This window comes from Thalassophryne amazonica, chromosome 15 (genome assembly GCF_902500255.1).
Source record: "Thalassophryne amazonica chromosome 15, fThaAma1.1, whole genome shotgun sequence".
In the NCBI taxonomy this organism is placed as follows: Eukaryota; Metazoa; Chordata; class Actinopteri; order Batrachoidiformes; family Batrachoididae; genus Thalassophryne; species Thalassophryne amazonica.
In genome coordinates, this window is record NC_047117.1 from 66,741,960 (window position 1) to 66,814,048 (window position 72,089).

At 41.7% G+C, this 72,089-nt stretch overlaps 2 protein-coding genes and 1 long non-coding RNA gene across 5 annotated transcripts; 1 reads left to right on the plus strand and 2 right to left on the minus strand.

Moving 5' to 3' along the window:
• Positions 1-11,275: 11,275 nt before the first annotated feature.
• Positions 11,276-25,201, plus strand: LOC117526741. Its single transcript, XR_004565340.1, has 3 exons — positions 11,276-11,286; positions 23,312-23,316; positions 24,826-25,201. It is a non-coding gene; the product is annotated as an uncharacterized LOC117526741 (long non-coding RNA).
• rnaseh2a (ribonuclease H2, subunit A) lies at positions 24,622-37,239 on the minus strand. Of its 3 annotated transcripts, none has more exons than XM_034188810.1 (9): positions 37,222-37,239; positions 36,765-36,893; positions 32,541-32,612; positions 30,275-30,401; positions 30,081-30,168; positions 29,816-29,953; positions 27,107-27,194; positions 25,214-25,337; positions 24,622-24,797 (listed from the first exon to the last, which is right to left on the minus strand). In XM_034188810.1, the coding sequence occupies exons 2-9, from the start codon at positions 36,889-36,891 to the stop codon at positions 24,635-24,637; spliced, it is 927 nt and encodes a 308-aa protein (XP_034044701.1). In that variant the 5' UTR covers positions 36,892-36,893; positions 37,222-37,239; the 3' UTR covers positions 24,622-24,634. The 3 variants fall into 3 exon arrangements, with proteins under 3 accessions (XP_034044701.1, XP_034044699.1, XP_034044700.1); XM_034188808.1 differs by lacking the exon at positions 37,222-37,239 and adding an exon at positions 36,987-37,110; XM_034188809.1 differs by lacking the exon at positions 37,222-37,239 and adding an exon at positions 36,987-37,073 and having other exon boundaries at positions 36,765-36,896.
• An 18,282-nt stretch (positions 37,240-55,521) lies between these two features.
• On the minus strand, positions 55,522-57,391 carry LOC117525641 (transcription factor Sox-10-like). The gene is made up of 3 exons (XM_034187547.1): positions 56,943-57,391; positions 56,414-56,685; positions 55,522-56,317 (listed from the first exon to the last, which is right to left on the minus strand). Exons 1-3 carry the CDS (start codon positions 57,389-57,391, stop codon positions 55,545-55,547), a joined length of 1,494 nt encoding a protein of 497 aa, XP_034043438.1. The 3' UTR covers positions 55,522-55,544.
• Between the last annotated feature and the right edge of the window lie 14,698 nt (positions 57,392-72,089).

The following is a 72,089-nucleotide window of genomic DNA, read 5'->3' on the forward strand; positions in this document are numbered from 1 at the left end:
GTCTTTATGTTATAATTTGTTTCATGTCTGTCTAATGTCGTTTTTCTTGTGTGGGATGCACTGAGCTTTTTGCACAACCATTTCCTATGTGGTTTTTTTTTTACTACAAATGGCAATAAACTAATCTTGAATCTTGAATCTTAAATCAGTCTTAAGTGTAAACGATGAACTGTTAGCTCATAACGCTTAGTTCAATGTAACTCATAAAAGATTAACTAATTCTTAGTTTAATGTAACTCATAACTAATGTCTGAATCTCTCTGGTCTATTGACTATGCAAATACTAGATGTTTTAACAGTCTTTTCAGAGGAGGTGTCACCTCGCCTTCTTCCCAGCTGGCACCCTGGACCCATGAAATGGGATGCCTTACTTGTACCTTTAAACGCCTTGCCTGGACCCTTGGACTGGATCAACTCACCTGGATGATCTGGCAGGGGCAGCGCCAGGGGAATGTCCTCTTCATTTGCTTGAAGTTCTGGGTCTTGGCACTGCTGCAGCATTGTACTTCTTCGGCGTGAAACCCAGACTGGTATCACTTCACTGTCATAGGGTTTGAGTCTGTCGTGATGCATTATTGTGCTGCGCTTGGGAACTTGAATCTTGTACAATACAGGACCACGGCATGCAGCAACAATCAGGGGACCCTTCCATAACGCTTGGAGCTTTGGGCTTAGTCTTTTCTTTCTTGTGTCGTCTTTAACGAACACCAAGTCTCTGACACTGTAGGAGTGTTCTCTTGCTTGAAGGTCATGCAGTTTTTTCTGTCGCTCTTGTGCACTGCGGAGGTGCTCTCTTGACATGCTGTGTACTTCTTTCAAGCCTTCTTCCAGATTGTGGAGAAAATCTGCCACTTCCAGTGGATCAACTTTGAGTTTTACTGTACCAGACTGGATATCTTGGGGTTGATGGACTTCTTTGCCAAGCATAAGTCTATTGGGTGTAAACCCTGTCACTGTGTGTCGTGAACTGCGGTAGGCTGCGGTAAGCAGTGGCAAGTGCTCTTCCCAGTTCTTTTGACTCTGCTTCACGTAACACCAAAGCATCTGCAGCAAGGTCCTATTGAACCATTCTACCTGTCCGTTAGAGGAGGGACGGTAGGGGGTAGTCCTGGTCTTGGTAATCTGCAGGAGCCTGCACACATTTCGAAACAGCGAACTCTCAAAAGTTATGGCCTTGATCCATGTGTAGCTCAAGGGGTGCTCCAAACCTGGCAATAAAGTCAAAGACTAGTTTTCTGGCAGTCGTTTCAGCACCTTGGTCAGGGATTGGAAACGCTTCGACCCATCTTGTGAACTGATCCATAATGACGAGAATGTACTTGTTACCAGAGCTAGACACAGGGAATTGACCAAGGATGTCAAGGTGCAAACGGTCTAGGGGTGCTCCGACTTGGTAACTTTGCAATTTTGCTCTTTTTGTCGGTCCTGTAGTTCTGCATGCACTATAGTGTGGACACCTTTTGACAAACAGGTGAACATCTCCACCCATGCCATACCAGTGGTAGCTTTGACACACAAGGTCCAGGGTTTTGGCTTCACCCAGGTGACCAGAGTATGGAGGATTGTGGCATGACTGGAGGACTTCTTTCTGCATGGATGCAAGAACTAATAGCAGCAAGGTTGGTTGCTGGTCTCCAATTCTCTCCCAGGAGTAACAGAGGACTCCTTGTCTTAGTGTGACTTGGGGCCAACAGAGCGAGAATTTCCTCACTCTCAAGCATCACTTCATCTTTGGTGGGGAGATTCCCTGTCTCGTTTCATGTGTGAAGGCTTTCTGGGAAGTTGCTAGTTGTTCGGGACTAAGGGACTCAAGCCAGTTAACTTCTGGGATCTCTGGCAAGGGTGCAGATGGCTGATCTTCTTCTGACTGAGTGCCATTGCCAATTTTGTCATGTTGGCACTCAATGCACCTTACTGCTAGTAGCACAAAGTCATCAACATCATCTTCAAACTTGGTCCATTGCTTGTGAATTCTCTGGCAGTACTTGCACCCTTTGCATGGCAGATCTGACAGGTTAATCCTTGACTGGTAGCAGTCACATCTGTCCACATTTTCCCCTGGCAGCCTTGACATGGCATCTGCATTAGTGTGCTGTTTACCGGCTCAATGTTCAATGTGGAAATCATATTGGCTCAACTCTTCAAGCCAACGAGCTAGCTGTCCTTAAGGGCATTTGAACCAGAAGAGCCAGGTGAGACTGCCATGGTCAGTCCGAAGTAGGAACTTTCTGCCTAGTAGGTAGTGGCGGAACTGGCGTGTGAAACGAACAACAACGAGTAACTCACGGTGAGTGACGCAGTACCTTTGCTGAGCTGGTGAAAGGTGGCTGCTGGCGTATGTCAGAACTCACTCTTCTCCCCACTGGACTTGTGACAGGACAGTTCCAACATGGTTGTTTGAGGCATCTGTGTCGAGAATGAATTTGCCTTCAGCACGAGGATACCCCAACACAGGTGCAGTGGTCAGTTTGTCTTTGAGCTTTGTGAAAGCAGCTTCATGCTCATCAGTCCATAGGAACACAGTCCCCTTTATGAGAAGGTTGTGAATGGGGCTTACCAGCTCTGCAAAATTTGGGACAAACATGCGGTAGTAGTTACATAGCCCAAGGAAGGCTTGCAGCTCTTGCAGGTTGTTGGGGGGGTTCCACTGCTATACATCTCTGATGAGAGCTGGATTTGGTCTGACTCCTTTGCCACTCACAATGTGACCCAGGAAGAGGACTTCTTCTTGAAGCAGATGACATTTTGATGACTTTAGCTTTAGTCCATAGTGCTGGAATCGCTGAAAAACCTGCTCAAGGCGATCTAAGCTTTGGTCTACTCCACTTCCAATGACGATGACATCGTCCAGGTAGATCAGAAGGGTTTGCCACTGAAGACCTCTGAGAACAAGCTCCATTGCTCTCTGAAACATACTTGGCACATTTCAGAGTCCAAATGGCATTTGGGTGTATTCATAAAGGCCCATTTGGTGATGAATGCCATCTTATCACGAGCATTGCTATCCACTGCAATTGCCAGTAGCCAGACTGAAGGTCAAGGGTAGAGAACATGGTAGCTCCACCAACAACATCGAGGCATTCTTCAATCTGTGGTAGTGGATAAGCATCCTTGATAGTCAGACTGTTCAAACTACGGTAGTCTACGCACCACCTTACTCCTCCATCTTTTTTGCGCACTAGGACTACTGGAGAAGCCTATTCAGATACGGATGGCTTGATCACACCTGCTTCAAGCATGGCTTTAAGGTGTGCTTCCTCTTCACCTTGAAATCCAAGAGGAGTTCTTCTCACTGGCTGGCGTACAGGCCTAGCAGACCCAGTGTCTATCTTGTGTGTAACAGCAGACATGTAACCCAGGTCAGAATCATTTTTGGCAAAGATGGATTGGTTCATGAGCAGTAGTTGAATGAACTGCTGTTGTTGCCTCTCACTGAGAGCTTCACTTGTAGCAGCAACCACACTTTGAAGGTGTTCAGGAATGTCAGGGATTGGTGCTACTCTTCCCACCACCAGTGATTGTGCATTGTCTTCTGTATGGCTAGGCACTGCACTTTGCTTTGGTGCACATTGTGGTTCAGGGTAAGCTTCAACAAGGACCCCGAGGCATGCTCCTTTTGGTAGGGCTGTTCCCTTGGTTGAGAAATTGTACACCCTGATCGGCACCCTTTTTTCCATAGTGACAACAACACTTCCAGAGACTACACTGTCTGTAATGTGTAAAGACTCTAGTACAGCTGTAACCCCTGGTCTTGGGTCCTCTACTTCTCCCCACACGACGTATTCAGATGTAGGTGGTATGGTCGTAGCTTCTCCAAGAGTCACTCTAGTCACACAGTATTCTTACCCATTGTCCTGCACAATTTTTGAAGGCACAAGTTCACCTCCAATAAAAACCTTGCCACGGGTATAGATGACAACATTATGAGCTTTCATCAGATCCAATCCGAGCAGGACAGAGTCTCTTATTGGAGCTACATGCACCTCCCAGTTAATAGACTTTGATCCAATTTGAAGGTTCACTGTGAGCCCATGTTTGGCTTTCATGCCATTGCCAACTCCTGCATTCAGTAAATAGGTCTGGTGTAGGTCTGTAGGTGCTGTGTTGTTCTTCAGGATACTTTGGTACAGTTCCTCGGATATCACAGTTGTTTGAGCTCCAGTGTCTGCCACAGCTTGTGTTGAAATGCCATTTACGGTCAGAGGAATTTGCAAGCTCTCACCTCTCTTTTTGGTGCAGCCAATCTGCCGGCCTTGTAACTGGGGATCTGCGTTAGGGGCTCCATCTGACTGCAGCAGGTAGTCTGTATGATTGTCACAATGGTTACGTGTAGCCACTGGGCTGGGCGGCCTAACATAGTCTTTTCTGAAATGTCCTGTTTCCCCACATTTAAAACATGGGCCGGTTGTTCCACGATTTGGGCTTGGTGTACGAGAGTGCCCTCTGTTGGATTGTACCTGCTGGTACTTTTGTTTTCCTTATGGTACAAAGCTTTGGGCTACTTTGGGCTGTGGGGCTCTTGTGTTTCTAGGCTGGAAATTGTCAATCTGCAGCTGTAGATTTCCCACTGCATTAACAAGAGCCTTCCCTTGATCCATTAGTGCAGCAAACTGGTCAGATGTAACATACTGGGGGGTCTGGACCCTGCGGGACATTGTAGCAGTGTCCTCACATATGTCTCCTTCATCAACCTGTGAGATGCGCCTCGCTCCGTTCTTTATTTCAGTGCCACGGCCCACAGTAGCTTTGAAGTTGTGCTCATGGGCCTCCACAAACCTTTGACCCTCGACGAGGGAGCCTGGGTCACGATTCATGGCTTCATAAACCACCTTTTGGTTTCGTAAGCCCTTGAGGAAAGCATCAGTTGCTAGTTGGTCCTGCAGCTGGAGGTTGACCCCTGGATATGCAAAGGTGATAAGGTTCCTCCTCTGCAAACTCAGCCGATGTCTCTCGCCCTTGTCGGAGTTCTCCAAGTTTCCTCCTTATTGTGGTCGGGGGGTCTTTTTCCCAAAGCGTTGAGTGAGTTGTTCAACCAGGAGGACATAATCTTCCCTTGTGCGCTCAGGTAGTGAGCAGACGTACCGCACTGCAGCTCCTCTTAAACATTCATGCAGCCTGTCCACTCGTTCGGCAACAAAAAAGAGTCCCAATCCTCATTTCCATCATATGTGGCTAATTTAGGCCTCTGGGGTTCTGGCAATGTGTTGTAATAGGCTCCAGTATTATTTTGCCTCCTTTCATCATGGTACAGTAGATAAGCGTGTGTTGGGTTTCAGGTTCAGAGTTCTCTAATCTCTCTGCGTCTGCTGTCAGGTTCAGAAGTTGTAGTCCGCCGTGATGGGCCTGAGCTTCGAGATCTTTGACTTATAACCTCCAGTTCAGCTACAAAGGGACCACGATCTCTTGGTCCAGCTGTCACATTAAAAGGTGCACTTGGTTCAGGTGAATGTCTCTCTCATGTAGACTGCATTGGGATTATGTCCTCTCCCACGGTGGCAGTAGTGAGTGGCGGTGGGGTTTGTTGTGCAGCTGATTGTCCTGTTATGTGTGAAAGGACATTAGCCAACATCATTTGAAGGTGTTTTGTTTGTTGATTCTGATTTTCCAACACAGCTTGTAACCATTTCGGAGCTGTTTTTGCCTCTGCAGAGCCTGCTGTTGCGCCTTGTAGTTCTTCAGTCATATTTTTATTTTTTGGTATTTTGTTGGGTACTTCCTGTTGTGCTCTTATTGTGAAGGAGCGGACCAGAAGTCGTGCGCGGCAACGCTGCTTTCTCGCACTTTTTCTTTTTCTTCTTCTTCTTCTTCTTTCGAACGGCAGTGACGAGTTGTAGCTTAGCTTTAAGTTGGTAGTTAGCTCAGGATGCCTCTGGATATAGTCTTTTCGATTGGATTAACTCAGAAGTTTTGTAGAAGATCCCACGTCTGACACCAGTTGTTGTGCTTTACCTTCCGGTGCGTCGGAGGGGCATGGGTACAGTGATTCACATGACAAAGGATCTTCATCTGCAAACTTTACTTGGCTCCGGCAACAGGTTAGTGTACAATCACAGCTGATGATCGCCTGGATAATACCTGTGTTGTTTTGGCCTCTAGCTCTGGCACAAACCGCATTTTAGCAGTGTCCATGCAGTGAGCCACGAGCGCCATACAACGAAGAGAACTGACTAACAAATCTCGCGATGGTAAAACATTACTTAGATAGTGATGCCGCATTCACTCACCCAACCTAGGCTTGGAAAAATTAAAACAAAATAGAACAGCATGCTTGTAGGCTTAACAGCTTAACTGCCTTACTGCATTATGTGTCATATTTTACCCCTTTAGCGCCTCCCCTCAAATGAGACTGCGCTGCCCAATTCTCCTTTGAGCTCCTTGCCCAGCAAAGGAAATTAAGGTCAGTTGCTTGTATCAATGATATCTGTATTTTTTGGTTCCAGCTTTTGAGGGTTACCACATGAGTCAAGTTGTAAAAGGAGTGCTTCAAGCTTAGGCTTCACCACAGCAGTACAGAACAACGCCCCAATCCCCTGTCAATCTAAATGCATAGACCAAAACAAACAGATTAACAGTAATGTGAAAATCTTTCAAAAATAATGAAAACTTGTATACATATCAAATTTTATTTACCATATAATTAAGTAAAATGTATTACCATTTTCCACCTTTAAAAATACTATTTAATTTCACTTTTAGTTTGTGCCCTACATTGTGTTAGAAAATCAAGTTATATTTAAACAAGTTTTTATAATCCTGTTATTACAGTGCTCTTCGATAACACGTGATGTTTTTAAGTACAACACAGTAGATCCACAAAGAAATGGGCTTTTTTTTTTAAACTTGGTGATAAATTCTTTAGTGAAATATGACAAATAATTTTTTTTTTTTTGATAAAAGAATGTTTTGACATCTTAAACTTTCTCTTGTGAAAAAGCCCACTTTCCTGTGTATTTCTACCCTTGTGTTTATAATGGCTTCTTAGCAACATTACAAATTTATTGAAAGTTTTAATAAAACTTGCTGTAAAATTTTGGGGGTATTCATGAATGTTTTTGTCTTAAAACTGGTTTCCTTGTTAATTAGACCAGTACCTTCCCCTAATAGGCAGATGTCTTTTAAATATGGCTCTAAAGGTCTTGTTGCAGCATAGGTATATCTTTATGATGTCATAAAACATAAACCATGACTTACTAAACATATGAAAAGAAAATAGATAAATGATTTGGAATGAAATCCAGATCCGCCTGAAGACGTAATCAATAATTCTCTGACCCAAGGACAATCTCTTAACAAAATTTTGCTAAAAATCCAACCGGTGCTTTTTAAGTTATCTTATCTTTGAGTAAAACTATTACGTCACCTCCCCCTGTCGGTAGGTGATTGAAACTACAACACATCAGTTATGTTGTGAAAATTTTCTCAACTTTTACTTCCATTCGTGCATTTTCCCCCCTGAACAATATGGTTCTAATTCTGACATGTTTAAATAGGTTTTAGAAATAATTCTTACCTGTAGCCTCCTTCTTCGGATGATTCCTGAATCGTCCATGACTCCACTGACTCACGTTTGTCTCGTGCCCCTTGTGGTTTCTTGGCGACACCGTCAGAAGTACTACTCTCGCGAGACTACCAACCCCCAGTGAGTGACGGGGCGCCGAATAGTGTCAACATTATTTGCCAGTTTTGCCAGATTTAAACCTTGCAATTTTTTTTCTTACGTCACAATAATAAAGAAAACCTACAAAGTCAAACGCTGGTAAGAGTCACCATCACCCTGCGGAACAACAAACCAGCCAAAAAGTCCAAATGTTATCACACCCCATGATTAAATATCCTGATAATAAGTTTAGAGACGCGCTGCTCCGATTTAACCCGAATCACTGCTGAAAATGTCTTCAAACTTGTCTCCGCTGCTCATTTGTGTCTGTGAGTCCGTTTGGCTGCAGACATCCGCTCCGACGGCGTCTGTGTGCAGAGATGTTGCGCACAGACAGTCCGGTGCGCGCATCGTGCGCGTCAAAGTGAACAGCTCGCTCCGGCATCAATACATCGCAGAGCCAAGATCGATAACAATCGGCTCCTGCTGCCCCCAGTCAGCCTGGAAATCCCACTTCAGACCTCTCACAGGTCCGCCACGCGGCTTCCTCCGGCGATCAGTCTCGTTTTCTTGAGAAAACCATCCTGTGTTTTGCTCTGCTGGTTTCACTCCATCCTCCTTCACCTACCACCCACTTCCTACTACCAGCTGAAGTTTAACCCCTCAGCAGCCAGCCAGAGGCTCAGCCAGATCCCCAAACCCGTCTGGGGGGAAAAGCTGTAGAAGCCTTCAAGACATTTTTGTGAGAAAGTATTCATTTGTTCATGACACTATTTTACTGCATCCAACAGGCTGCGTTCACATTACTTGCTGAACTGACTGGAATCATTTTTTGTTTTTGAAAGGCTGAATTCACTTTATCAGCTGAAGCAGCCTAAACCACTTTTTTCACCTTCTCCAAGGATGTTTTCACCAGTGTTTGTCTGTTTGTTTAGTTGTTAGCAGGATAACTCATAAAGCAATGAACAGATTCACTCATTTCCTATACCTCCTTATTCCAATTAAGGGTCATGGGGAGCAGGAGCAAACATGCAAAGTTCACGAGACTCGATCCCATGACCTTCTTGCTCTGAGGCATCTGTGCTAACCACTAAGCCACTGTGCTGTCCACAATGAACAGATTACACAGAAATTTGGTGAGCAAATAGATAATGTTCCAAGAAATAAATGATTTGATTTTGGAGGTGATCCAGAACGTATTCTGAAACTGTGATCCAGAAGAATGTTTGGCACATAGCAACAATGAACCAAAGACGCTGTGAGAGGATGGTGATGAAAACTGGCGAACAGATGGACAATGTCCTAGAAAATGAGGGCTCTTATTTTGAATTTGATGCAGGACATATTTTGGATCCAGGATCCAGACCAGAAGACATTTTAAGCGTTCAGGGTCATTTGGCCTTGGCGGAGGAATGCGCTCTCTGAGACCCTTCTAGTTTTTGCATGCTATGACACGTGCTCGTGTCATAGCACTGTGAAGACACCAAATCAGATATTTCATTTCCATTAGATTAAAACTAATTGTGGTCTTAGGTCAAGGGTCACCCACCATGTTCCTGGAGATCACCTGCACTGCATGTTTTCCAACTCCACCCGCTGCACCCACTCACTCCTAATAAAGTCAGGTGTGTTCAGCCAATCAGGAGCTAGGAAACGCCAGACTTGACGAATAAGATGTGGTTGCATTTGGTAGACATGGCAGGTGGTCTCCAGGATCAGGGTTGGTGAGTCCTGTTGGTGAGATCTGCATGAAATCTCACCTCTGGCAGTGTGAATGTTGTCAGCACTCAGGACAATTAGATCTGAATAGTGTAAACTTGCTAATTAAGATTTATTTCTTTAGTTATTTTATATTTATTTGGGCCATATATGGTTCAAATTTGAGCTGTCTGGTCTTGACTGTTGTGTGAATGGACAGATAAATAATGGTCGCTCTGACAGTGTTCCCACTTCTAACTAAAGTGACCTAAATCTTATTTTCTTTTACATGTAATTGAAAAAGATTTGATCATTTTTGTGCAATTTGTTTTCCATTATCATATTTGGGTCATTGCATGTGTGGCTCAAAATGTGATTTAAATCTGAATTCTGGTGATATAACTCTTGTGAGAATGGTCAGATTTGATATTTTTTGAACATGCCAAATCAGATGTCACATCACTTCATCAATCAGATCTTTTACATGGTCCTAGATCTTATCTGCATCTCTTCCTTGTTAATGTGATTGCTGTACTGGCTACTTGTGAGCAATAATGTCAAATAATTTAGAAGGTGCCACGCAAATGTCCTACTGATATGACAGAAATGTTTTTAGCTTTGCTGAATGTTGCCATTGAGAATGACTTTAAAAGATAAACTCATTTGAGGCATTTTTCTGCTGTAAATGGGAATGAACACTTTTTAAAAAAATCTCTGAAGAGTTGCATCCAGCGTGATGCATTACATATTAGTCACAGCAGTCACACATGGAATTCACTGCCACATATCACTTCACAGCTCCTCACCCTTCATTTACTTGCATCCCTGATCCAAATGTTAATGAATAAATGCTGGCACAGAAACAACTTCTTCCCCCATGTTGATTTAAGAGGAAGGTCATTTGTGCTGTAGTCATATTACCAAAGATTCTGCAGATCGACTCCAGCTCATATAAGCCGAGCATGATATCGATAATAATATTGATTTTTTTTAAAATGCATGCCTTATTCATTAAAAAAAAAAAAAAAAACCTGTGCAATGGTGAAACAACATTAAAGGGTAAAGTCCATCATTGTGTTAAAGTGCAGTGTGTGTCTGTCAAGATGCTGTTTCACTGTTAAACATTCTCATAAGAACGCGTGAGGTCAAAGGTGGCTTGTCTCAGGATGGATCAATGTGGAGACAGAGAAAAACACATAAGAGGCAGGCAGCTTGTTCAGCTCCCACTCCTGGAAATCAGCCTTTATCATACTTAATGCTCGCTGTCTGTCCAACTCCTGTGCTTCTCTCTCATGTGTACATGGGCCAACACGCAGAAGAAAAACCTCCTCATCCACAAGCATACGACTGCAGTACAGTTCTTTTTAAAAAGAGGATCTTGATAGTTCAACAAATGAAAATACAGTGGAACGAATATTAAAATATATAAGCATGACCCCACAATTGGGGGCCATTTAAACAAGGCTGTTTATTTGACTTTTTCCCTGTGATTAGCAGAACATGCAGGCAAAAATGATGTCACTTCATATATATATATATATATATATATATTCTCCACTCAGATTGCAATAGCCAATCACAGATTAGCCTTTCTGTCCATCATTTACCTGTATTTTGGCATGCTTGGCGCCAGAAAGTTATGTTGGATCCAAAAGGATCCAAAAAGGCTAGGACCAAAAGTTATATTGGATCGGTTCCCACTGACCAACAGCTAGCCAATCAGAGCGTGGCATACGAAGGTCAGGAACTAGCTGACAGATGCTGGTTGAAAAAAATGGCAACAAACATGTCAACAACAGCAGAAAATCGTCTGCCAGCGAGGTTTGCTGAGTTCACACAGGAGGAACTGGTGGAAATATTGAACTCCAAGGATGCCAAAAACACTAAGAAGGTAGACAAGCACGCTACTGACATTTTAGACGCATTCATCTGAATCAATCATATGCTGTTCACAACAAAATAAATTGATCTAATTTACTTGACTCTTTGTTGTTTGCTTAATTTGGGAGGGGGGTGGAGAACATAACAATTGATGGATGGCAAGTTGTCCAACATAGAGAAATATTGGATTCAGAAAAGTTATATTGGACTTGGCTACGCCTCGTCCAATATAACTTTTCTTCATCCAATATTTCTCTATGTTGGACTCCTTACCATCCATTATTTGTATTATATATATATATATATATATATATGATCCAGTGAGTGCTGGAGGTCACAGGCTGATGAAGGCAACAACATTGCATCATCTGCAAAAAGAAGTATTGAGACCCAACCAAACTGAAAACACTCCTCCTTCGACTAAGCCTTGATATCCTGTCCTTGAATACTTGAATATCACAAGATTGGTGACAAAGTGCAGACCTGGTGAAGGCCAACCTCCACCGGAAACAAGTCCAACTTACTGCCGAAGACCCAAACACAGCTCTCACTTTGTGAGTACAGAGATTGGATGGCCCTAAGAAGGGACCTCCTCACTCCATACTCCTGAAGCACCTCCCACAGTATCTCCCGGGGTATACGATCTTATACCTTCCCCAAGTCTACAAAACACATATAGACTGGATGGGCATACTCCCAGTCCCCCTCCAGGGTCCTTGTGAGAGTGAAGAGCTGGTTGGTTGTTCCACAGCCAGGACAGAACCCACATTGTTCCTCTTCAATCTGAGGTTTGAGTATCTACTGAACCCTCCTTTCCAGCACCCTGGAGTCTGAAGGAGACTTTACCGGAGAGACTGAGTAGTGTGATGTTTTTTTTATCAGCCTTTCTTGCAAGAAGATGATGTTATTGCACCTGCATGCAGATCATCACCAAAATTTAAAGCTACAGTATCTGGTGGTGAGGTTGCAAGTTGCACTATGCCATCACCAGTTATACAATATTGTTTCACGTGCCACTTCTTTGGCGACAGGGATTCATGCTCCCTTGCTTACTCTTGTGATAATCAATGATCCTCCATTTCACAGAAATGAGGGCTCTCAAATTTCCTGCACTAGCAACCAGCAGAACCTGTACAGGGGAGAAAATACTGTTTTTTTCTGTTTCCTCCAGTCTTCTGGCTGTGCTGCAAAATGTGAAAGATAGCATGAGTATGTCCCTTATGAGCTGTTGTGTCAACATGGCGCTCCAATACGGCGACATTTGTCATGTGGCCAACTCCCATGCAGATATAACGGAAAACGCATTAATTCATTGTTGCATGTGACTATACACCAACAAACATATGCTTATCAATGCTGTATTCTATTCCTGCTAATAAACGTCCCTAAACCCTAGATACTGTAGTTTAAAGAGGATCTTAGGGGCATCACTGAATCACGGTGTTGCGAGCATAGATTTGCAGCAGTGTCAGCAGGTGGAAAACGATAGCTTGGGAAGTGACCCAGTTAGCGCTTGTCTCACATCTCCAGCACGTTTTGGCTGTGCTGCTTTTTTATTTTTGAAATTAATATTAAATAATTAATGATACATGAATATTACATTTTTTGTTGTTGTTCGCTAGGTGCTGTGAGGCTTGTCTTTAACATGCAAAGACAATTTCCCCCCACAACTGCTCTGTGCAAAAAAAAACAAACAAAAAAAAGAATGATGTCACTCCCCCTACACACACTTTTTTCTTGCTTTCATGGGATGAGGTCACCTCCCTGCAGCCAAAGGTTTGGCATGTGCCTGCAGCTTTTGCAATCCTGCTGTCAGCGATGGCAGTCCTGTCTCACAAATGCCACGTCAGATTACATCTGCTCAGAAGGAAAGTGCCTGTTCACCACCAGCATTACAAAATCCATCACTTTTTGGGGGAGTGAGATCATGCATTTTAATACATCAGCACTGAACTCCCCCAGAGACACATAATGAGATATGCAGTCATTAAGGTGAAGGAAGCAATCAGATCAGATGTCACTGTGACAAACAGCTATAAAATTCAACACAGTCCACTTTAGTGGCTCTGCAGTGCAGACCCTCCATGTTCAGAGACCATAATTAATCAAACTAAACAAAAATTACTGGTGATATCAATTGTTTGTTTTTTTTTGTTTTCTCAGCTCCTTCTCAACTACCCAACGCTACAGTGTGTAGGATTTAGTGTCACCTAGTGGTGAGGTTGCAGAATGCATTATACCAATGCAAATTGTGAATTTGTTTCCATTCGTGTTTTCACGTCTTTGGCAAAGGAAGTCCAAGTTATCTTACCTTCTGTTGTGATAAATAACATGTCTGATGTTCCATTTTAACAAAAATGAGGTTTCACAAACTTGTTCACCTTAAAAAGCAACAGACAGTGTACAGGGGAACATCCACTGATTATTATATATATATATATATTTGCAATTGTCCAGCTGCGGTGCAAAATATAAAAGGCAGAGTATATAGGACCTTTGTGTGCTACTTTACCAACATGGCCGCCTCCATACGTAGGCCCCAGGGGTGCTGCCAGGGATTTTGGGCGCCATAAAAACAAATCTTACTACACCACCCCCATGTTATTTTGTCAGTATTATAATAGTATTAGGGACCACTCTGGGCCCCTGCCAATCATGGGCCCCTAAAATCCTTCTTATTCTCACCTTTTCAGCACCCCTGGTGGGCCCACTCCCATGTAAATATGAAGGGCTCATTCAAACATATGAAAACACATTAGAACCATCAAAACACCCATGGCACCTCTGATGGAGGTACACACAAAACCACAGCTGTTGCTTGCAGAAATTAGTTCAGAAGTAGCAGTTTTCAACAGTGTGGTTACTTGTTGAGGTACTGAATTGTGATTTTTACTGAATAGCTCCCCAATGATGGCTCAGGCTGCAAGGCAGAAACCACAAGAAGTCACCACAGCAACAAGCTTCCAGAACCTCCGTTTTGATATTCTGCCAAAAATCTCAGTGTTGTGAAATTGCAGTGTGATGCTCATTGATATCACAGTAAAATCCATTTTTTTGTAATTTATTGCAGTGTTTCCTTTGAGGAACGATTGTTATTTTGGATTTTTGGGTAAGTGGTAGTGGGGGGTGTCTGTTTTTCAGCCTCTTTTGCTCTTGCCTCAGTGAAGCTCCTTCAACTTTTTTCTCATCTAAATTCTGGCTCTGACTGGAACTGGGTCACAGTCAGTAGTTGTGCTAAAAAGCCTCGTCTGGGAAGAGGAGCCTCTCTAAATAAAACACCATATGACCAGCGGTCTCAGAGGCGAGACAGAGAGGAAGAGGACTCGCTTCAAGAGCGATAAGGTACATGCAGCTTGATGGGATAAGAGGCTCTTTGCTCCTCTTGTCAGTGCATGCACAAGAAAGCAATTTCTACGTAGATGCACAGAGCATATTTATTTTAATACAACTTATTTTGCATTTGCATCAGATAAGTACTTTTTTGGTGCACACATACTTAAAATATTGTTTTTGTTAAAAAAAAAAAAAGTTAGATATTCTATTTATTCTTGCTTTCACTCCCTTTTGCAGAATCCACCAAAGTCTTATTCTTGAGTCTTTTTGAAAATGTCTTCCCCTGCAGTATTTCAACCTAATAGCAACTTTTTTAAGAGGCGCCATCTCATATTTTGTTCCTCTCTTTCTGTGGTTTATCACAAAATAAGATGGAATTTTATTTTTTGGCAAATATAAGACTTTATTGATCTCACAGTGGAGAAATTCACATTACGTCAGCTCTTAAAAAAACACAAAAGATGGATGCGAGAAGAAAATGTGCATCAAACAGCATGTGCAAGGATAAGCAATAATAATACTTGTAACAATACAATAAACTAAGAAAATGAGGTAGAAATATATATATATATATATATATATATATATATATATATATATATATATATATATATATATATAAAGTACATATGCATATATAAACATGATTGAAATTGAAAAAAAGATAGGAGCATCTTATTTACAATGTGTAATATTTAGATTTGGGTGGTATCTATGGCAAATATACTGAGCTTAGTGCCCAGGATGCTCCCTGAGGAGAAGACCCCAGGGAAGATCCAGGTCTAGGTGGAGAGATTATGGCTTGGGAACGCATTGGGATCCCCCAGTCAGAGGTGGTCAATGTGGCTCAGGAAAGGGAAGTCTGGAGGACCCTGCTGGAACTGTTGCCCACGCGACCCGATCCCGGATAAGCAGTTGAAGATGAATGATGAGTGTGCTCCAACAGATCTAGCAAATGTCATGAAGGAGAAAGTTTATGTGCAAGGATGGACATCTATGCTGCATTTGATGGAAACTGGGAACGTCCAACTTACAGCTTGGAAAAATGCATTCAAAACTATTGAAATAAAAATGCTGTGACCATAACTCACATTATTATTGATAACTGACACCATAGACCTATGTGAGCGTTGTCACTCCTGTCCAGCAAAACCTCTGTCTGAAATTTGTCATTTTATTTTTATCCCGGGTTCTTCCCACTGGGATCTGTGGTTGCCTATGGTTATCATCTCTGTCCACTTTATTGCTTGTGCTTCAGTTTTTGTTGTGTGTGTGTGTGTGTGTGTGTGGGGGGGTGTTCTTTAGTTACAGTGCCTTGCAAAAGTATTCACCCCATTGGCCTTTCACACACTTTAATTTGTTTATGCCATTTTGAACACAAAAAGTATTTCAGGCTTCTTTATATTAAAAATTCTAAAACTATCCTCCTTAAATTCAAACTGAAAGCAAATCTGTACATCCTGATATAAATTAAATAAAAATAAGATGATAGGTTGCATAAATAATACCCCCCTTAGGTAAAATACATGTAAATTATCAGTTTTTTTTTTGCCAGTTTTCTTCAGACAAGTCAAGGAATGGACACATGAACATTTCCAAGTCACTGAATGTGTCTTGGATTTTATGTACATCAATAATGGAGAAGTACAAACAATATGACACTCTATGGTAAATAGCACTAGCACACATAACGGAGTGCTGTTGTCCGAGGCACTGAAGCCCTAGCTAGGTGGACTGAGTTACTGTAGATGAAGCATCTTGTCCAAGCACTCAGACAGGTCGTGTGACTGGGAATCAAACCCAAGTCTACATGGGTGATTCTTAGACTACGGGCACTTATGTCCTTTGATCATATTGTATGAATAACAGAAAAAAGGGGAAATTTCACACTTTTATAGTTATCTTTACAATGAAAGTGTGTTAAGAAATTTGTTCTAGTAGTCTATGATGACTTTTTCACCTTTTTTCAGCATCATTATATGCAAATATTGCCGTTTTGTGCTTGTCCCACACCCAGACTTTTGATCTTCAATGATAAAAATGAATGGTAAAGAAACGTTTTTTCTAATGTTTTAAAATATCTCTGAATAAAATATCAGTAAAATAATCAAAACATAATTGGGGTATTCAATGTCATACAACTGTTGTGATTTTTTTTTTTTTTTTAAACAAAATGTAGTTGTCCCACACTACTGCCGTAATTTCCACAACACTGTAATGTCCCTTTAAACAGTTTCTATGAAAGATTGTTTGGGTAGTTTCTATGGAAATAAACAGTGACATCAGAGCACATGTATATAGCGCCAAATCACAAACAGTTGCCCCAAGGTGCTTTATATTGTAAGGCAATGGTGTGGTGGAAATTACATTTACAAGGCCAATAGTGCCCATAGTTAAAGAATAAAGAATCCTCATCCCACTCAGCTGCTGCTTTATGTCACCAAAGAAATTGTGCAATGGTGTCTTGTTGCTGAATTTAGTCCACGTGTCAAAATCCTCAATAATTTCCATCCACGGTGAATATTGTTAATATTGGCAATATGAGATTATGCACCTTTAATTTGAATACTTAAGAACAAAATGATAGTGATGAAGAAAATTATTTTAATGACCTAAATAGTTTAAAAAAATCAAAAGGAATGACACCTTTAAGCATGCAGGTACCCTTGCAAAACCAAAAAAAACAAACAAACAAAAAAAAAAAAAACAACATGAGGCTGTTATGTACCAACAATGAAACTGAAAGTGTGTGTGCGTGAAGGAAAGATGCAGAGAGAATAGCATAGTATGAAAGCACTGCTGGGGAGTAACAGGTTCAAAGTTAGGTGCAGATAGTTTCTTTCACACCATCTTTCACAGAATATCAGAATCAAAAACGATTCCTTAATTGGCTGTACTAAACTCTATACCAGGGGTGGGCAATTAATTTTTACAAGGGGCCACATAGGGAACCTGAATTATGTCCGAGGGCCACACCATCAATAACTCGGCTGTCTCCCATTACAAATTTTACAAAAAATGACCTATTTAATAGCTTTTATAGGTAATTTTTATTATTGTAATAATATGTAAATATACCTAAATAAACCTCTCTAATGATTTGCAACACACAAGGTTGACATTTTTAATATATGTAATAATAATCACAGACCTCATGAGGACCGGACAGAGACATGCAAAGGGCCGCATGTGGCCCCCGGGCCGCAGTTTGCCCAGGTCTGCTCTATACTATAAACAGGCATGCACATATCTGGTACTCATGGTGCTCGTGCATGCTAAAAATAAATGATGCACAGTAGAAAACACAAAGGAAGCACTTCATAGGAGGAAAGCAATGACAGAATGTAGGAAAAGTGTTTCCCTCTGTCTGCTGTGCATCAATGATTTTTAGCACACATGAGGACCAATTATGTGCACCCCTGACTATAAAGCATTTATATAGCCATTATTTGTACTGTGTCTCTGGGGTGTGTAGTTTGATGGGGCTGCAGCAATCTGAATTTCTGACATCTTCCCATTCTGTTCAGGATCCATAAAGTAGTGAAACTGAAATATGGGATGACAGCAGTCCATAACCTGCCTTAAAAAGTGTGTCCTTTATGGTTGGCATGTAGTTGTACATATCTGCTTGTGGGTTTTTTTTTCAGATTTTGTTTCCTGTCAGAAGGATAATTATTCTTTAACAATGGCTTGTTAGTTGTTTGTGTGTATTGCCTGTGTGACTTAAAATGCATTAAAAAAAAGACGATCACCAAGAAAAAGAATAAAAAGGCCTCTCGAGCTGCCACCGTGTGCAGAAAAATTAAATGTTGCAATGTGGATAATTACTAAATTTTTCATTCTGCGGTAACGAAAACAATGATAATCCACAGCAATTGTAAAAAGGTGTAGTATCTTATAAATATATAAAATCTCAAACATCTTGCATTATAGCCGGCTTTCCTTTGCTGTGGTTGAATGGTGTTAATGAAGTAGATACAGTTGTGCTCATAAGTTTACATATCCTGGCAAAATTTTTAGATTTTTTTTGGCCATTTTTCAGAGAATACGACTAACTAAAAAAACTTTATTTAAGCACTCATGGCTAGTGATTATGTGAAGCCATTTATTGTCAAACAACGGTGTTTACTCTTTTTAAAATCATAACAGAAACTACCCAAATGACCCTGATCAAAGGTTTACATACCCTAGTGATTTTGTCCTGATAACATGCACACAAGTTGACAAAAGACAGGTTTGAACAGCTGCAAAAGGTAACCATTCTCACCTGTGATGTGTTTGCTTGCAATCAGTGTGTGTGTGTATAAAAGGTCAGTGAGTTTCTGGGCTCCTGACAGACCCTTGCATCTTTCATCCAGTGCTGCACTGATGTTTTTGGTTTCTGAGTCATAGGGAAAGCAAAAGAATTGTCAAAGAATCTACGCAAAAAGGTAACTGAACTGTATAAAACAGGAAAGGGTTATAAAAAGATATCCAAGGACCTAAGAATGCCAATCAGCAGTGTTCAAACCTTAATCAAGAAGAGGAAATGAGGGAAACCAAACCACATAGACCAACAGAAATTTCAGCAACTGCCAGGAAAACTGTTCGGGATGCAAAGGAAAACACAAATCACTTTAGCTGAAATACAGGACTTTCTGAAACAGAGGTGTGGCTGTTTCAAGATGCACGATAAGGAGACACCTGAAGAAAAATGGGCTGCATGCTCAAGTTGCCAGAAGAAAGCCATTAATACGCAAATCCCACAAAGTATGCCGTTTATAATACGCCAAACAGCACAGAGAACAAAGTCATTTGGAGTGATGAGACCAAAATCTAACTTTTTGGCCACAACCATAAACATTACATTTGGAGAAGCGTCAACAAGGCCTATCATGAAAGGTACACCATACCTACTGTGAAAAATGGAGGCGCATGTTTTGGGGATGTGAGAGCTACAAAAGCACAGGAAACTTGGTCAAAATTGATAGCATGATGAATGTAGCATGTTATCACAAAATACTGGAGGAAAATTTACACTCATCAGCCCAGAAGCTACGCATGGGATATACTTGTATGTTCCAACATGAAAGTGCTCCAAAACACAAGGCCAAGTCGACCTACCATTGGCTACAGCAGAATAAAGTGAAGGTTCTGGAGTGGCCATCTCAGTGTCTTGACCTCAATATCATTGAGCCACTCAGGGGAGATCTCAAATGTGCAGTTCATGCAAGACAACTCAGGAATTTACAGGAACTGGAGGCTTTTTGCCAAGAAGAATGGGCAGCTTTACCATCAGAGAAAATAGAACCTCATCCACAACCACCATAAAAGACTCCAACCGGTCATTGATGTTAAAGGGGCAGTACACAGTATTGATAACTGAGATATGTAAACTTCTGATCAGGGTCTTCTGGATAGTTTCTGTTGTCATTCTGATTTAAGAAGAATAAACAGTTTGACAATAAATTGCTTCACACAACCACTAACCATGAGCGAAGAAGAAAAAAAAAAAAAAGAAAAAAAAAAAAGAAAAAACTGTTATTCATATGCTCTGAAAAATGCGCGCCCCCCCCCCCCCCCCCAAATCTGCCAGGGTATGTGAATGTATGAGCACAACTGTAACTCAACTTGAATGAAACTCAAAGGCCTCACAAACAGCTTTAAAACAGACGTTTCCAAAGTGGTCAATTACTGCCACCTTGTGGAAAAGATGTTACTCCAGACAATATGCAGTAATGCTTATTACAATGTCTTTTTTAGTCAGAGGAGCTATAATGTGGCGATGAGGGTCAGTATTATATGGGCAGAACCTGTGACTAACCCCATTAGAAATCTGTGTGCAAGATCACAAAACTTCACCTCCTTACACGTACTGAGGGAAAGAAACCTTGTGATTAAACACCTAATTTAAACTGGAGACTCATTAATTTTTTGCCACTTATCCAGGTCTAGGTCACACTTAATTGATAAATGATGCATTTAAAATGTCTAATTAGCTTCACTTTAAGATATCTAAATGGGATTATTTTCTTTCATGCATATGACCTCAACTGTATACATGCTAAAATATACAAGGCTAATGAATCATTATTGCAAACCTGCTTCAGAAAGCATCAGTGCAACTTTGTGTTCTTGCTGGTGTGAAATCAAATGAAGCAGTATTTCTTTATACCAGTCATATCATGTCATGTTTGTGCAGACTTCATTCAAACAGTATATTTTGATTGAGTCAAATATCAGCTTATTAAGGCACCATGTGACTCACACATTTTTTACATTTGTTAGCTTAAATTTAACTTTTAAACATCTCGCGTTGAATAAACATCTACACCCGTATTTATGAATGCTTCCTGTATTAGCTGTGGAAAAATACCAGCACAATCCAATTATCCACGCCACAAAAAGAAACTGGGACTACGTGTAACCACCGCAGGGATTACCAGACCTGCCTGAGCCTGGGTGACCTGGGACCTGTGAGGATGTGCTGTCTCTCAGTGCACAGGTTCAGGTGGAAAACACACAGCTCATGTGTGTGAGAGTCACTCTCCACAGTATTTGTCAACCTGGACGACAGGACAGAGTAAAGTAGGAGAAGTAACACCAGGAGGCTGCTTTAAGTAACAAAAAACATCTAACACTGTGGACATGTTTCACTAAGTAATTAATGCACGCTCACGTAGCACGTCTGTTTTATTTTAGTCGCCGTCCTATACCTTTTTTTAAAAACAGTCTTGGAGAACAATCCACAGTGATTTGTTACTTCAGGCATTTATCACATTCTGCTGCAGACACAAACACAGCAGGTGCTGTAAACAAAGGCACAGCTGTAAATTCAGCTGAGGCCTGCACACGGCACCATCGGCTTGTTTTTGTCAACGACACTGAAAGTGTCCATTGCAGGCACTTTATTAAGACATACTCTTATGGGGGTATTTCACAAAACCTAGACAGTGGATTACCTTAAACCTCTGTGTGAACAACTCTTTTTTTTGTAGCCTCATTCAGGAAATAAGGAACAATGGAAGAGTGATCTAATAAAATTAAACAGGACAGATGTGAAGTTAATTTTTTTTTTTACCAGTTTAGTCCTTGGCAAGGATGGACCAGCTATTTTTAATGTCATTGACGCATTAGCAGGCCAAACTACTTAATGGGATTTGGTGAGCGACCTGGCGGTGCTATAAACGGATGCAAGGATGCGACAGATCCAGACATCTTCTTCAAGCTGCACCAAAAGCAAAACTCCTGAAAGTAACCCCAGGACTTGAGCATCTGCATCCATGGAGTCTGTGGCCCAGACGATGTCCGCAGAAGCTTTCAACAGAGAGGCTTTCCACAGGAAAGTGTTCAGAGCGGCACCGAGGGGGGCTTCATCGCAGTTTGTGAGGAGCAGTCTGATGATTCTGTCATCTTTTTCAATGACTATGTTAGCCATGAACAGTGGGAAGAAGGTTCAACAGTCCAGACATAAATCCAGTGAGAACTGCTAAAGGAGCTCAGACATTTGCTTCAAGACCAGCAAGTCGAACAAGACCTGACATTGGAATGTTCCAGCCTATATGATGGAGATCCTGTTTATAGATGGCCTTTTTGCATTCCTATAGATGATCCTTTTGCATAATCAACGTTTTCCTGGAGAAAGCGCATGAAGATCTGGAGGACAATGGACCATTTCTCAGCTACGTAAGGACTACTGCGATTTCAGAGGAGGTGGAATTTGACAACCTTCCCCAAGTGATGTTACACACCTGAGCAGTTAACACAATTAGTGATCAAACAATCCATACGTGGTTTGTTTTCCCAACACTTGTTGAAAGCGTGTCTATTCCTGTGTTTGGGTGATTCTTAGACTACGGGCACTTATTATGTCCTTTGATCATATTGTATGAAAAACAGAAAAAAGGGGAAATTTCACACTTTTATAGTTATCTTTACAATGAAAGTGTGTTAAGAAATTTGTTCTAGTAGTCTATGATGACTTTCACCTTTTTTCAGCATCATTATATGCAAATATTGCCATTTTGTGCTTGTCCCACACCCAGACTTTTGATCTTCAATGATAAAAATGAATGGTAAAGAAACGTTTTTTCTAATGTTTTAAAATATCTCTGAATATCAGTAAAATAATCAAAACATAATTGGGGTAGTCAATGTCATACAACTGTTGTGATTTTTTTTTAAACAAAATGTAGTTGTCCCACACTATTGCCGTAATTTCCACAACACTGTAATGTCCCTTTAAACAGTTTCTATGAAAGATTGTTTGGGTAGTTTTTATGGAGATAAACAGTGACATCAGAGCACATGTATATAGCGCCAAATCACAACAAACAGTTGCCCCAAGGCGCTTTATATTGTAAGGCAATGGTGTGGTGGAAATTACATTTACAAGGCCAATAGTGCCCGTAGTTAAAGAATCACCCGTTTATGTTTGAAATAATGCATAGCTCTTGATCGTTGGTGAAATATATAGTTTCAGTAAATGAAAAGGGGTAAAAAAAATAATAAATAATAAAAATGTTAAATTCAAAAATTTAAGTACCTCAATGGCAACCATTGAACAGAACAAGTTGAAAATTTTTAATTTTTAAAAGTATCCAGAAGATCAGTTATTCCCAAAGTGTGTGCCGTAGCCCCACAGTGGGCCATGAGGTCATCGAATACAACTAAATAAAAGCATCTTTGCTTTTGTATTTTGTAATTTTGCTTAAAAATTCCCAAACATTTTTTTTATTATTATTATTTTTTTAAATGTAATCAGAAGTAACAACAAATCCATGGGATTTAAAGTACATGTTATTTTTAATTTATCTGCCCAAGTTTAAGTTTTGGATGGGTCTCAGAAGATTTTTCAGATTTCAAAGTGGACTACGGTGTTTTTCAGTTTGGGGATGGCTGATCAAAAACATGTTAAATAACGTGTGTGACGTGTCTTCCAGTGTACGTTAAAGGTCCAAGATGAAAGCTTTCCAGAGCCGATCACAACCTCAGGGGTCTAAGCAGAATTCAGAACAGTTTCCAAACATCGGTTGCGGGTCAACCTTCATTTCAACTTTTCAGCAGGACACGTTTCTTTTAACTGTCTGTGTAGAAACATAGTTTTTGAAATGTTTTGTAACCTTTTGAGAACAATTGTGGTTGTTTTAAATGCTTTTAAACAGGTTTAAAATGTTAATTATAAGACAGCATCAGTCCATCAACCTTGCCGTTGCTGTCGTCTTGACTGAGGAGGTTATGTAATCAGTAATGAATGTGAATTTTCAAATGTGCTCTTTGAAACCAGGTTATTTTTCCAACTGTCTTTTACAGACCAAAGTGGAGCATATTCTTCCAACGCACTAAATGCTGATTAAATATGTTTGCCACATGTACGTCCTCTTGTAGTGACATGATGGGGGTGATGACTGTCCTGTAAGAAATAGGGTTACAAACGTGCATGTTAATAATCCCAATGCAAAATTAAAAACCTAAGTATGCACTCACGATGCCTTTTTACTTTTGCGTGTCAAGCTGTGTTGCAGACTAAAAAGCTTTTCTTTTCTAATACATGTATTACTACTGTCTTGGCACCAGAGTGCAGCACTGGAGCTGAAGATGGCAGGATTAAAGCTTTGTGGTTCCAGTCCAGAAATTAGGCAGGTTTATGTCATTTCTTTGCAACATTTTTGCGTGGCCATCTTGGATTGGTATATGTGATTTTTCCCACATACACATTTTGATGATAAGTACCTTGGCCATGAAAATCACGATCCTACATCACAGAGAAGCCAAGATATTTAAAAACTCCCACTTTAAGCTACCATGTCTCAAAAAAAAAAAAAAAAAAAAAAAAAAAAAAAAAAAAATCAGAGATGACATGGTGTGTTCTGGAAAAATGGAATAATCCACTTTCTGAGCCTTACTATACAAGTTAAGTTTAAAAACATGAGCTCTGAGACAGGCAGAACATTGGTTCAAAAATATTTTATACAAAAAAAAAAAAAAACCCCAAACAAAACAAAACACTAAAAATGAAGCCCCCCCATTTATATTTGTGATAAAAGTAGGAGATCTCTGTGCCAAACCTTCAACTGCTTGTCTGGTAATAAAAATCTGAGTGACCTTTTGATCCCATCGGGGGGACAATGTCCTCTGACATGTCTGTCAAAGTGTGTCCAGGTTTTTGAGCCGCCGTTCAGTGAAGAAGCGGTGCGCCTGGTGGGCAGGGCTTTGGTTATTCCGGCCAGCTGACACACTGAAGTAGGACAACATGGACTTCTTGTTCTGCCGCTGTGCCGCCTTCTCACCATCCTCCTCATCATCATCCCTGAGGACAGAGACAATACAAAAACAAGACTCTTTGTTTATTAATCATCCAGACTTCACACCATTCACACACACATTAACTGTGACGTGGAAATTACAGGTTTTCCAGTTTGATCTGAACATATAAAAAATAAGCTTGTCTTCACACACAAAGCTTAAAGTAAGTTTCAAAATCAATTAGACATCTTGGGAAGAATCTGTGAAACATTTTTAGCCAATCAGATGATCCTTGTTTGCTGCCAAATACTCTTCTCAGATGACATTCTTTTCCAGGCCAGAGCAAAATTACCAAGGCCTCCATCGTACAGACCTCCCTTAATAAAATGCAATGCTGGACTCGAGTTGTTTTCTTCTTTAGCTACTTTAAATGAATGTCAAACATTATTCTTTAACTTTTGAGTATTTTGGAGACCCTACCAGTGAACAGACACAGCCTTGCTGTCCATCAGAGTTTGGGCTGTGCTCCAGCTGAAGCGAACAAACTGAGGGTACCCAAACACAGGGTCCAGGTATTTCAGCAGCCACGCTTTAGTTTTGGGATCTGGAAACACAGAAACAAGCCTGCATCCTCAAATATACATCAACAAATTCTTTCTTGTTCACTATGCAGGTTTTCTCTCCAGGTGCTGCGCCGTTATGGTCTCATCAAAATGCCGTTATACTACTGCATTATTTCGCTATGTTTTTTTGATTTGACAATTTATTCATCAACCTTCGTCAAAGCCATTCAAAGATATCAATTGTGACTCACCTTTCTGCTGATTAAAAAGTCGTTAACCGGGACTCTTGTCTGATGTTGCGGGCAAGAAAGAATCATCCATTTCACACAGGACAGTTTTTATTAGTTTCTCATTATGTGCCTTTTTATGCGGCAGCACAGTGCGCACAACAGCTAATATCTCACATTTTTCTAGTTTGTAAACTGAAGTTACAGTCCCTCATGTAAAGGGGAAAGTATATATAACAGTTTTAATGTTAATGAGCAGCTTTCCGTCAGTTCAAGTCAAACTCTAGCAGTCAGAATCAGAATCACCTTTATTGTCATTCCACAGCAATCAGCACAACAAAATTTGCTTGTGCATCCTCAAAAACAATGACCACCCTCACACGTGTGCTGGTGTCACACTTCGCCGCAGCTACATTGGGCCTTAGATGGCAACCACCCAGGCAGACAACAGGCCCAACACTACTTCTAGAATCCATCTATCTAATGCAACCAGGTGAAGCGGAGGCACCCCCTTGGCATTCTCCAGGCACTGGGGTCCCCAACACTCAGTTGGCTGCATGCTGGATAGTGCACATAATAACGCACTGATGCACACTCAAAATGCAAGTGACACTCCTCATCTTAGTCTCCCAAAGGAACCCCTTGTTTGACGACGAGTGGTATCCAAGGATCCTCTGAAGAGACTTAGTACTAAAGACATCCAGTCTTCGCCTTATGTCACTGGTTAATGTCCAAGTCTCACAACCATACAGTAAGTAAGAAAGCACCTGGACCCTTAAAAAGTTGGAAATGTTCACCTGCAAAAAAATTGGCATTGCCAAACACCTCTGCCCAGCAGCCTCATTATTCCATAAGTTCAATCTGGCAGTCTCTCAGTCTCAAAGGTTGTGGACCCAGAGACATGAATGTTCATGTTTCTACAAGGTCAACACTTCGACTCCACAGATACGTTTCTGATGGCCAAGTCCAGGAAATCATTAAAAGCATGGATCTCTAGCTTGATCCAGGACAATCGTAAACTCAGATTCCTTACCCAGCCTCTCAAGTGGTGCAATCAGGGTCCCCATTGTGGGAGGAAACTGGAGTGCCCAGAGGAAACCCACGCAGACATCGGGAGAACATGCAAACTCCACACATAAAGGCTGGGAAGTGACCCCACGACCTTCTTGCTATGAGGCGCCAGTGCTAATCAATAAGCTACCGTGCCGCCATTTTCTTTGTTCTCTGTACAACCTAGAATTTCTATCAAGCCATGAACTGGCACCTCAAGTGCAATTCTCAGCTACTTTCACACGGTGGTTGCGGAAGAACTCCCACAATCCATTCGGATCACCAGCTGTGTCCATGTCTGAAAGTCCATCAGCCACACTGCACCTAAATTCTGGAAAAACAGTTTGATCTTGATGCCTTGCCAGATTTAATCTTGGCTCTGAGCAGACAGGAGTTTGTGAGAACACAACTAAATCCTCAGGGAAGCCAGAAGAAATCTGTGGTCAGAATTCACAAACTCTGCACTTAGGCCCTACAGTTTTGCAGAATTTTCCAACTTTTTCAAAAAGAACATTCAATGTTTACAAAATTACCATTTGGGTATCCTGAGCCGTAGTCTGTATCAACATCTCCCAGGTCTTCAGGAAAGCTCCAGCCTTTCACAACATGATCCCTGGCCACCTTGGAAGGAAAAAAACAAAAAATCATAATATAAACATAAAACACGTCAACTGACTTTGAAGTGGGCTTAAAAAGAAAAGTGAGTGGTGGTTGATGGAGATAAGTGAGGCCAACCACCAATGTGGAATTGGAAATCTTCAGTGACTGTGAACGGAGAGACTGAGCGTACAGCAACTTTTGCCTGTTGCTTCACCAGATGATGCTATTTTTGCATGAGCAGTTACATAAAACACTTACACGTGCTACATTTGGTGGACGTCAGTGAAAAAAATTTGATCACGGCCTCCAATGACCTTGACTCCAATATTGACCTTTAGCAAATTTGACCTCACTTTGGCAAATCTAGAACCCACCAGAGTGTCAATGTCATTACTTTAACCTTTAAACCCAATGACATTGACCTTTGCAAAAAATAATAAAAATTAAAAAATTCTAAGGGCAATTTTTGGGTTATCCAATGTCTTTGTATCAGATTTGGTGAAAGCTGGTTAATAGTGGTAGCAGTCGAGGATGAAAAAGATAGATTAACCAAAATTTTAACCTTTCACCCCAATGACCTTGACCTTTGCCAAACCAAACCCCTTTACAGCAATTATGTAGTCAACCTGGATACACACAGAGCTTGGTGGAAACTGGCTCAAGGATCTTGGAGTAGTGAAACAAACAAACGTGTGTGTGTTTAAAGGCTCAATTGTTTTTTAAAAAAAATCACCATAAAATACACAAAAACTTGAAATTTGTGTTAACTTTTTAAAGGCACTGTACATTCTTTTTGGGGCATTGGTCATATGAGTCTCCATTGTTTAACAAACAGTTCCATGAATGAAACAAACCTTGCAGGCAGGAAACTGGCCTTGAGGATTTTTAAAAATCACATAGACTTCTTTTATGAATTTATTCCGCTCTATTTAAGAATTAATCATGCAAAAACAACAGTCATTGATTACTGTGAGGACTTGCTGCTGTACTCAGCTTTCATATGATTGTCACTTAAATATCTGTCTTCTGGACTGCTGCTTAGTCAAAATAAAATAGCTAAAAACAGAAATTATGACATTACATTTGTAACTAGTAGCACATTAACAGTTAATTTATAAAGTACAGGGCTGTGAAATGAAAATTGTAAAATCTGATGAAAATTCGCAGGGGGACTGGGGGGGCGCAGCTCCCCAGGAGCCGGGGTCTAGGGCCTTGTGGGGCCCCAGAAACCAAATTAAATTTTCATCTACTGATACTTTTTCAACATCTCCTGGAAGAACAAATCTCAAAATCAGTGCATATTTAAATGATCCTAGATTCAACCTTTCATTTGAACCATCAATGATCATGTTGAAATAACAGAATACGACGTGAAGTAGGACCTGGAATGATTTTCCTTTTAATTGTAAACCAAATTATGCACTAACTCAGAACAATTAAACTACATGAAATTCATGAAGCCTGAAAAGACGGTTAAAACATGTCATAAACCACAGCTAAAGCTTGTAGAATATTTTAAAAATCAGGGTAAAATATCAATAACATACCTTATAGTAAAAAAGCCACACATTCTTGTGTAAATTCCTGGAAAGCCACAGTATCTTTTTTCACATGAAAAATTGTACATTATTAAGAACTAATTTACACTGTTGTGTAAATTCATGTAGCCTAAATTCATTCAAAGCCAATGTCTTTTTTTTTTAATGAAAAAGTCTAGATTAATGAAACAAAAAAAAAAAAGGCACATAATCTTTTCTGAAATTCTGTTTGAACAGCACAATGTTTATTTTCCAGAGAGAGAAAAAAAAATTCTTACCAGTTCGCTTTTCCCGTTTATCTTTCAGGTGTGTTCATGAAGCCAGCAACAATTCCACGGATTCTTGTCCTTATCAGACTTTTTCAAACCATCTTTCTCGCCATCTACACTCTGTCTGATGTCGCTCCGTGACAGACATGCTGCAAAATTCTTCTTTTAAAAACTTGAAAGTTTAAAAATGTGCGATGTCCATATGCTACGTTTAGCTAAGCTTTGCAAAGGAGCCACACAGTGTCACCGCAGCAACCAACCAGTCCCGCTTTACGACAACTATCGTAACAGCCAGGCTTTGAGTGGCATTTTAACTCTGCGAATCTCCGCGGATCCGAGGAAACTGATATGTATCTGTAACACACAGATCAGTGTCTGCGGACTTATAAAACTTGCATGATGTCGTAAAAAAAAAAAAAGAACGCTTTGCGATAAGCATTTTAAAAACTAACGATCACGATTAAAGAGTACAACACTAACACCCCCCCACCCCGCCCATGATGAAATCCGCGGAATCCCGCGGATCCACGGAGTTTTCACAGCTCTGAAAGTAAGATCACTCGATTATGTCACTAAAGAACAGCTGCAGACGTATAACATGCAGTCATTTACTTTTGGTCAATAATGCAGAAAAAGGATCGTTCACATTAAAGAAACATTAACAGGTTATGAATGCTATGCAACATTAAATACACTTGAATTTAATTTTAAAAAATTACTTCTAAAACTGAACCAACTCCTTTAAAAAGTATAGCACAGATGACAGTGCAGTAAAGTAAAATTCCAAACAAGTGCCTTACATTCACAGATATATTGTTTGCTGGTGGGCACTAACCTTAGCACAGATACTGGCTGCACTGACGATCGGGAAGAGGGAGTCGGCCTTCGGCCTCACGGTCACTTCTACACTTGGGAACTGCTGCGAGAGCTTCTCCTCGTACTTCTCTGCCGGACCGACAGTGTCCACAAAAACCTGCAAAGCACCAGAGAGGGCAAAGGCACGAAGATCAAGCAAGAAAGTACAGAGAAGAGAGGAAAATGAGAATAAAACACAACAGACAACAAAGACAACTGTCTGAATCAGCATTTCATCTTCATACCTCTTTAAGCTGTACTCCACTGTCCAAAGCATACTGTACCAGACTGATCGCTGTGTCATGTGACAGGGCATTCAGGTTGTATTTTGTCCTTAAAAAAAAAAAAAAAAAAAAAAAAAGACAACATTTTACACAAAATAGATCTTTTTTCAAGTGAGTGTGTACAGTGTGTGTGTGTCTGTGTGTGAGTGAAATACCTCTGTAACATGCTAGTGGAGATGACATTGGGAGAGAGAATCTGCAGAGCCCAGCCAATATAACTATTGGCTTTGTCCAGTTTCTCGAAGAGCTTCTCCCTTTCTGCCTCTGCCAGAGTTTTTGAATCTAGCAAAAGAACAACAAATTAGGCCCCATGTCCACATTAGGTAGCATTTCAAAGCCAATACCAAGGAAAATATTCAATACCATTTTCAATACTATGGGGCAAAAATGACGACGACGACGACGACGACGACACACACACACACACACACACACACACACACACACACACACACACACAAAGTATGTATATTTTCATTTTTTTAAGAGACAGTTTTTAAGTGTCAGGCAGGTTTCTATTAGAGGGTGGTTCATGACCTCTTCAGATTTGTCCCAATTTTTTTTTTTTTTTTAATGGGTAGAGAAAGCAACAGAAATCACATTTTGTATCTTTGATAGGGTCTGCTTCGTGTTTTGGACTCTCCAAAAATGTGAAAATTTTGGTGGCTGACTCAGGGTGCAGTCAACAGGTGGCGCTGCAAATCGCCATTTTTGTAATTGTGCACATTTTCACAGGGGCGGTGTGGCCTGCGCCCTTCGTCAGCCAAGGTCTTTTATGCATGTGATGATAGATTAGGACCTCTTACTTTGATTTTGATGAAAATTGTGGCAGCTGACTTTGGGCGCACAAGTATAGGGGGCGCTTTTTCCGCCAAAATGCAGAATTACCACTTTTTCGCACAGTGGTTTCCCCATGCACCTTAATTCAAAAGTGATTAAATATGGCTCATATTGACACTCAGGATCTCTAGTTTCAGTGGTAAAGAGTTTTGTGGCTGGTTTTGGTATTGACCCCTTTTTGCACCATTTTTGTTGGACCACATCACAAAGAGGCCAAATATGGTAAATTGGCAACTTCCTCTGATTTTCATGAAACTTGCAGTATTTGCTCCATAACAGGGTAAAGGGGCCTCTGTAAGTTTGAGTGGAGTGTGGCAAGCCAATCTGGCTGTAGGCTGCCACCTGGTGGCCAAACAGGAACTAAACTGCAAAAAATAAGCAATGTTTAGATCTTATGAAAAACATACAAAAATATGATGAGAATAGGACAAATGGTTCATGAAATATATGGTTGAAAGTGTTTATTTTTGACAAATTCTGCAAGTTTCATGAAAATGGGAGGAAGTTGCCAATTTACCATATTTGGCCTCTTCGTGAAGTGGTCCAACAAAACTTGTGCAAAAAGGATCAATACCAAAACCAGCCACAAAACTCTCTTTACCACTGAAACTAGAGATCCTGAGTGTCAATGTGAGCCATATTTCATCACTTTCGACTTAGGGTGCATGGGGAAAATCACTGTGCGAAAAAGAGGTAATTTTGCATTTTGGCAGCAAAACCGCCCCCCCAGCCGTCAAAATTTTCATCAAAATCAAAGTAATAGGTCCTAATGAATCATCAAATGCATAAAAGACCTTGGCTGACAAAGGGCGCAGGCCACACCGCCCCTGTAAAAATGTGCACAATTACAAAAAAATAGCGAACTGCAGCGCCACCTATGGACTGTGCCTTGAGTCAGCTGCCAAAATTTTCACATTTTGGGTAAGTAATTGCTCTTAAATTATTTGAACAAAACAATCAATAACATCAATGACAACATTATTTTTTATCTATAACCCTAGTCAGACACAAATTTTTACTAAAAATTTCCAAGTGCCCACAACGTCCTTGTGCTGGTAAGTATAGTACTTAGACAGCACAAAATGTACATAAGTGTGCGAGTGAGTCCATCCTAGCCAGCTCATGTAGACAATAACTCAAAAATAACATGCTATTATTTTGTAACTTGCCAAAATTTCCATTCGTTTCTGCTCTACCAACACTTAACTGGGAAAAGGCGCAGGGAAGAGCTACGTTTTAGTGCTGAAACAAATAATGAATTAGCTGCTTTGAGGGGGAAACCCCCCCCAAATGTAACTGTTATTTAGATGATCAAATATTTCTCCACAGATCACATCTCAATTTTCTATCATTAACTGGATATATTAGGATTTTGTACTGATTCATGGGTTTGAGAAACCTACAGTGTTTGTTTTTTGACACATCTAATATTTTTCCAACAAAATTATTAATTTATTCTCTAGAAACATATGATAATGCACATTATATATATATAAAAAATGAAACGGTGGATATGAAAATGATTATTGGGGTAGTCTTGCACTAATGATCTCCTGCAGGAATAAAGGCCAACAGGATTACCTGCCACTTTCAATTCCTTCAGCTCCTCCTTTTTGGAAACAGGACAGAAACATATCCCATAGACCATGGGCCCTGCACCACAAACAACACAAATACTCTCAATGTGTGCAGAAAACATAAAATAATAAAAATCACAATGCACTCAGACCTACAATGACAATTTTTGGCATTTTAACTGTACACCACCACAATGGTGCTGAAACAAAACAATCAGATGTGACTGTTTTGACAAACACACAGCTTTCATTCAGAGACTAACAAAAAGATCTCAATAATTTAGGAATAATGGCCATTTATATCATAGTGCTTTCATTTACACAGGTCATAAACAACTCGACTCCCTCCCGACCTGCCAAAATAACTATTTTTGCTGGAAGATCTAAAGTCCTACAAATAATTTTGATAAATGAATTGTGATTTTTACGATTGTTTTATACAACTGATAATGCAATAGTGTGGAGGTTTTTTTTGTTTTGTTTCCCTATTAACTGTTTACGCTTCCTCGTCACCACAGCTGTTTTAGTTTTTACCTGAGACCATCAAAATATGTCCAAAATATGTTGTGAAAGCTTTGCGTCCATCCGTATGTCTGTACTCAGCATCAGTCCAGTCCCATCACTGCCAGGGATGGGACAGGGAACATTCTTGGGACACAAACCTTGAACAAGTTCAATGATGGCTAACCCTGACCTATTTTAAGAGGTCAAAAGGTCACATTCTGTTACCTATTTTTAGGCTATGATTCATGCAAATTGACTTTTTTGGGGGTGGGAGTGTGACAGCCAGGCAAAGTAGAGAGGCACAGTGACATCACTGGCTGGTCTCTCTCTGGCTGCTAATCCAACATGGTGGAATCTGCTCTGAAACCACTATGTTTCTGTGTAAACAACATGTTTCTCATAAATTATGTAAAAGCTAGCAAGAAATAAACACTTCTAAAGCTGAAAACACTGTTTTTGTAGCCTGATAACACCTCTGGAGTGATTTACAAGACATCTCGCGGATGTCAGCGTGCACGCGCATCATACATCAGGGTTAGAGAAATATTTTTTGACCCTACTAGTCAGGACCAGTAGCACCAATTTTGTTGCTCGTCCTCCTGGTCCAAGGTAGCGGCCCCAGGTATTTGGAAGCTCAGAGCCTCTGACTGCTAGCCTCAGCGGAGTATTAATCATCACAATATGCACATGTATTCAATCAATATTGTATTTGTAAATCTATCGCATGACAGAATGTTTTCATTTTGTGTTTAATGTATATAAAGTAATAAATATTTGCTTACATGATCCTCTTCTTTCGTGTGAATGCACTGTGTACCTTATACTTCGCTGTAATTCTGGCCTTGTGCTTGTCTTATGCTGTCCAAACAGCTGTGTAAGCTCTATAATACCTCTGATTTTTTGGGGCAACAATTATGATTGTTGAAGGAAATCATGTTAAAGTTTCACATCATGTTGAGATTTTGTAGCAAAATACACTTGATCTAAGTTAACTTTTTATGTGTGCCATATATGGGCATGCAGTGTTGCTATGGTAACTCGCTGAGTCTGTGGACCTGTTGTGCTCTGCTGCTCTTCCTCTGTCCTGCTACTGTTAAATTAAAGACATTCTATTTAAGATTAAAGTAGTGTGTGGACACCGTATAATTTTACACGATTCTCCTTTGTTGACTGCGCTTCAATCATGAAGTCAGTGTGTGACTGAGTGGCACAGCACGGGCCATTGTAATCTGCGAACATCGGCTCAGTTATTTAAGGTGCAAGATTGAAGAAAAAAAAATGTCGGTCTTGTTGAACACTTTTAAATCACTACATCTACAAGATTTTTAACTAGACATCGGTCTAGCAGGGGAAAATATCAACTAGACATAAGTCAAAGTCCGTGTCCTTGGAACAGTGGATTTATCGACCCCTGCGCATGGTCAAAGAAAACTTTCTGTCTTTTCAAAAGCCCATGTATGTGCGCACACACGAACGGCCTCCTGCAGATGCCATAAAAGGTACATGCTCGTACGGCCGAGGGTATTTTAGCATTGCGTTATTTTTATATATTGTTGTTGTTGTTGTTTTAGCTGCCCGTGTTTTTGGTCAGGGTTGCCACAGCGAAACCATTACAGATCTGCATTGCGATTTGGCGCAAGTTTTACATCTGATGTCCTTCCTGATGCAACTCCAGTTTCACCTGGAAAAACACACACCTATGTCGACCAATGGTTGTGCAACATTAAGCAAGTCAAGCGCTCAACAGACCACCAATCAGGCTGCCAGCTGCCAGAGGTCAGATTTCACACAGTGTTTTGCAAATGGCTGCCACCAGTGTGGAAGCAAGGGGAGCACTTTTTTCTGCCGTTGTTTCACTCAGGTAAGTCAAAAATTCTTAACCCACAGCTCATTTTGTAGCCACTTTAATCGTGCATTAGGCTGTGGGAGTAGTTTTTATAAGTTAACTATTTGTCAAAAATTCAGCCGCTTCCCGTACTCCTGTGTGAAAATACCGCCTGCCATATATCTAACAATGCTTTACGTGTTGTACGAGCTGCTCCCAAAAGGTATCCCTTGCAAGTACTAATCAGAACCTAGCTAATCTGCTTAATCCTCTTCAGCCCAGGCAAAATTATAATATGTATATATTTTTTTACACATTTTACAAACTTCATGTCTTGACAGTAGCAAGGCTCCCATTTTAACTTAAATGGGAATTTGTCGGTAATTCATGGAGATACAGTTTACCCATAGTAGGTTCTGTGATGAATGATATGTGCACAACTTAATCACCGGTCTTATCAGACGGTTTCACCGTTCAGCAAAGTACTGGGGGGGGAGACAGCCAATTAGAGTAGAGAGGCACCATGAAATCACTGGCTGGTCTCTCTCTGGCTGTTAATTCAACATAGAGGAAACCGCTCCGAAACCACTGTGTAAATTAACATGTTTTTCATATATTATGTAAAACCTAGTGAGAAATAAACACTTCTAAAACTGAAAATGCTGTTTTTGTAGACTGATAACACATCTGGAGTGATTTACAAGACATCTCACGGACGTCAGCGTACATCACACACCGTCAAAGGTAACTTCCGATCTTTTCAAAAGCTCATGTATGCACAAACGCACACCCTCCAGATGGCGTAAAAAAAAAATACGCTCATACGACCGAGGGTATTTTAGCATTGCGTTATACTTTTTATGTTTTTCCAATTAGCGCAAATCTGTCCTCAACCTGAATTCACATCTGAATAACAAATGCATCAACACCGTGTTCTTCACAGAGCTGTATGAGTACTTGAGTCCGAGGTCACACCAAGATGTGTCCCACCATTTTGGATCAGGGCAACTCAGTGGGCAGCGCGCACTGATGCTCAATGATTCTCATCAAAAACAGGTGGAAAATGCTGGAAAGCTGCACATGTTGGAAATGCCACAAACAGATGAAGAAAAGAGACAACATTGCCTTACATAATTAAGCAGTTTGGTTATTCTTGTTACTTTTTCTGTGACTTTAGGGTGATAAACTGGTGTAAAGTGTCATGCCTGTGTACCAAATCTGAGGATTTAGAAACCTCCTGGAATTTTATTCAAAGCTGGACTTATTCAGTACTATACAAAAATGGATTTAATTCATGCGGACCATGTGGAATTAATTAATGTGGCCTGTGTGATACTGTGCCTTCCTGTCTACAGAATTTGGAAGCTGGAACATACTGAATCTGTTTAAACTTTCAACACTAAAATAAAATAATAATTTTGTAGCCGATGGCACATTTACATTTAGAACTTGGCTTGCATATCCACATTGAAAATGCATATGAAAACATGTCACATCCAGGCACTTCGTCAATATTTTGCTCGGTTACAAAGTGGCATGTCGCTGTCCACAAAGGAACATTCGCGTTTATTAGGCAGCATTGGGACTGCATGCTCTAGGACTTATATACAGATGTGTGGTTCTTCATGACATTTGTCCAGCTGCCAAACTCACTGTCCATCTGCCGTATACTTAGTCAGGGGTTTACGGCGAGTGTGTAGTTATGGTTGGAGTCAGGGTTACAAAAATATGAAAAAAAGTCTGTTTGTGATCTCTGACCCACTGTATGCACAAATTGGAGTGTTGTTGGGAGAAAAACTGTATGTGATGTGGTACAGGCCGACAGTCTGCATGGAAGAACACTGTACAATGCAGATTATCGTTTAATCTTTCTTTTCCAAAATGCACTTAAAAACCTACCCAGCACCGGCCCTCTGCCCGCCTCATCAATGCCCAGACAGCAGTCCTCGGTCCTGCACACATCAGGGATCTGAGAAACCAGGCGACAGCTGACAGAGTTATCTGCTTCAAAGGCGCCCAGATCCATGACTGCTGAGGAAAATCATAAGTTAAACATAAAGTCTGTGTCGGATCTTAGGACATCTGCCCTTAACGAACAGCGGTGGCCCAACTATAACTTACGGCTTTATTTCTCCTGTCACGTTAACTTCTGCACTGTTAGCTTCTTTCACGTTAGCACGACCACACACAGAAACTTAACATTTCAGTTTAAAAACACGTTTGCCGTTTGTTTAATTCAGGCTGCAGTGGAAAGACATTGCAATCAACACACGATAAGCCGAAAAAAAAAACTTTTTAACCTACTGTAAAGAGGAATAAAAAAAAAACAAAAAACTTTTCACTCGACGATCCCCACTGCACTGCAGATTTGGCGCCGCAGAAATGACGTCACCTTCTTCATTGACATAAACAATTTTTGGTAAACCGTTTCAGTGCTTTATTGACACCTACTGGGTAGGAGGGTGTACCACATGATTGCCATGAATAAATAAATACATAAACAACCATTTGTACAAAAATAAACATGTTCATATTTTTTCTATGATTCCTTTCTTTTCAAAGTCAGAGTTAATTTCAAAACAAAGATATCTACAACATTTCCGTAAAGAAAACAAAAATTTCATTGATGGGACCTTAACTTAAAAGAACAGATGTGCACAGATATGACAACAATAAATTATACACCATGTTATGTATAGACAAAAATCACATTCATTCGCTGTTCCTGCTTCTTCCAATTCAGGTTCAGGAGCCTATCCAAGCAGTTGTAGGTAGAGGTGGGCGATACCGGAAATTTTGGTATTGATCCGATACCAAGTAAATACAGGCCCAGTATCGCCGATATCAATACCGATACAGATACTTTTTCATATTTAAGCTTCATAGTTCCAAAGGATTCAAAAGACCTAGGATAGAATTTTGCCAAACATTATACGTGACAACAAAATATTTATTATCACAATCGATATTTTGTTGAAAAAATATCACTCAACACAACTTAAAACAAAATCTCCTGAGGTAGAGGGCTGACAAACCACAATAAAAGGGTGCGCTGCTCCGTGTTGTGTGACACAGCGCAGCACTGCTCTTACAGACGGAGAGTAGACTTTGATGAATCTGTGTGTTCAGCAGACAGTGCATGCGGGAGATAAAAAAAGCTTGAGTATCGATCTTTTTACACGGGAATCATTCAATATCAATACCAGCGTTGGTGTCGATATTATCGATATTAGGATCAATCCACCCACCTCTAGTTATAGGGCAAGATGTGCATCTTAGGGCAAAATGTGGACAGACCAGACAAACTCATTCCCACCTACCGTCAATTTAAAGTTCATAGTTCGCCAAACCTGCATGCCTATGGGAGAGAAAGCCAGAGCTCCTGGAGGGAACCCATGCAAACATGGTTAGAAGATGTAAAGTCCACACAGAAAGGACCAGTTGGGAAGCGATCCATGGACATTGTTGCTGTGAGGCCACAGTGCTAACCACTAATCCACCGTTCCACCACATATCGGGTTTTGATCTATATATTTTTTTTTTTAAATGCACTTTTTTCAACATTTTTATGATGGCGTGCTGGACACACTGGACACTGGACTTGTAGAGGAAAGAACTTACTGATTGTCCAGACAGTGGGACTGGGCTGAAAATGATGTGCACTAGGATAGGGTCAGAAAGATGCTGTTGGCAATGAACTGACATCAAAAGAAGACGGTGGAGGGAGTACTTTGAGGAACGGATGAACAAGGATAATACTCTGTATTATTTTAAGTGGACTTGTCAACTCAGTTTAAATCAAATCAAATCAAATCAATTTTATTTATATAGCGCCAAATCACAACAAACAGTTGCCCCAAGGTGCTTTATACTGTAAGGCAAAAGCCATACAATAATTACAGAAAAACCCCAACGGTCAAAACGACCCCCTATGAGCAAGCACTTGGCGACAGTGGGAAGGAAAAACTCCTTTTTAACAGGAAGAAACCTCCAGCAGAACCAGGCTCAGGGAGGGGCAGTCTTCTGCTAGGACTGGTTGGGGCTGAGGGGAGAGAATCAGGAAAAAGACATGCAGTGGAAGAGAGCAGAGATCAATCACCAATGATTAAAAGCAGAGTGGTGCATACAGAACAAAAAGAGGTGAATAAAAAGAAACACTGGGTGCATCATGGAACCCCCTAGCAGTCTAAGTCTATAGCAGCATAACTAAGGGATGGTTCAGGGTCACCTGATCCAGCCCTAACTATAAGCTTTTTCAAAAAGAAAAGTTTATGTTTAATCTTAAAAGTAGAGAGGGTGTCTGTCTCCCTAATCCGAATTGGGAGCTGGTTCCACAGGAGAGGAGCCTGAAAGCTGAAGGCTCTGCCTCCCATTCTACTCTTAAAAACCCTAGGAACTACAAGTAAGCCTGCAGTCTGAGAGCGAAGCGCTCTATTGGGGTGATATGGTACTAAGAGGTCCCTAAGATAAGATGGGACCTGATTATTCAAAACCTTATAAGTAAGAAGAAGAATTTTAAATTCTATTCTGGAATTAACAGGGAGCCAACGAAGAGAGGCCAATATGGGTGAAATATGCTCTCTCCTTCTAGTCCCTGTCAGTAGTCTAGCTGCAGCATTTTGAATTAACTGAAGGCTTTTCAGGGAACTTTTAGGACAACCTGATAATAATGAATTACAGTAGTCCAGACTAGAAGAAATAAATGCATGAATTAGCTTTTCAGCATCACTCTGAGACAAGACCTTTCTAATTTTAGAGCTATTGCGCAAATGCAAAAAAGCAGTCCTACATATTTGCTTAATATGCGCATTGAAGGACATATCCTGATCAAAAATGACTCCAAGATTTCTCACAGTATTACTAGAGGTCAGGGTAATGCCATCCAGAGTAAGGCTCTGGTTAGACACCATGTTTCTAAGATTTGTGGGGCCAAGTACAATAACTTCAGTTTTATCTGAATTTAAAAGCAGGAAATTAGAGGTCATCCATGTCTTTATGTCTGAAAGACATTCCTGCAGTTTAACTAATTGGTGTGTGTCCTCTGGCTTCATGGATAGATAAAGCTGGATATCATCTGCGTAACAATGAAAATTTAAGCAATGCTTTCTAATAATACTGCCTAAGGGAAGCATGTATAAAGTGAATAAAATTGGTCCTAGCACAGAACCTTGTGGAACTCCATAATTAACCTTAGTCTGTGAAGAAGACTCCCCATTTACATGAACAAATTGTAATCTATTAGATAAATATGATTCAAACCACTGCAGCGCAGTGGCTTTAATACCTATGGCATGCTCTAATTTCTGTAATAAAATTTTATGGTCAACAGTATCAAAGCTGCACTGAGGTCTAACAGGACAAGCACAGAGATGAGTCCACTGTCTGAGGCCATAAGAAGATCATTTGTAACCTTCACTAATGCTGTTTCTGTACTATGATGAATTCTGAAACCTGACTGAAACTCTTCAAATAGACCATTCCTCTGCAGATGATCAGTTAGCTGTTTTACAACTACCCTTTCAAGAATTCTTGAGAGAAAAGGAAGGTTGGAGATTGGCCTATAATTAGCTAAGATAGCTGGGTCAAGTGATGGCTTTTTAAGTAATGGTTTAATTACTGCCACCTTAAAAGCCTGTGGTACATAGCCAACTAATAAAAATAGATTGATCATATTTAAGATCGAAGCATTAACTAATGGTAGGGCTTCCTTGAGCAGCCTGGTAGGAATGGGGTCCAATAGACATGTTGATGGTTTGGAGGAAGTAACTAATGAAAATAACTCAGACAGAACAATCGGAGAGAAAGAGTCTAGCCAAATACCAGCATTACTGAAGGCAGCCGAACATAAAGATATTGTTGGGAAGGTGTTGTGACACGGACCCACAACAGGGGGCGTTAATGAACGGACAATGGATAAGCCAAAAAGTAACAATTTAATGTTGTGAAGCGCACAACGAAGTACAGACAATAACAATAGTGTGGAATGTCAATCATACACAAGGTGGCGTGTGGCAGGCTCGACGATAGAAGACGTCTGGTGATAGAAGAGCTGGAACCCACACAGCTTCCACCACCAATGGATCTGAAGAACACCGGAGCCGCCAAGCCCTGCGCCCCAGGTGGCCGCTGTCTTCAGCAGTCAGACCCGGTACTGCTGGCAGAGAACAGAAACAGTTTGATGAGTGTGAGTACGCACACTCTGTAATCCCACAGTCTGTGTTCAGTTAGGAGGGAGCACCTCCACCTCCGATCACACACTCGTACAGCTCCTGTGAAACCACTTATCTGGTTTGGGGTGTGAGGCGAAGTCGTCGCAGTCCGCACCAAATGCCAATACCGCAGATAAGGACACTGTCACAGGAAAACGGCTGCAACTGAGATCAGACTATTACACAAGGTTTAATTCAGCAGAGAAAATTACCTGTATGGTAGATGATTTCTCGGCGGGGAGGTGGAGTTGCAGTCCGGCTTTTATGGTGGTTGACGTAGATGAGTGACAGCTGGTGGTGATGATGTGTCAGCTGTCACTCCACTGGTTCCGGCGCCCTCTCGTGCTTGAAGCCCGCACTCCAAGCAGGGCGCCATCTGGTGGTGGTGGGCCAGCAGTATCTCCTCTTCAGCGGCCCACACAACAGGACCCCCCCCTCAACGGGCGCCTCCTGGCGCCCGACCAGGTTTGTCCGGGTGCCGGGCGTAGAAGTCGGCCAGGAGGGCCGGGTCCAGGATGAAGCTCCTTTTCACCCAGGAGTGTTCCTCGGGGCCATACCCCTCCCAGTCCACCAGATACTGGAACCCCCGACCCTTGCGACGGACATCCAGGAGCTGACGCACGGTCCATGCTGGCTCCCCGTCAATGAACCGGGCAGGAGGCGGTGCAGGTCCAGGGGTGCAGAGTGGTGAGGTGTGGTAAGGCTTGATCCGAGACACGTGAAAGACAGGATGGATCCGCAGTGAAGCTGGTAGCCGTAGCTCCACTGCGGCCGGGCTGAGGACCTTGGTGATGGGAAACGGTCCGATATACCTGTCCTTGAGTTTCTGAGAGTCAACTTGAAGTGGGATGTCCTTTGTTGACAACCACTCCTCCTGCCCGGGCTGGTATGCAGGGGCCGGGGAACGCCGGCGGTCTGCATGGGCCTTGGCCCTTGTCCGGGCCTTCAACAGGGCAGAACGGGCGGTCCGCCACACCCGGCGGCACCTCCTGAGGTGGGCCTGGACCGAGGGCACACAGACCTCTCCCTCCACTAGTGGAAACAATGGGGGCTGGAACCCCAAACACACCTCAAATGGGGAGAGGCCGGTGGCAGATGACACTTGGCTGTTGTGGGCGTACTCGATCCAGGCCAGATGGGTGCTCCTGGCCGTCGGGTGCGCGGAGGTAATGCAACGGAGGGCCTGCTCCAGTTCCTGGTTGGCCCGCTCTGCCTGTCCGTTGGTCTGCGGGTGATACCCAGACGAGAGGCTCACAGTGGCCCCCAGTTCCCTGCAGAAACTCCTCCAGACCTGAAAGGAGAACTGAGGGCCACGGTCTGAGACAATGTCCGCTGGTATCCCATGCAGACGCACGACGCGGTGGACCAGGAGGTCTGCTGTCTCCTGGGCCGTGGCGAGCTTCGGGAGGGCCACGAAGTGGGCCGTCTTGGAGAACCGGTCCACTATTGTGAGAATGGTGGTGTTAAATGCCGTCTTCCACTCGTCTCCCTCCCAGATCCGAACCAGGTGATAAGCATTCCTAAGATCCAATTTTGTAAAAATTTGGGCTCCATGCAAGGGCGTAAACACTGAATCCAACAGAGGTAATGGGTATCGGTTGCGAACCATGATCTCGTTCAGCCCTCTGTAATCAATGCATGGACGGAGTCCACCGTCCTTCTTGCCCACAAAAAAGAAACCAGCACCCATCGGGGAGGAGGAGTTCCGGATCAACCCGGCAGCTAACGAGTCCCGGATGTAGGTCTCCATTGATTCTCGTTCCGGACGTGAGAGGTTGTACAGCCTGCTGGACGGGTACTCAGCGCCCGGTATCAAATCAATGGCACAATCGTACGGACGGTGTGGGGGCAGCATGAGTGCCAGATCCTTGCTGAAGACATCAGCAAGGTCATGGTACTCGGCTGGCACCGCCGCCAGATTGGGGGGGACTAAAACCTCCTCCTTAGCTGTCACACCGGGTGGAACCAAGGATCCTAAACACTCCCGGTGGCAGGTTTCGCTCCACTGAACCACAACCCCAGATGGCCAATCAATCCGGGGATTGTGTTTCAACACCCATGGAAAACCCAAAATCACTCGGGAGGTAGAAGGTGTTACATAAAACACAATCTCCTCCCTGTGATTCCCAGAAACAACCAAAGTCACGGGCTGTGTCTGGTGTGTGATTAGTGGAAGAAGGGTGCCATCTAGTGCCCGCACCGACAATGGTGATGGTAAGGCCACTAGAGGGAGCCCAACCTCCTTTGCCCATCTGCTGTCCAGCAGATTCCCCTCCGACCCCGTGTCCACCAGTGCTGGGGCGTGAAGGGTTAGATCCCCACTCAGGATCGTGACTGGGATACGTGCAGATTTTCGGGGTTTCCCTGCGTGGGTATTGTGACCCACCCTTAGCCCAGTCTCTAAGGACGAGTGCTGCTGTTTTGACCGTTTGGGGCACTCTCTCTGTATGTGCTCGGTTGAGCTGCAGAGAAAACACTCTCCACGGATCAGCCTCCTTTGTCTCTGATCTGATCGTTTTTTAACCCTGCTCGTTTCCATAGCAACGTCAGCAGGGGGAGCTGTCGTCACGTGGAGAGCCCTGGCTGTGGAGCGTGGGGGAGTCGGCTCCCAGTCGGACCCGGGAGGAAGAGGGACGGCTTGTGCCTGACCACGCCCTTCGTCTCGCTCCCGTCCGTGTTCTGTTAATCGGTTGTCTAACCGTATAACCAGGTCGATAAGCCCGTCTAAATCCCGCGGCTCGTCCTTCGCCACCAGGTGCTCCTTAAGGACCAGAGACAGTCCGTTTACAAAGGCGGCGCGGAGCGCAACAGCATTCCAGCCGGCTCGCGCTGCCACGATGCGGAAGTCGACTGCATACTTCGCTGCGCTCCGACACCCCTGTCGTATCGACAGCAGCACGCTTGAAGCGGTCTCGCCTCTATGAGGGTGGTCGAACACCTGTCGGAACTCCCTCACAAACTCAGTGTAAATCGTTAGGAGCCGTGAATTCTGCTTCCAGAGCGCCGTAGCCCAGGCGCGTGCCTCTCCTCGAAGCAGATTTATAACGTAAGCCATCCGGCTAGCGTCTGACGCGTACATGACGGGACGCTGTGAAAAGACGAGCGAGCACTGCATCAAGAAGTCCACGCACATCTCCACACAGCCTCCGTACGGCTCCGGAGGGCTTATGTATGCTTCAGGGGAAGGTGGGGGGGTTCGTTGAACGACCAGTGGAATATCTGTCTCTGGCATTCGGTCAGCAGGAGGAGGTGCTGCAGCAGCACCCTGAGCATGCGCTTCCACCTGGGCGGTGAGAGCCTCCATCCTTCGATTGAGAATAATGCTCTGCTCGGTAACTAAGTCCAACCGAGCAGTAAAGGCGATTAAGATGTGCTGCAGCTCACCTAACATGCCTCCTGCTGGCGCCTGTGCACCTCGCTCTTCCATTGGCTGTTCAAGCGCTGGTTGACGCCCCTCGGGATCCATGACGCTGGCCGAGAAATCCTGTTGGGAAGGTGTCGTGACACGGACCCACAACAGGGGGCATTAATGAACGGACAATGGATAAGCCAAAAAGTAACAATTTAATGTTGTGAAGCGCACAACGAAGTACAGACAATAACAATAGTGCGGAATGTCAATCATACACAAGGTGGCGTGTGGCAGGCTCGAAGATAGAAGACGTCTGGTGATAGAAGAGCTGGAACCCACACAGCTTCCACCACCAACGGATCTGAAGAACACCGGAGCCGCCAAGCCCTGTGCCCCAGGTGGCCACTGTCTTCAGCAGTCAGACCCGGTACTGCTGGCAGAGAACAGAAACACTTTGATAAGTGTGAGTACGCACACTCAGTAATCCCACAGTCTGTGTTCAGTTAGGAGGGAGCACCTCCACCTCCAATCACACACTCGTACAGCTCCTGTGAAACCACTTATCTGGTTTGGGGTGTGAGGCGAAGTTGTCGCAGTCCACACCAAACGCCAATACCGCAGATAAGGACACCGTCACAGGAAAATGGCTGCAACTGAGATCAGACTATTACACAAGGTTTAGTTCAGCAGAGAAAATTACCTGTATGGTAGATGATTTCTCGGCGGGGAGGTGGAGTTGCAGTCCGGCTTTTATGGTGGTTGACGTAGATGAGTGACAGCTGGTGGTGATGATGTGACAGCTGTCACGCCACTGGTTCCGGCGCCCTTTCGTGCTTGAAGCCCGCAGTCCAAGCAGGGCGCCATCTGGTGGTGGTGGGCCAGCAGTACCTCCTCTTCAGCGGCCCACACAACAGATATGTCTTTGGGATGGTTATGAATAATTTTTTCTCTAATAGTTAAAATTTTATTTGCAAAGAAAGTCATGAAGTCATTACTAGTTAAAGTTAAAGGAATACTCTGTTGTGAAAGTGTCGTGACACGGACCCACAACAGGGGGCGGTAATGAATGGACAATGGATAAGCCAAAAGTAACAATTTAATGTTGTGAATCACACAACGATGTACAGACAATAACAATATGGTGGACTGTCAATCATACACCAGGTGACGTGTGGGCAGGCTTGACGATAGAAGACGCCTGGCGAGAGAAGAGCTGGATCCCCACACAGCTTCCACCACCAACGGAGCTGAAGAACACCGGAGCCGCCAAGCCCTGTGCCCCAGGTGGCCGCTGTCTTCAGCAGTCAGACCCGGTACTGCTGGCAGAAAACAGAGACAGTCCTGATGAGTGTGAGTTCGCACACTCAGTAATCCCACAGTCAGTGTTCAGTAAAGGAGGGAAAACGTCCACCTCCAATCACACACTCGTGCAGCTCCTGTTTAACCACTTATCTTGGTTTGGGGTGTGAGGCAAAGCCGTCGCTGATCACACCAAACGCCAATCCCACAGATTCCTCTCCAGCTTACGGGTTATCTGCTTTAAGCTGCGAGTTTGTGGGTTATACCACGGAGTCAAGCATTTCTGATTTAAGGCTCTCTTTTTCAGAGGAGCTACAGCATCCAAAGTTGTGCTCGGTGAGGATGTAAAGCTATTGATGAGATAATCTATCTCACTCACAGAGTTTAGGTAGCTACTCTGCACTGTGTTGGTATATGGCATTGAAGAACATAACAAAGAAGGAATCATATCCATAAACCTAGTTACAGCGCTTTCAGAAAGACTTCTACTGTAATGAAACTTATTCCCCATTGCTGGGTAGTCCATTAAAGTAAATGTAAATGTTATTAAATGATCAGACAACAGGGGGTTTTCAGGGAATACTGTTAAGTCTTCAATTTCTATGCCATATGTCAGAACAAGATCTAAAGTGCGGTTAAAATGGTGGGGCTCATTTACATTTTGAGCGAAGCCAACTGAATCTAATAATAGATTCAATGCAGTGTTGAGGCTGTCATTCTCAGCATCTATGTGGATGTTAAAATCACCCACTATAATTATCTTATCTGAGCTAAGTACTAAGTCAGACAAATGGTCTGAAAATTCACAGAGAAACTCACAGTAACGACCAGGTGGACGATAGGTAATAACAAATAAAACTGGTTTTTGAGACTTCCAATTTGGATGGACAAGACTAAGAGTCAAGCTTTGAAATGAAATGTTTACTGCATTAAGTAATATCTGGGTCACAACTAATTATCCAGTAGGGACACACCCTTAAAAAACCCTGCCCACGTGAGAAGTTCGTGTTAAAAATGCAGCAATCAAACAAACAAACTAACTAAAACAGACATCACAAAAGAATAGCAATGAACCACTACGCTTTCGTACAGAGGTAACCATAAACATGGGAATATATACTCAACAAAAATATAAATGCAACACTTTTGGTTTTGCTCCCATTTTGTATGAGATGAACTCAAAGATCTAAAACTTTTTCCACATACACAATATCACCATTTCCCTCAAATATTGTTCACAAACCAGTCTAAATCTGTGATAGTGAGCACTTCTCCTTTGCTGAGATAATCCATCCCACCTCACAGGTGTGCCATATCAAGATGCTGATTAGACACCATGATTAGTGCACAGGTGTGCCTTAGACTGCCCACAATAAAAGGCCACTCTGAAAGGTGCAGTTTTGTTTTATTGGGGGGGGATACCAGTCAATATCTGGTGTGACCACCATTTGCCTCATGCAGTGCAACACATCTCCTTCGCATCATCTGTGAAGAGAACACCTCTCCAACGTGCCAAACGGCAGCGAATGTGAGCATTTGCCCACTCAAATCGGTTACGACGACGAACTGGAGTCAGGTCGAGACCCCGATGAGGACGACGAGCATGCAGATGAGCTTCCCTGAGACGGTTTCTGACAGTTTGTGCAGAAATTCTTTGGTTATGCAAACTGATTGTTCCAGCAGCTGTCCGAGTGGCTGGTCTCAGACGATCTTGGAGGTGAACATGCTGGATGTGGAGGTCCTGGGCTGGTGTGGTTACACGTGGTCTGCGGTTGTGAGGCTGGTTGGATGTACTGCCAAATTCTCTGAAACACCTTTGGAGACGGCTTATGGTAGAGAAATGAACATTCAATACACGAGCAACAGCTCTGGTTGACATTCCTGCTGTCAGCATGCCAATTGCACGCTCCCTCAAATCTTGCGACATCTGTGGCATCGTGCTGTGTAATAAAACTGCACCTTTCAGAGTGGCCTTTTATTGTGGGCAGTCTAAGGCACACCTGTGCACTAATCATGGTGTCTAATCAGCATCTTGATATGGCACACCTGTGAGGTGGGATGGATTATCTCAGCAAAGGAGAAGTGCTCACTATCACAGATTTAGACTGGTTTGTGAACAATATTTGAGGGAAATGGTGATATTGTATATGTGGAAAAAGTTTTAGATCTTTGAGTTCATCTCATACAAAATGGGAGCAAAACCAAAAGTGTTGCGTTTATATTTTTGTTGAGTGTATTATCAGAAATGTTAAAGGCCAACAAGTCACACAATTACACAAACACTTACAAACCAATACGCACACTTTTGAGATGACATGTTGTGCTTTAGTGAGTTTTATTCTCTTTGAAGTTGTTATTTTTGGTTGATATTTAACAGATTTTTTAAATTATCATTATTTAGACACAAATCTTTTATGATAATATGTTAAAGTGATTAAAATTTGGGGAAAGTTGAGGCACCAGGTCAATTCTTAAGAAAGTCTCTTTTGGGGGAGTCACGTGGGACTGCCAACCGTGATGGCCACCTAAGGCAGAGCTCCTGAGAAATCTCCATTTTCCCCTACTTTTTCAAGTGACTCCTTACTTTCTACAACATAAAAGTCGATTCGCGTTGAGAGAATGCTGGTACAATTGTTTTTTGACGGGTATATCATAAAATGTCAACTATAACGAGGCAAGCAGCGAAGCAGGCAGCCGCTAACACTAGTGTGGCTAGCAGTGACATGCTAGTTAGCCTAGCCACTGAAGAGGAGCAGGTTTCAGACACGGGCCACTCTACACCCATGGCAATGGATGCAATAACAGGACTGCAGTCTACTTTGGAAAAAGCAATGCGTGAAATGGCTCAAGTGAGCAGCATTTTGCAAGGTTTGCAGGCAGATGTTTCGGCTGTGAAAGTTATGCAGGTTAGAATGGAGGCTGACGTCTCATCACTTAACGACAAACTGGAACAAGCTGACGCGCGCATCATGGACTTGGAGAAAGATAACGAAAGGCTTGACAAGGCTGCCAGGGAGCAAACTTGTAAATATGAGGAACTTAAAAGGGCAGTACAGGATATGAAGAATTGTGACAGAAGAGTGAATCTTCCCCTGGTAGGGGTCAAGGAGCTGACAGAGAACGGTAAGCTAAGGGAATTGGTGAGAAGCATTATTTCGGAGACACTGGGCATTGATTTGTCGGATACTGAGCTACAGCAAGTTCACCACACATCTGGCCCACCACCGAATGAGGGACAACCTCCGAGACCCATTGTTATACGTTTTCACAACTTCTTGGAGAAGGAGTGAGTCCTTGCAACTGCAAGGCAAGACGCACGAGGCGGAGGGAGGATTCTGTGGAACGGCAGTAGAATCTCTTTCTTTCCTGACTTCACCAAGGACGTGGTGGAGAAGAGGAAAAAGTTTAATGATGTCAGAAAGAAGCTTCACGAGCTGGATATAAGATTTACGCTTGCTTATCCAGCTGTTCTCCGTTTTACATGGGAAAAGGAGAGGAAAAGTTTTGAGGATCCTCGGAAAGTGATGGAGTTTATTAATAGTCATTAGGACAAGCGAACAGTACCGTTAACGCTTTTCAACGGGAATATGACTGGGTTTGTTTTTTTATGTTATTTGTTTGTCCATCGGCAGTGGCTGATGGTGTAATACAGAGTGGAGTCGCTGGAACGGAGCAGGACTTGGAGGCGGATAAGTTGGTTACTTTTTGAAAACAAGAAATGGGGGGGGGGGGGGGGGTGCATTTTGACTTAAGAGGGATTTGTTTTGAGTTCCAGGGTTTGACACAATATTATTGTTTATACGGTGGGCAAGCACAAAAATGGGTAGAAAGTAAAAATCTAAATTATGGGGATTTGGTGGGAGATTTGTGGAGGTGACCCACGGTTGCGCCTTACGGACCATTAAGAGGGGTAGTGGATCGCATGGTTGGCTGTTTTATTAATTTTTTTTTTGTGAGGGGTTGGGGGAGGGGGGGTTGACCATCTCAGATTATCTGCACAGTTTGGTTATTATTTTTATATGTTCTTAATGTGTTTTTGTTGTTGGGTTTGGTTGTTGTGCATAGACTTGAGTTTTATTACAGCAAACTACAATTGTTTTATGTCTTTCCTTGATTATAGTGAGGGTGCTACGTTTATTAACATTTAGCTAATAGTCATAAAAAGTGGCAATGGCTAAGAACTTCAGAATTATTACTTGGAATGTAAATGGTTTGTCCAATCCTGTTAAAAGGAAAAAATGCCTGAGTTATCTAAACTCTCAAAAGGTTGATATTGCATATCTCCAGGAAGTGCATATGACAGATGAAGAAGTGGTGAAACTTAAAGGCACGTGGGTAAGTCACATTTTTCACAGCTGTTTTAATAGTCAGAAATGAGTTGTTGTCATCTTAGTACATAAGAAGTTAAAATTTGAGAAATTAAATCAACACAAGGATGAGGAAGGCGGGTTCATTTGCACTGAAGCAAGGATTAATGGAAGCAGGGTTGATAAATGTAACATAAATGCACCAAACATGGAAGATACCAATTTTTTTCACAAAACTAATAGTATTCTGGGTGGGGAAAAATTAATATTAGAAGGGGACTTCAACCAGGTTCAAGATGGCATATTGGATATATCAAACTATACAAAGTAGGTCCCTAAGGATAGGCAGGCAATTCATCAGCTCATTGAGGATGTTATGTGTCGGACGCAGCTCGGAGAACCGACCAGCGTTTGAAGGACCCAGTATGAAATAAGCAGAGCACGGTACAAAGGCTAACTGAATTTAATACATAACAGTGATAATACAAAAAGGTGCGGTCTGGCGTGGTGCGCTCCCAGCAGCGCTAACGGTCCGGAGCCAGAAGCTGTTTCGGACCCAAGGACCCCGCCGACACCCCCCAGGTGGCCGCAACAACCGAGTCTGTGAAAGAAGGAACCATTATGTGAGTCCACACTCTACACACAGAACACTTAAAGGTGTACAAACAGCAAACACTTCCTGGCTTGATTGCTGATCAGCTTCCAACCTGCAGGCATGGAACATCCAGTTCACAAAACTCCACCGCAGTGGAAGCTGATACATGACTAACAAACAGCTCAATACAATAAGGTGTGAGGGACACCACATTTACTGACTGTATAACTGTTAGTCACAAAATCTAACGTACCTCAGGAAGTGTGCTGACGAGCGTGAGACCTCACCCCCTCCTCTTTCACAGACCGTGCATCAAACCTGGACATTCTCAGCGTCCGCTGCTGATGAGATGGCTCCCAAGACGACGATCTCACCCGTCTGGTCACAAGGTCGAGTCTCTGGCAAATACACACTGTGCACTCCAGTCTTAAATGCCAACATGCTCCAATCCATCCAGATGCACCTCAGCTGTGAGTCCTGACGAGTCGCAGGTGATCAGGGTGAGGTCCTGACAGCCTCAGCAACACAGCCACTCAGTCCCAAATGCACGCCACCTGGGAGGAACACAAACAGACAAACAAACCGGCAGCCAGGCCCCCCCCCAGCCATATAACAGAGGATCTAGGTTTGGTGGATATATGGCGGCTTAGCAACCCTAGAGAAAAAGAATATACTTTTTTTCCCACAAGCACAAGTCAGCTTCGAGAACTGATTACTTTTTAATTTCAAATTGTATGAGTGGTGCCTGTGTTGATTGTAGGATTGGGGCCATTGCACTTAAGACCATGCAACTGTGGTGCTGAACATGATGCTTGGGGAGGAGGCAGCTAGGAGCAGTAGGTGGAGGCTCAATACATCTTTATTTCGGTACCCAGGATTTACTGAGATGCAGAACATAGAAATTAAATCATTTTTCCATATTAATACCAGATCTACAGAGAAATTTAGTACTGTGTGGGGTGCTTCCAAAGCTTTTGTTCTGGGCAAAATTATTGCTTACTCAAGCAAGAAGAAAAAGGCAGATAAAGCAAGACTTATAACTTTGGAGTCCCTGTTGAAAGTGAAGGAAACTCAGTTGGCCACAAACTATTCTGAATCTTTATTGTGACAAGTCTGCAAATTGAAATTAGATATAAACGAAATTTAGAATAAGAAGGCAGAATATGCACTCTTTAGAACAAAGACAAATTTTTTTGAGAATGGGGAAAAAGCAAGTAAGTTATTGGCAAGACAAGTGAAACAGCAAGAGGCATCTTATGTGATTCCTGGGATACAAAATGAACAAGGGGAAGTAATAACAGAATCAAACTGCAGAATCGTAAAGAATCATACTTGCAAGTCTGGGAGGTATTTAGATCTTATCTAAGGAGTTAGACAAATTTTGTTTTACTTCTGGTTAATTTGGTATACTTGTATTTTGGTTTTAATGCACATTTGGAGTAGTGTTGCTATTATGTTTAGTCTGTGCTGTTCTGTTTTTGTTTTATGTTAAAACTGAATAAATACTTTAATAACAAAGAAAGTCTCTTTTGCTTTTCTAATACCTCGTAAACCTGCCTGCCACCTGCAGGATAGCTGGTGAATGGAGGCTGACCTGCTGAAAATAGGAGTAGGTGTGGTGGAACTTACATGGAGGTTGCCTGCCACCTGCTAAACATGACTAATTACAAGGATTAATGTTATCATCACATGCATGATGGAAATTAGGAGCAGGTGTTGTTGAAGACACATCTTGAAATGAGGTGGTTTGTCAGTTTCTTCCATTTTTAAAGCCTAGGTCGGGTGGTCACGAAGGCCACCGCTGTTTGCTTTTGAGTGATAATGAACTTTTTTAGCCAATATATTGGCACTGTGGTGGTCAGTCAGTTAGTGTGCTTGCTTCCAGAACAGAAGGTTCCTGGTTCAAAACCACCTGTGCACATTATCCACCTAATAGAGTTTCATCAGGAATGACATCTGGTATAATCAACATGTACTCCCTTCAATGCCCATATCAATTCCACACATATTTTCACTGGAATCACCCCAGTTCTAAACTTGCTTTTTAAACCTCCACTTGGTTCTATGACTGCAACATTCCCAATACACTCTCCTGGTTGTACATACATCCAGTCTCCGTTCTCTGTTTTTTTTTCTAGGTTGAGTTCTACATTAACTACCATCACTAGCAGGTACTTTAATTCATTCAGTAACACTATGTGCTTGCTAACATCTCGATCCTGATCTTCATTAAAACTCAAATACTGTTGTCTTCCAATTATCCTTCTATCCTTCACCTTCCATAGCCTTTCTCCATTCTTCTAGCTTCTTCTCTAGGATGTTCTTTCTTGTGCTGCATAACATAACATCATCTGCAAAAGGCTTGAACCAGGCAGGATGATATTGAATCCCCAAGGTCAACACATTCATAACCTGATCAAAATAGCTATATTTGTGATATTGTTTGCAACACCTCACATCACCTTAGATTCATTTTTTAATCATCCTCGAACAAAGCAACAGTGAACTCTGTGTCTTTATTTTGGGTGCCAGCTGAAGGGGTTTAAACTGTTGGTCGATTTGAAGTCAGGTAGCTCACATTGAAAAGATGAAGAAAGCTGTGTACAAAAGTCCAAGTGTAGTTACTAAGATGAAATTTGTCTTGCCTGTAACACCCTCCATCTCTCTCTCTCTCTCTCTCTCTCTCTCTCTCTCCCTCTGTCCCTGAAAGACTCTCTTTGTCTCACCCAGTAACACTCAGTCCCCAGGCGATTAAATGTGGGGAATTAGTAGTCAATTTTAGCCTGCCATGCACACAAACACACTAAACAGCTTAGGATGGAGGGGCACTGATTGTGTTATTACAGTTTAGACATCAGCGATGTGGTTTGTAATGTATTTTATTCAGTCTTCACTTGGTAACTGCACCACTCCTGTCTTATCTTGGAATTTGCTGCAGAAATAAATGATCGTACACAGGGTTTTTTTTTATAAATAAATTGATTTAATAAATGACAACAATAATATTTTGACATTGTTTTTCATGTAAGGAAGCAAAAATACTCAGTGGATGTATAGCAAACACTTTACAAAACTATCCAGAATTATACAAAATGGAAGAAGCAAAGGTATGAGGCACAATGTATTATTACATAAAATAAACTACTGTGTAAGAGGGTCAGTATGAATTGATAAAGTATACATCATGTAATAAAGAAGAAGCCCGTGGTAATGACCATTATTCACATTGCAGAAGAGGACTGCTTGGACACAATATGGGGAAGAAAAAAGGTATAAAGAAGAAAAAAAAATGCTTTTGGCAGTACAGCCCAGTGGTACATGTGATGTTAATCCTTAAGTAGGACAAAGCCTACCGGTTATCTCACCAGATTTTATCATGTTACACCAGTAAATGTAAAAATTAAATGAAACACAACTGAATCTGGACTGAGAAGGTGTGCAAAAAAGAAATTCTCTGACCAACGCTGGTTTCATGTGAAACGTATAAACTTCTTGATCAGTTGTCCAGGATTTGAATTTCTCCTTTTCTATTGGCAACAAATGAACAGATTTGAGATAAGAGTCTCTGTAATGTGCATGCAAGCTGAAATAAACCTTTAGAACGTTCTTTCCCTCTGTGGTTCCTGTTTTTTGACCCTTAAATATTCCTACAGTTCAACAGAAAAAAGAAAAGATAAAGTGAAGTATACAAAGAACAAAACTTAGCTGCAGCTCGGTGTTATCTCGCCATACATGAAAACAACCCCATGGAACATTAAAAATTTTAACAAAACATGCTTTTTCCAAATCTGTGGTGCAGATGGAGGCGTAATATCCAATCAGTCACAATAAAGTTACACCCTAGGATATTAATAACAGCAACATCAATGAACTTTTGACTCATGAAAATGTCACAAGAAGATTAAAAAACATCTCCTTTAGTTTGGTTAATAAAATATATCACTTTAAACTCATTGCCTGTGGGTTGGTGTCAGTCAAAAATGTGTTCTGTCTCACTCCTGTACATCTCAACTCTTAAAGGGATCATATTATACACCTTTTCAGAAAGCTAGCATAAGGCCACAGATGTTTCAGACACAAAAATTGAAGTTTGTAGTCAAGAATATCCCCACAGATGCATTCTACAAAATGCCCCTTTTTCACGTATTGAAAAAACAATCTGTTTCGGTGATTGCTGCTTTAAATGAAAAAGACAAACAAACAAACAAACCTGCTCTTAGCCTCACCTCATTTCTCTTTTTGAGAGTGGATGTCAAACAGTCACTCCCATGTGCCACGTGAATGCATTAGATGAAACGCAGACTGCCTCAGTGTGCGTGTCTCACAGAGGAAGCAAGAGTCTCTATATGGAGTTTGTAACATATGTCACAAATATGTAAAACATTCAGTTTGAGGCCTAAGTTTTGCCCGTTGTTGGGGAGTTTTTATACGCAATCATGGAATCAAAACACTTTGTGAATGTTTAATATGAAAGGCCATCTATATTTAAACATTAATGGTAAATGAAATAATAATAATAATAATAATAATAATAATAATAATAATAATATGACCCCTTTGTATTCATGATGGCACATGTTTGTTAAAGTTTATTTTGTCGTTATTGGCTACTGGGACAAAAATCGCACTTCATAATGTGTTTTCAAGATTACAGTGTAAGGCCTCGTAGAAGCATCTGGCATTATATTGGCTAAAAAAGTAAAAACCTCTACTATAACAACATTGTGGCACGAGTGCAGACACACACACACACACACACACACACACACACACACACACACACACACACACACACACACACACACACACACACACACACACACACACACACACACATATGCTCATATTTTTACAGACAAGCAGATATAGATCCACTCACACACTTGCCATATTTCCCGCTGTTTAAACTGCCTTCCCTCAAGGTCTTGTAAGCGTGGTGTAAACAGGCTGCTCCCAATGTGTGGGGCTGTGAGAGGGGGCCACGCTGGAGTGGTCTCCTATGGTAGTGTACAGAGACCTCTGTGTTGGCCCCATGTAGGAGAAAGCTGAGTACAGCCCTGGTGCCTGGCTGGAGTGGGCGTAGTACGCCCCAGGTGCCTGGTGGTCTCCGTACTCAAACTGGGCTCTGGAGGCCAGCGAGGGGAAAGCGGAGCCATAGTGAGGCAGGCTGAGTGGGGTGTAGGTGACGTGGGTGCCTGAGGAAGGAGAAGATGAGGTCTCAGCGTAGTGACTCGCAGACTCGCTCTTAATCTGCGCTTTGGAGGGGTCAGAGGATGATGGAGAGGCCTGAGGCTGCTGCTGCTGTTTGGAGAGCCAGGCGGAGTGCCCCGCCAGGGCATACGCATAAGATGAGGCGGATGCTCCACCGGAACTGCTGCCTGAGCCGCTCTGTGGGTGACCATTCGGAGGAAGGTATTGGTCGAACTCGTTCACGTCAAACGGCTCAATGTTGGACATCACCTCGTGGCTGATCTCACCGATGTCCATGGTGCCAAAGTCAATGTGGGGTTTAGTACTTGATGATGACGGACCACCTGTGGCACCTTCAGCTCCCACCCCAAGGGCTCCCCTGGAGCCCCCTGACCCTCCGGCCGCTCCTGCACCACCCTCTCTTTTGGTGTCTGTCAGTTTCCCAGTCTGGAGCTCCGTTTTGGGAGTGGTGGGGGGTGTGGGTGGGCTGTGACCTTGACCTATGAAGAAAAAATGAGAATGAAGGCACGAGATGGTTTATCAGGAAAGCAAAATTGAATATTCTGACATAAAGGAAATACTGCAGGTCAACCTACCAGCAGGATGGTGGTGGTGATGATGATGGTGATGCAGGTCACCCAGAGGAGACCCAGCTCCGCCGTTATGTTCTAGATGCAGGGTCTTATAGTGCGACTGGGAGTGGCTGGCTTCTCCTTCCCCCTGGCTGTCAGACTCATTAGCAGGCGCAAGTTTGCCGTTTTTGCGCCTCCGAGGCTGGTACTTGTACTCCGGGTAGTCCTTCTTGTGCTGTTTCCTCAACCTCTCCGCCTCTTCGATGAATGGCCTCTTGTCGTTCTCGTTTAACAGCCTAGAGGGAGAAAGCAAGTGCGATTTAGTTTTGTAATTATTCCACCAAGTGCCAAATCCTGTGCGTAATGATGGATTTGGGCTTGTAAATGCATTTATACTTGTATATTATGCTGCATCTACCATTAAAGTTGAGGGAATTAAACGCAAAATATGATTTAGGGAGTTTTATTTAACAATCTGCAGAGCTGAATTCAAAATATCCCCAACAGGTTCTGTCTCCGCGCGCATTTTACGCACGCGGTGTTTCATACGAACCTCCACAGTTTGCCGAGGGTCTTGCTGAGCTCCGCGTTGTGCAGGTGGGGGTACTGATCGGCCAGTTTCCTCCTCGCCGCTTGCGCCCACACCATGAACGCGTTCATCGGTCTTTTGACGTGCGGCTTGGCTTTGTTCCCGTTGTTTACACGGACCGGCATTGGCACAAGTGTCCAGTCATATCCGTCCAGCACATGGCTGACCGCCTCCCGGATGCCGATGGGGAAGCGATCATCCTCTTCCTCCGATTTGGCTCTGGATCTGCTTCCATCTTCGACGCCGAGGTCGGCGACGCACAGCGCGGTGAGCTGCTGCTGCTGCGACGGCGGTCCTGACAGAGGCGAGTCCTGACCGTGCGCACCGGATTGGATCGGTGACAGTGAGCGGCCGTCCTCGGACCCTCCGGGACTCAGCTCAGCTTCAGACAGGCTGTGCTCCTCACCGGACATACTTTAGTTTAAAACCAATGATAAAAACTGAAATGCTCCTGCACAAAAGTTATGAAAACTAATGAAATCTTTTTAATTGGACAAAATGTTTGTCGTCTGAGTGCTCCAAGTTATTGCTGATCCATAGTGGTGCGTGTCCAAATAATTCCCAAACGTTTCACCAGAAGCAGCGACACCTAAAAAAAAATAATCACACATTTTAAATAATAAAAAAACGTAAATTACGCAAATTATGTATGTATAATTTTCTAAACATAGAATAGCCAGCACCCGTTGGAACTGCAAGGAAAGCTAAATGCGACCATGCCTGAGCCAAATTCGCATATCGAGCCAATAATAATAATCCTATCTGCGCGTCAGGAGCGCATCCAAAGATTTAGGGAAAATATTTCCAGGAAAAAGAAAAAAACATATTCATCTATTTTATTTTATTATTTTTTAATAAATAGAGTAAATCTGGCCCATATTGATCTTAATTTTTTCTATTTAATCTGACAAATTTTGCTTTAAAAATGACATAACTTACCAATTTGGATGTGCGGTGGTTGGAGTGTGTGTTTCTGAGTGTGGAGCCGATGAATGGCTGCTCTGTGTGGCAACACCGGAGCTTAAAGAGCGCCTTGTGAGAGGCACTGGGAGAAAAAAAAAAAAAAAAAGTGATTGAAAGTGGAAAACATTCCCAGAGACGCAGCATTCCACCAGTCAGTCCTGCCTCTCGAAGCCACCACGCTGCGCTCCGATTGGTCCTTTAATTATCGCCCGGCTCGCTGATTGGAGGAGAGTAACACCCGGTTAATGCCGGTTTGTTCGTCACATTCGGTGAACGCTTCCAAAAAAAAAATGAGGTGAGATTTTACATCGGAGTGGCTTTAAACGAGCCTACAGAGCGCACTTTTAGAAGCAGCAGCAAAACGCCGCCTCTGTTGGAAGCATCGACATCAAACAAAACAATCAGCAGGAGAGTTACTGCGCCATGTGGTCAAATATTTGGGCAGTTTAAAAAGAAAATCCTGCGGCTGGGAATTATGTTTAATCATTCAGAAATATTTCCTGCTAAATCAGACAAAAAAAAAAGTTTGCTATTCTGCTATTTAGTGGGAATAGATGTTATGGACACCAATTTATTCAGATTATTTTGTATTATTCATCTTTTTTCATACTGTGCTGAAGCTTCAGCCACGTTTGATGCACCTAAATCTAAAAAAAAAATAATAATAATAATCTAAATATCCCATACTTGTGCAAAAATATGGATAATAAAACGTGCGATCACTTTACACATTTTAAAATAAATCAATTCCATGACGTAATGGAAGTATATAATTTGCTGTATGTGCAATATCTTAAACAAATCAACTTGTATTTAGCCAGTTAATTTTTTACCATCCAATTAATTACTAGATGACATAGAAATAAATCTTTTTATTATTATTATTATTATCAAATATTTGTAAATTAATCATTGACCGCTTTCTGTAATAAAATAGATTTAAATAAATAAGTGAAAACATTAAAAAATATTGACTGAATGACTGATTGATTGACGTATCGAGCTATTTATTTATTTAAACAGAAATCTTCATTTCAAATCAGATTTGCTGTTCCACTGGAGTCGACACCCTCCCCACCCCCACCCACACACAATCTATCAAACAGTATCAATCAAACCAGATGATTTGGGAAATGGTCACTTGGTTACACCCCATCACAGGTGCTGCTGTATCATTCACAAAAAATAACTCAACGCTAAAAGGAAAAAAAAAGATCCTGGGTGTGGAATCAGGCTGTTTTCTCAATGAAAAGAATCAATAAAAAGCGAAAGCTGGCCTTTACGCACGGGGAAAACACTCCAACTTTTTCCCACAAAAAAAAAAAAAAAAATGTCAGTTATTGAAACGTTTTAAAATAAACACTTTTTTTTGTTTGATGAAATATAAACGGTTTCACCATCACCGCGGGCCCCGTTTCACCCCGAACCTCGTCCCGATAAGGAATAAAAGTGATGTTTGCGGCATCTGATGCGCTCACACGCACAGTCACAAACACGCGCACCCAATGAATCCAACAATAAAGCCCCTGTCTCCCTCTCTTCTCGGTTTTCTCCCTCTCCTCTCTCTTTGCTTTCTTTGTCTCCATCTCAGGTGAATTGCAGCCATGTGATCAAACGCCCAAGCCTCTATCCATTAACCCTCGTAAATGAAAAAAAAGTGGGGAACAAAAAGCAGTTTTGTGCTGCAAACATGGAAAAAATTGATAACAGAGAGCGATGTTGTGCGTCTTTCTCCCCTTATGTCCGAGCATTGACACTAGCTGCGCACACGCAGAAAATTCTTCGCAGCGGACGGGCGCATGGATCACTTTTCCCCCGCACTCCGAAAATTTGCGTTTACGCGCTTTGCAGCACCTGGATTTGGGTCTCTGGATTTGGAGGTGCTGATGGTGCAGGGCCTGTGAGGTCCCGCTTTGAGGATGAGGGGGTGAATGGGAGGTGGAGGTAGAGGAGGGGGGAGAGACACCTATTCCGCATCAAAACCCGACAACTTTGGGATTCTGAGGCCTCGGAGGCTGATGAAGTGAGTGACTTTGGCCCCGCGAAGGGGTGCGTTTCATAGTTTTGCAGAAAGTGTCCAAAAAATGTAAGTGTGGTTGTGCAGCTTCTGCTCCGTTTTTGCGCACCAGAGGACAGAAGCTGCGGTTTTACGCACAGCAGTTTAAGATGTGCGCGGTTCCTCAGGGAGTGACAGAGCAAGGCAGCAGCCACAAATACGAGAAAAAAAAATGTATTACTCACAATTACTATAAGCTGTTATTTATTTTAGGTTTTGGGAATACAGCTTAAATGGATAGTGATTTATAGTTTCCTGTCTTTATATCCTCCTCTTTCTGTCTCATTTATTATTTAGATTATTAATGCGTTTTACATGTAATCACGCTGAGTTTGAGTTCACGTGGTGTCTGCTATTAAATATTTACCACTTTTTGCGTAGTTTTGAGGTTACTGGTGCCGTTGTGGATTAGAAGTAGCTCCGGAGGAGAAATGAATACCTGTTAGAATAGCTTAAAATAAGAATGGTTTTAGTATAGCTTTAAAAAAGCTTTAAAAAAAAAATGAAATTAAAAGCGACAGATTGCATTCATATTTGCTACATAATATGATTTTTTAATGTTAAAAAAATTAAAAATGAATTGCTGAAAAGGACAATTCCATAAAACACAATTATTATTTTATTATTATACAAATATCTTAGGTTTATTGGAGGTTTATGGTAACATTTTGTGTACTTGCAGTGGAATTTTACGCATTAACTTGTTCCACCCCAACGGATATTTAATGATACAGACAAATTTAATGTGTGGCGTCTCTTACAGTTAATCAAATGTCATGTCAAAAACATCTAAATAGTGTGTTTTTAAGGAAGGACAAAAAGAAAGGCTGCGATATTAATCTGTTTGAAAAATCTGCTGGTTTTCACTTCTTAATATGGATCGAATAATATATTTTCTTCTCTTGTTTTGTTGTGTAGTCAAAAACACATTTTAAATATTTTAAATTGAAGTGTGAGATTTATCAATTTTGGAACCTCAGTCAAATATTTCCAGTGTTCTGTCTGGAGGAATGAAGCTTTATTTGCATCACTTACATCATTAGATGAACTGTGTGAAACAAATGCAACAATTAATAGCTTCAACACCGCAATAGCAAGTGAAAATAATTAAAGATAACTACAAATTAAATGGTGTGAATAAAAACAAACCAAAACAAAACTCTGCAATACAAATGAAAAAGTGAAGAAGTGTGTGTTTGCCAAATAGCCTTCAGGAAGTTTATGTGTGAAAATGGTTTTGACCGCAAAAGAGAACAAAAAAGCCAAATGTTATCGTCAAGTAAGATTTAAAATATCAGCAAGTGGATGCTAATCTCTTTTATTTAAAATTAATGGGCCTGCTGTAATAATGCACAAATATTTACACAGTAAAGTTACCTTTTTTCCATCATCTACAGTAATGTACAAAAGTCTAAAGCTGCCTATAATTTTGGTATAAACGTGTGGGGGTTGTTTTCTTTATTAGTCAAGGTGTTAATGTAAATTTAAAATATTCAAATGTTAAAGAGACTTTTGGGAAGGAACAGAACGTTGTGGAATGTTCTTTAGAGATAAAAGCTTTGATGTTCACGCAGGTGTACATGGCATTTCAAAGCATGATTCCACAAAGGCAGAAAAACCCCCCAAAAAGTGGTATGTGTGTGTGTGTGTGTGGGGGGGGGGGCAGCTACAACAAAAACAAACAAACTAAAAGCCCCATGATAATGAGGATCATTAGCATAAATTTATTATTTGACCAGGTTTTATTGTTTGACAAGCTTTTCATTGGCTTTACAATATTTTTGCTTTTAAAAAAGACGTTTTGAAATCATGCTGATTTTGCACAGTGCTGTCAGTCTTTGGGGTTTTTCCCCTTCGCTTTTATAACTGGGATTGAAAATTTGAATTTGTTACCTGAAATTTTCAATAGTTAATCTGCATATAATCTGATATTCCTTAACTGTACTTATGTAACATAAATAAATAAATAAATAATATGTCAGGTTGGATATCACATATTTGATGCCCATGCAGTATAACAACATAAAATATATGTGACTTCAGATCGATTGAGTACAGTTCATTCCTTCATCTGATATGACTCTTAAAAAATGTTTTCTTTCTTTTTTGAAGTAGACTTATGTTTGTTTGTTTTTTAAGTCTTGGTACGGGTTTCCCCTGTCCTGTGTGACAGTGTGATGAGCCTTGGGGCTGCTGTAATTTGTTATAAAATACATAGAGCTCACATGGTCGCGTAAGTGCTAACCTGCCATGTGACTGCAGTAATGGGCCTTTCCATGGCTGCACAGAACACTGTGTCACAAGAGCTTCTTTCCTGCAGCTCCCAAGGGAGGCGAGAGGAGGACAAGGTCTCATGATCGCCACTGAAGTCAAGGGGGGAGGGGTTAGGTAGAGGGTTAGGGTTAAAGAGTGTCCAGTCAGGTGGACGCCTGAGTAAAATCGAGCCGTCTCAGGGGGTGTGAGCTGTGTACCTGTCTGTTTGGAAAAAATAAGGCAGTATTATTGATTTACAGATTGAAAATTGGAATGCCATAAGAGAGAAAGGAGGAGAAGGAGGAAGAGGAGGAGGAGGAGGAATGGAGAGAGAAAGACTGTGTGCCCTTTAACTTTGGCCTAATACTTGAACTACTCCCAGGGGAAATTCCTAAATCTGACAATGGATGGAAAGAGAGAGAGAGACAGAGAGTGAGAGAAAGAAAAGAAAGAGAGAGAGAGAGAGAGAGAGGAGAGAGAGAGACAGAGAGAGAGAAAGAAGAAAGAGAGAGAGAGAGAGAGAGAGAGAGAGAGAAAAGAGAGAGAGAGAGAGAGAGAGAGAGAAAGAGAGAGAGAGAGAAAGAAAGAGATGGAGACAGAGAGAGAGAAAGAAAGAAACAGAGAGAAAGAGAGACAGAGAGAAAGAGCAAGAAAAAGAGCAAAAGAAAGAGAGGGAGAGAGACAGAGAGAAAGAAGGGGAGAGAGAGAGAGAGAGACAGAGAGAAAGAGAGCGAGAAAGAGATGGAGACAGAGAGAGAGAAAGAGAGAGAAAGAGAGACAGAGAGAGAGAGAAAGAGAGAGATGCAGATTGCGAGAGCAAGAGAGGGATGGAGATAAGGAAAACATGCTCGGCGGTCAGATATTCACAGAGCGGGTCACATTCTGCGTTTAAACTGTTGTATAATTGATGGGGAACATTCATTCCCGTGTCAAAAGGCCGACTGGGCAGAAATCAATGGCGTCATTTGTTCCAAATGATGACGAACTCGACAACAGGATCTGAAATTATACCCTCCACGTCAGTAGACCAGGTTGCTACCAAAGCATGTTTAAAATGTCATATATGAGCATGTGTGCAGATACAAGGGCCCCACTGTGTGCTTCCTCATGCATGATGACAAATGCTGCATGTAATTCGCAAACAGCAGTGACTCTTTGTGCGGAAAAGTGGGAAAGTCCCAATATTCCATGTGATTCAAATATGTGAACTTACTTCATGTCTCATTAACAGCTGTTATACAGCAGGTCAGGAAGTTAATACAGGTCACCAGGTGTGCAAAACACACAAAGGTGTGCAGAATTTAATTGTAACTGTGTCTGTCTACGATGAAAGTGCAGCCTGACTGAAATGCCTGGATGACCTCAGTAATATGAATTGGAAATCACTTTTAAAGTAGTCAGTAGGTAATGTATGATGAACCAGTTTATGGCTGCACTTCTTTTAAGTTTCACTGCTACTTCCACATCTTCAAACTCTTCTTAAAGTTCAAAGGTCAGCCTGGGGCTCATTAATTTTGTAAGGTAAAAACAGCATCGTGATATTGGTAGGTGGTATAACAGATCAATGTACCTGTCTGAACTTCACATGTGGTTCACAGTCTATATATTAAAAGCTAAGTGGGTTCTGTGCACATGCGTGCGTGTGTATGGCTTCGATCACGGAGAAACTGGGGAGAGCTGACATTTGCTGTTTGGTATGCTTATGTATACACATATATATATAACACATCTCCTTCGCATCATCCGTGAAGAGAACACCTCTCCAACGTGCCAAACGGCAGCGAATGTGAGCATTTGCCCACTCAAATCGTTACAACGACGAACTGGAGTCAGGTCGAGACCCAGATGAGGACGACGAGCATGCAGATGAGCTTCCCTGAGACAGTTTCTGACAGTTTGTGCAGAAATCCTTTGGTTATGCAAACCGATTGTTCCAGCAGCTGTCCGAGTGGCTGGTCTCAGACGATCTTGGAGGTGAACATGCTGGATGTGGAGGTCCTGGGCTGGTGTGGTTACACGTGGTCTGCGGTTGTGAGGCTGGTTGGATGTACTGCCAAATTCTCTGAAATGCCTTTGGAGACGGCTTATGGTAGAGAAATGAACATTCAATACACGAGCAACAGCTCTGGTTGACATTCCTGCTGTCAGCATGCCGACTGCACGCTCCCTCAAATCTTGCGACATCTGTGGCATTGTGCTGCGTGATAAAACTGCACCTTTCAGAGTGGCCTTTTATTGTGGGCAGTCTAAGGCACACCTGTGCACTAATCATGGTGTCTAATCAGCATCTTGGTATGGCACACCTGTGAGGTGGGATGGATTATCTCAGCAAAGGAGAAGTGCTCACTATCACAGATTTAGACTGGTTTGTGAACAATATTTGAGGGAAATGGTGATATTGTATATGTGGAAAAAGTTTTAGATCTTTGAGTTCATCTCATACAAAATGGGAGCAAAACCAAAAGTGTTGCGTTTATATTTTTGTTGAGTGTATTTTGGGTTAAGGATGAACACTGCGAAAACAGTGAGTTGATAGGACTAATATTGTTGGAGAAATTAGCAATATTAGATAACAACCGTGAACAATGGATGTTGATAATTCTCAAAACATTATAGAAACTTTGCATTATTACTACCTTTGAAAAATGTCAGCTACCTATTTTAGAAACACTACCCAATCTAGAGCCCATGGATCACCATCGGCAACACGCCAGTTTGTTAATATTGTCAAACCAGTCCTGAACGGCAAATATGCTATGCTATTTATGCTATGCTAATAAAAGCTAGCTCCCACTTCTGGGCTTATTCTATGCTGGACTTTCTGCTACTCTATTTGGTGCTGCCGTCCAGTGGTGAACAAAAGATGATCAGAGGCACCACCAACATGCTGCAGCATAGTAGCAAAAACCTGAAGAAGGTCCCTGGTCTTTCACAAAATATGTAGTATTTGAATGTAAACAATAGCACATTTGGTTTATTGTTGGTTTATTTATAGAAAATGAATATCGAAATTAAACAAAAAATGTCTCAGACTGCATCATAGTGCATCGAATCAAATCACATCTTTTCAGATTGTTCCATAATAAAAAGTATCATCCCTAAATCTAAACCCATGTATCTACAACCCTGAATCAGAACAAATTAGGATGGAATGGGAAATTCATTCATTTATCCATTTATTCATCTTCTGCCACTTATCCGGGTCTGGGTTGTGGAGACAGCTGACCAAGTGCAAAGCCATATTTTCCTATCCCTAGCTAAGTCCTCTAACCCTTCCTGTTGGTTCCCAAGGAGTTCCCAAACCAGATGGGAAATATAATCCCTCAAGCATCAAGGGTTGGTAAGGTTAGACCTTACTTGTGTGACACACCTTGAGGCAACTTTTTTTTGTGATTTGGCATTATATAAATGAAAATAATTGAAAAAATTGAAAAGCATGTCCTGGGTTTTCCCCAGGGTCATGCCCAGAAGACCTCCCAAGGGAGACGACCAGGGGACATCCTCACCAAATTCCAAACCATGTCAGATGGCTCCTTTTGACGCATAAAAGCAGTGGATCTACTCTGAGTCCTTCCCAGATTTTGGGACAATAACTCTCCCCTGACCCAGAGGGGACAATTAATCCCATGTGCACATCACTGTCTGATGAAGCCAAAAGAACCACATCATCTGCTAAAAGCAGAGATGCAACTCTGAAGTCACCAAACTGGACAAACTCTGGTCCCTGACTGTGCCTTGAAATCCCATCCATGAACATCATGAACAGGATTGGCAACAAGGGGCAGTCCTGGTGGAGTCCAACACCTACAGGGAACAGGTCTGATGTAATGCTAAGAATGTGGACACAGCTCCTACTTTATAGAGACTGGATCGTGCGTTGCAGTGATTCCAGTACCCCATACTCCCATAATCCCCCCCCTCCCCCCACAGGACACCTCGAGGGACCAGTCTTAAGCCTTTTTCAAGTTTACAACACACATGTAGACTGGTTGGTCATACTCCCAAGACCCTTCTAGTATCCTTGCAAGGGTAAAGAGCTGGTCCACCATTCCACGACCAGGACAGAACCTGCATTGCTAAGGTTCGACTAACAGTCTAGTCTCCTCTCCAGTACCTTGGGAGGATGAGAAGCATGATTCCTCTATACTAACTCGAACACACTCTCTGGCCCTCATTTTTAAAGATAGGGACCACCACTCCAGTTTGCAAATCCAGTGGTACTGTCCCCAGTTTCAATACAACATTGCATAAACGTTTCAGCTATGACAGCCAAAAGAATATTCAGAGACTGGATAAATTAAACAAAACAGAAAAGTCATGTATTTCATAACTGATACATTGAACAAACTACTTGGTAGAGCACCGCACTTGTAGAGTGCAAACCTCCGTAAACACTAGTTTCCAATTCCACAAATTTTTACCTTGGGAAAATTTTTCAAGGTCAAAATCCTATTAGAAGTGACTTTTCAAAAGCTAAAATATAATGCAAAATACAGATCAAAAGGGGGTTTCAATGTTAAAATCAAATATCCGCTAAAACTGCAATATGGATGCAGATCAAACTTAGTTTATCACTGAGAGTGCCAGTTTACACCTCATTGTCACAAATGAGAGTGATTGAGGCACTTTTGATTGAGATATAATGCAAAATGTACATCAAATTGATTTTTCAATATTAAAGTCGAATGTCCACAAAATCCACAATCCTGATCAGATCCAGATCAAACATCGTCAGGTGACAGTGAGTGCCATTCTGCACCTCATTTTCAAATATGAGAGTGATTGGGGCACATTTGAGTAAGAAGTAATGTAAAATATACATTAAATGGGGGTTTCAATGTTAAATTCAAATGTCCACAAAATCCACAGTCCAGATCAGATCAGGATAAAACTTTGCCAGGAGATAGTGAGTGGCAGTCTGCACCTCACTTTTAAATATGAGAGTGATTGGGGCACATTTGATTAAGATATAATGTAAAATATACATTAAATGGGATTTTCGATGTTAAATTTAAATAGCCGCAAAATCTATAATCCGGATCAGATCTGGATCAAACTTTGTCGGTCACTAAAAGATGCATGCTACATAACACTCTCAAATATGAAAGAAATTTGATCTTTTTGACAGTTAGAATTTTTGAAAATTCATTCAATGATAAAGATAGAGATTTTTCCAGTTTTCCAAGATTTTTCCTAACTTTGCCCTTTGACCTGTGATCTTGAACATTGAGTCACTTCTTGCCTATCAGGATATAAATCTTCAGTAAAATAATTCATAACGATATATGAAAATGGGCTCCAGGCTATTACCACCAGACAAACAGGGCAATGACATTACCTCCTCCAACTTCATTGGCGGAGGTAAAAATATACAGCAAATGCAATACTTTTGTTTTCATTCACAATTTTCATGCATTTCTTCAAAGTACAAACAGTGCTTATATCTCTGAAATTTGTTCACAAATTTAAGTTTGTTGCTTGCTAAGGCAATCCTAGCATATCTGCGTCTTGATCCGGTCACATTACAAGGCTCACTGTAAAATGTGCAGTTTTATTACACAACATGATGTGCAAATATTACAGGTTTCGACTGATTGTGCAGTGGACATTCCTGCTGACTGCAGGGAATGCCAACCAGAGTTGTTGCCTATAAACTGAATGTCAACTCCTGTGTCCTCTGCAGGCCACATGTAACCGTGCCAGCCCTGCCCTGCCACATCTGGGGTGTTCACCTAATAATCATCTTTTTTTTTAAAGATCAACTACACATTTTAGAGTGGACTGTTACTATGACAAGTCCAAAGCACAACTATGCAATAATCATGCTGCTTAATCTGCATCTTGATGTGCTACATCGGTGAATAGATTGTTATGTACGATGGGCAATTGAGTTTTGAGCCTGACCTAGAAAATGCGGGGTGTGGTTTGCCATCTTTTGCATTCTGAGAAACCAACATTTCTCAACATTGCACCCAGTGAATCAAAACTTTTCTCAATCGCCCCTCGTAGCAAAGGTGAAGCACTCACTAACATGGATTTTAACAAATGTGTGAGCAAAATTTTAGGAAAACAAACCTTTTGTGTGCACAGATGAAATCTTAGAGGTTTTACTTCAACTCATAAAAAATGGGAGCGAAATCAAAAGTGTGGCGTTTATATTTCTGTTGACCACGTACATGTGCCTGCCACTTTAAATGGAAAGGAGCTGCTGGTAGCCATACCCTCTCTCTCTCTCTCTCTCTCTCTCCACAAAGTGGCATCTCTTTCTTGTCAGCAAGACTAGTGAGTGTGTCTGACAGAACAAGCAAGAATCTGGATTAGGGCTAAATTTGACTTAAACCAGGAGAATTTATACATTAACTGGGACATTTCACAACAATCTAGAATTCCCCAAATAATCACAAAAGATCAAATTTCTTCTTTTGACATGGGCAATAATTAGGTTTTTGCTGGGGATCCACATGTTTATTTGGCACAAGTTTAGTGCTGGATGTCCTTGCCCCATCTCCATCTACACGAAGAATGGGGTGCACGGGGTGCAAGGGGTGCAAGTGGCATCAAACCAAGGACCTTCTTATTGGCTGACAAGCGTAATAACAGTTTGTGCCACCATGCTGCCCATGAATTAGTAAAACACTTTTCTAATTTGTGTACAGACTGTGTGTAATCATAACTCCCCCTGCCCTATGGAGAACGTTATTGTTTACGATGCGTCATTTGTTATCAGCCTTCTATAGGTTTGTGTGGGAATTCCAGTCACGTTAATTTGTTTGTGTTTGATATTTTAGATAATGTACAATGCCAGTTAGCATAAGTCAGCTGTGCTAATGAAGCTAGAGCTCACTTCGATGTAGAGATAGTCACTGTGGGGAATCATTCTTATGCTACTGGGCCATCAGAAGTTACAAAAAAGTATGAAACACTGGTGTAGAAAGGAGCTGTCTGGCCTCATCCGTCTTAATTGTTGGCACTCTGATTATTACTAGACAGTTTAATAAAAAATAAATATAATAAAAATACCATTATGTTCACAAATAACAACAACAACAAAAAAAGCTATTTTCCTATGATGAACACGTGAACAATACAGGGAATTAAGATTGTGAAAGTTAATAATTTATCTAATTTTTAATACCTGAGCTGTTGTTTGTGCCCCCCCACCCAAAGGCCTTAATTCAGATCTTAAATTTGACAATTTGACTTGTAAAATGGCCATAAAAATATGATGTTCTGTTATGATTAATTATATATATATATATATATATATATATATATAGAGAGAGAGAGAGAGAGAGAGAGAGAGAGAGAGAGAGAGAATTTTTAATTTTAATTTTAATTTTTAATATTTTTAATTTTTATATTTTTATTTTTAATTTTTATACATTTTAATTTTTATAATATATACAGAATTTTTTTATTTTCATAATATTTCTATAATTTTTCTATAATTATTATATTATTATATTTTTTATAATATTTTAACCATGTTTTGGTTTCTGAATGTAGCTGTTTAACATATATTTTAATTCATGTCAGCGCACCAATTGGAATGAAATAAGGATAAACATTAAATACCTCTTGCAATGTATGAATGGTGTTAACTTGTTCAGCTGATCCCAGTACAATGCATAATTAATATCCCATGGTTGTTATGGAAAATGGGGGTGCTATAGGACTAAGGAAGTCAAATAGTGGTGGTCATTGAGAAAAACGGAGGCAGAAAATAAAATTTTGCACAGTTAATATCTGAAGGAATTATGGTAGGGCTACTGAAGGGGGTGGTGGTGGTGGGATGTGTGTGTGTGCGGGGGGGAGGGGGGCTAATACCCCATGACTTCCCAACTGTAGAGCCCCCAATGCATGTAAGTTTTCTGTATGTTAGCACTTGTACATGTGTTTTTGCAAAACAATAGGTTATCCTCACGAAGAATTGGGAGCAAAACATACAGAAAGTAATGCACAAAAATGTATACATATCCCATATATTCCCATGACGTCACTGGAAACAGGATGGCAGATTTTCCGTAAAAAGCAGGAATTTGTATTATGATTATGATTTTGTTATTTACCCCTTCCATTATCAAAAATGTAAATGCACATTTCTTCATGTTGTATGTAACAAGTGTAGAAATTCTCATGAATATGCATGAAATATAACACCTTGCTTTTCATATATTATATAAATTGTGTCACGACAATGTGTGTAAACAAACACCAAAACCCACAGACCAGCAGGCTGAGATAAACTTGCCAATCGGAAAAGTTCCTTAACATCCCAGTATCATCTGTGCCTGTTTTTTTTTTTCAATGTAACCCCTTTAAAAATATTTCCTCATTTAATAATTAATAACTTAATAATTTGCACAAAATTTTATACACACACAGTTATAGTAATTTTATTTATTTTTTTAGTGTTTGTACCTGTACATAGATTGGCTTTATTGTAGTGAATTGGACTCCATATGATTTCATTATACTTTTTGTATAATGACAATAAAGATTCTGATGCAGATTCTGAAACTTTTAAAGCAGAGGACTATCATTCACATCTCAGAGGTTCATTTTCTTTGTTGCTCTGATACATGATATAGTTATCCTGGAGGTCACGATGTGGAAATCTTGCTTCTTTTTTGGACTTTGGAGATGGAGCACGTGGTGGATGCACGTGCTGCAGGGGGTACAGGTGTTCTGTGGATGGATACTTGATTTATCCATCATGCAAACTGTGTAAGTGGCTGTTTCTTGTGACATGAGGATGAATAAAAAATGATTCTGCTATCTGACCTCTGTCACGTCTTTTGCCCATTTTCACCCAGTGAATTAGTGCAGCTGCACCACACTTAAATGGGTCCCCTGCTTTTTTTTTCCCCCTCTGCAGTATGTGACCGAGCATGAATCCTCTCTTTGTGCTGGGCCTACAGAGTCACCCCCGACACCCCCCCCTCCTCACCCACCCCCCACTTGCCTTCTTACTCTGTTGACTTCAGCTTTTTCATTTGGGAGAGGGGTTTCGATGGTGGCAGCACTGGCGAGGTGGTAGCGATGGTGGCGGTGGTGGAGGATGGTTGGTGGGGTGGGGGGGACTTGTTGGACCACATTCCTGTGCAGCTGTGGAGTCTGGTGCATGGTGGGGAGTGGGATGTGGTGGCGGTGGAGGGCAGGGCAGAATCATCATTGCATTGCAAGGCATCATGAATGGCCTATTGTTCGGCGGTTTGCATCTTGTTGCCACTGCTTCAGCCTAACTGATAGACGTGGAGGACAAGAAGAAGGAAAAACAGTCTTAACAAATAACTACTTATGACAGAAAATGCAATGAGGCAGACAACATCAGCGTTCACACTACAAACAGTGATGAGGAATGCAAGTATGACCCAAATGCTGGACGATGCTGAAGCTAAGGGTGTGATGCTGATAATGAAGATGGTGATGATAAGACACACAATGGTGGGATTCATGTTGCAGCACCATGACTCTTTTACACATCAGTCATGCCATCATGCTGTTTAATCATGCACATTAGCAACTCTTCCATTGTCCGCTTTTCCTGCAGTGGTTTCTGCTCACAGTCAAATATTGCAAAATCATCAGTTTGAATCACTTCTTCTGTCTTCTACATAGTGAAGACAATGATACTGTTCTGAAAAGTGCTATATTCAATTTAAACGTGTGCTACATACTAAAGAGTTTGTGTAAATATGGAAGCGTGTTGCTATATTTGTGGAAATAATGAGTGCACTGTAGTTTTAATGTTGATAATTCTGAACATTATGTATTTTCTGTGTCTTAAGAACTGAACAAAATGCAACTGAAGCCTGAAAAAAGTAAAAATGACTGAC

What these genes read in the sequence shown, in the direction of transcription:
- rnaseh2a (XM_034188810.1), bottom strand. Translation starts at nt 36,891, where the DNA reads ATGGATCTGGGCGCCTTTGAAGCAGATAACTCTGTCAGCTGTCGCCTG. An exon ending in CAGCCAGTATCTGTGCTAAG is followed by an intron (nt 27,195 to 29,815) that starts GTTAGTGCCCAC and finishes TTTCCTTCCAAG; the next exon opens with GTGGCCAGGGATCATGTTGT. An exon ending in AAGGCTGTGTCTGTTCACTG is followed by an intron (nt 24,798 to 25,213) that starts GTAGGGTCTCCA and finishes CTCTGTCCTCAG; the next exon opens with GGATGATGATGAGGAGGATG.
- LOC117525641 (XM_034187547.1), bottom strand. Translation starts at nt 57,391, where the DNA reads ATGTCCGGTGAGGAGCACAGCCTGTCTGAAGCTGAGCTGAGTCCCGGA. An exon ending in ACCCTCGGCAAACTGTGGAG is followed by an intron (nt 56,686 to 56,942) that starts GTTCGTATGAAA and finishes TTCTCCCTCTAG; the next exon opens with GCTGTTAAACGAGAACGACA. An exon ending in TCACCACCACCATCCTGCTG is followed by an intron (nt 56,318 to 56,413) that starts GTAGGTTGACCT and finishes TTTTCTTCATAG; the next exon opens with GTCAAGGTCACAGCCCACCC.